The sequence below is a fragment of the Sorex araneus genome, chromosome 5 (genome assembly GCF_027595985.1).
Source record: "Sorex araneus isolate mSorAra2 chromosome 5, mSorAra2.pri, whole genome shotgun sequence".
NCBI classification, from domain to species: Eukaryota; Metazoa; Chordata; class Mammalia; order Eulipotyphla; family Soricidae; genus Sorex; species Sorex araneus.
In genome coordinates this window covers 38,886,725-38,947,672 of record NC_073306.1, presented here as the reverse complement: position 1 = coordinate 38,947,672, position 60,948 = coordinate 38,886,725, and the positions used below count along the sequence as shown (strand labels likewise).

Sequence of the window (60,948 nt, the reverse complement as noted above, 5' to 3'; positions counted from 1 at the left end):
CAAGGGGCTGGTGCAGTTCGGGGTTCGATTCCCGGCATCGCAAAATCCTCCTGACAATCTCCGGGAGTGACCCAGAGCCCAGCTGAGCAGGAGGTCGGACAAGCTAAGGAAAGGGAGCATGTTTCTGCAGCTCCCGCAGACACGCGCGCCGCTAGCCCCGCCCCACGCGAAGCCCCGCCCAGGCCAGGGGGCTGGAAGTCTGGGTTTCCATGGTGACGGCAAACAAGGCCCACGCTGCAGGACCAGCTGCTAGGTTACTACAGCTGCCGCCGCTATGATCCCCCCTGCAGACTCTCTGCTCAAGTATGACACTCCGGTGTTGGTGAGCCGGAACACCGAGAAACGGAGTCCCAAAGTAAGAATGGGTCCAGCGGGGAGAAGGGGATGTGGAGCCCGGAAGCCCGGGTGGGGAAAGACAGATCCCGGCGTTGAGGGTCGGGAATGCCAAAGGATAGAAGTTGCAGCCACCGGGAATAGTAAAGGGGGTTGGGACGGAAAAGGAGAGTGAGACGATAGTACCAGAAGCCCAGATGTTGTGTGGCCGCAGATGGCAGCTTTAGGATGGAAAAGTCACAGGCAGATGGCTGGCCTCACTCTTTCTTCTTGGAGCTGAATTCAAGAGTAGATCTGGTAGTGACTGCCCCGTGTGTAGAGGTCTGAGACAGGCCTGAGTTCCTGGGACAGACATGTTGATTAAAGAGATACAAGCTTTTGAGTTGGGATGGGAGCCGAGACTCTTCACAGCATCCTTCATCCCTGAGAGGACAAATGGGGAAGAGTGTGCCGGAGACCCAGAACAGCCCAGAAGATTCTCGGAGCTGAGTCAGTCAGCCCTGACCTAAACTGTCCCTCTTCTCAGGCTCGGCCACTGAAAGTCAGTCTCCAACAGCCTGGAACTTCTGGTCCAGTCCCACAGCCACCAAAGACCAAGCTCCCCTCCTCTTCCTGTATCCCAGATCCTACAAAGCAGGCGGAAGAAATCTTGAATGCCATCCTGCCCCCAAGGTAAAAAAAGAAAGACAAAAACTGGCAATGGGGCAGGAGGTAGCAAAGCATTCTCCTATGGCAAGAAAGCCTAGGTATTTTCTTGCCCAGCTTGGGACAGAGCTCCAAAAACTAGCATATGGTTAGATCCTGTGAAGGATTCTCTTTCCTTTCCCTCTTTTTCTTGTTTTTGGGCCACCCCCAACTGTGCTCAGGGATCACTTCTGCTGGTGTTTGGGAGACCATATAGGATGTGGAGCTTGAACCAGGGTCAGCTGCATGCAAGGCAAGCACCTCACCTGCTGTACTATTTCACCAACCCTTTTCTTTCATTTTTGATTTTGTTTTTGTTTTGGTACCACAGCTGGTGGTGCGGGGGGCGGGGGGGCGCTACTCCTGTCATTGTTCCCAGCTGTACTGGAGGGACCATCCGGTGCCAGTGGTCAAACCTGGGCCTCCCCCTCCTACCCACTGAGTCACCTCCCTGGGCCCAGGATCTACTCTTCTGTCTTTTCCTGCGAGCTCTCACCCAGGCTCACAGGGTACCACTGATGGCTCACACTTGAATCTGGTTTAATTATCATTGCAGCACTGGAGTCCATGTGTTTTAAAGACCATTTACATTGTAATAGTCTCAAATTTTTTTGCCAATCCTGTTTCTCCCTAAACTCCAGCCCCCCTGTTCTGCTACTTCTTTATTATCTTCATGATGTGACTAATACATCAAACTCAATAAGTTAAGATTCAGTTTCATCCTTCCGTCCCTGAAGCCTGCTCACGTCCAACCTTCTCCTTTCTACTGTGGGCCCAGGCCATCTTTCATTCTTTTTAGTTTCTCAGATGTTTTTCATTTGTGGGTTTTTTGTTTGTTTTGGAGCCACACCCAGTAGTGCTCAGGGCTTATTCCTGCCTCTGAGCTCAGGGATCACTTCTGGTAGGCTCACTCGGGGTGCCAGGGATTGAACCTGGCTTCATATAAGGCAAGCATCCACTGCTGTACTGTTGCTCTAGTCCCCATACATTGTTTGTGGCTTTGGGGCCACATGTGGCTCTGTGCTCAATTCTTATTCCTGTTCCTGTGCTCAGAGGTCACTACTCTGGGGACTACATGGGTGCTGGGGATAGAACCCAGGTGGCTGTTATTAAGGCAAGTGCCTTACTCATAGTGTTATAGTTTTGGCTCCAAAAGCATAGCTTCCAAGGCTATGCTGTTGAAAAGTGAAAAATGAAAAAGTGACACCAGCAGCCAGAATCTGGAAACAACCTGAGTGCCTGATAACAGACAACTCAATAAAGAAATTATGGTACATCTACACAACAGAATACTATGTAGTCACCAAAAATGAAATCATAACATTTCATAACATTGTGTAGATGTACCAAATCAGAAATTATGGTACATCTACACAACAGAATACTATGTAGTCACCAAAAATGAAATCATGCTTATAAATGGATTGAACATCGAAAGTATCATGCTGAGTGAAATGAGTCAGAGGGAGAGGGACAGACATAGACTGATGGCACTTATTTGTGGGTTATAAGAAAACATAGCATGAGACTAATACAATGAAATGAAGGCCAGGAAGACTGGTCTGTGGTTGGAAGCTTTCCACAAGGGGGGCATGGGGGTGGGGAGGGACTTAGCACAGAGAAGGGACCACTATGACAATGATTATTGTAAATGATCACTTGGGACAAGAACTGAGTGCTGAAAGGAGGTAAAGGGATTTATATGACCTTTCAGTAACTGTATTTCCATAAGGAGAGAGAGAGAGGAGAGAAAGGGGGAAAGGGGAGGAGGGTGAGAGAGAAAGGGATAGAGGGAGAGGGAGAAAGAGAGAGAGACAGAGAGAGAGAATGAATTGTCTGCTGTAGAGGCAGGCTGGGGGGACACAGGAGGGAAACTAGTGAAGGTACTATTGGAACATTGTATGACTGAAACCCAATCCTGAACAACTTTGTAACAGTGTATCTTATGGTGAGTCAATTGAAAAAAGGAAGAAAAAAGAAAAAGTGACAGTAAAAGGAGACTGAAATCTGCTCTTGAGCATGAAGGCCAAAGGATTCTCCCCACGGAGGTGCGAAGCCCTCTTCACCTAAGGCCTCGTGCTCATGCTGCTTCTCCATGGCTCCTGACCATGCTCCTGACAGTCAGTATGGGGCCCGGGGGGTGCATCTTGGCACACACCTTCAAAGATAACTCCCCCAGCCCGCCGTGCACACATAATGTCTCTTCTAGCTGGCACGAAGTTAATGGTGCCCCTTCTGTTGACTCTGAGCAACAATAACAGAGCTAGGAAGAGAGCTTAAAGGACTAGGGGCCGGCCAAACTTTGCCTGGGAAACACTGGTTTCTGTCCTAGCAGCCACTGGGAGTGACCCCTGAGCACTTCATCAGGAGTACCCCCTATGCACTGCTGCATGCTGCTCCCAAATGACCTCCCCCCTGGGGGGTAAAAAAGCTCTAAACTGCCCTCAACATGTCAGGAAGGTCAGGTCTGGGTATGGTTGATGGTCTCACGGAGTGGGAGAGTGGAGATGGGTGTGACTCTGATTCATCCTGGAGGATCCGTGGCAGAGCTGCCCCTCCTGCCCATAGGGCCATCCCTGCCCACGTCTTGTGGACTCACTCCGGTCAGCTGGCTGCACTCAGCCGGACTCTGTTTGTGCTGCAGGGAGTGGGTGGAAGACACGCAGCTATGGATCCAGCAGGTGTCCAGCGCGCCCAGCACCAGGATGGATGTGGTGCACCTCCAGGAGCAGCTGGACCAGAAGCTGCAGCAGCGACAGGCCCGGGAGACGGGCATCTGCCCTGTCCGCAGGGAGCTCTACTCACAGTGCTTTGGTGAGCGGCAGTGGGTAGAGATGGGAGGCGCCCACCACACCCCCTACTTCTTCCTTTACTTTTCCCGCCCAGAACCATGCTCTGAGAGTCACTAGCTAAAGTGCACCCTTCATGAGTCACCCGGTCTCTCTGACCTGAGCAGCCCCTTCCTCCAGCCCCTGCTGCATGCACCCTTCTTCCCCAGGAGCTCCCCACTTGCTAGTCACGATATTTCCAACAAACTGGTTCCTCGGCCCTTAAAAGATGTTTGGAGTCAGAGGGGAGCTTCTGCTCTAAGCCCTGGGTGCTTTTGGAGAGACCTGTAAGCAGTGTTAGTCTCCATCTGAAAGAGGAATGTTCTGTTTGTAGCCTTCCAGTATATGGACCAGAACATGGTGGCAGGGGATTTGGTTGTTAGCAGGCAGGTTAGCTCAGGGGACTGAGGCTTTGTTTCCAGGGCACTCCACCACTCACTGACCAGTCTGCACTGCCACACTGAACACCTGCATGCCAGCATGCCAGGGCTGTGGGGTCCCGGGTTCTTTCAGCCTCAGTATGACTGTGCTTTGCCCACATACTGGGTGGGTGGGGGTCCTCTAGTGTGGGCTTTCTTTTCTTTTTTTTTCTTTTTGGGTCACACCTGGCGATGCACAGGGGTCACTCCTGGCTCATGCACTCAGGAATTACTCTTGGCGGTGCTCAGGGGACCATATGGGATGCTGGGATCCGAACCCGGGTTGGCTGCATGCAAGGTAAACGCCCTACCCGCTGTGTGATAGTCCCTAGTGTGGGCTTTCTTAAACATTCCCATCCACCACCCCATTATACCTAAGAAATTTTGGGAGGAAAGATTTTCGCATACACCTGGCAGTGCTCAGGACTTACTCCTGGCTTTGTGCGCAGGGATCACTCCTGGCAGGCTTGGGGACCATACGGAGTGCTGGGGCTCCAACTTGGGTTGGCCACCTGCAAGGCAAACACCCTACTCACTGTACTATCACTCCAGCCATAATACAGGAGAAATTTTTGTGTGACCAGGTATATGGATATACCAAGCACATACTGATAAGTAATCAATAAAGAAATGTTGTAGGGTTTTGTTTCGTTTTGGCTACACTGGTTGTGCTCAGGGAGATCATTCCTGGCAGGCTCAGGGGACTATAAAGAGTATCACTGTATCACTGTCATCACTATCATCCTGTTGTTCATCGATTTGCTCGAGCGGGCACCAGTAACGTCCCCATTGTGAGACTTGTTACTGTTTTTGCATATCTAATACGCCACGGGTAGCTTGCCAGGTTCTGCTGTGTGGGCGATGTACTCTCAGTAGCTTACCAGGCTCTCCGAGAGTGACAGAGGAATCGAACCCAGGTCAGCCGCATGCAAGGCAAACTACCTACCTGCCAGGGATCAAACTGGGGTTGGATGCATGCAAGGGAAGCATCTTAGCTGCTTCTGGCCTCAAGAAATATATTTTAAAAGAAAATTTTCATGGCCTCTCCCCTCAACATTGTTACATGATTCCATATAGGTCAGAATCTAGTTTAAGTAGCTAGTCTCTTGAGGCCGGAGGGAGCCTTGCAAGCAGCTGACCCAGGTTAGAACCCCCACGCCATATATGGTCCCCAGTACTGCCAGGAGTGATCTCTGAGTTCAGAGCCAGGAGTGATTTTGAGCACAGTCAAGAGTCAGCCCTGAGAACTACTGAGTGTGGCCCCAAAACAAAATAACAGAAACTAGTTTCTCAACCAGCGGTTCCCAAAGTGGGCAATACTTCCCCCTAGAAGGCTGAAGTGATGGGGAGCTGAGCAACATAGTGGCCTCAGGCTCAACTGAGGGGCACTAAGGGGTGCTTTCCATTTATTCACTATAGAAGGTAGATTTCCAGGAGGCGCACGGAGTGTTTTGTTTTGTTGGAGCACCATCTGTGGTTCTGGGGATCGAACCTGGGTTGGCTGCGTGCAAAGCAAGCCCATTTAACCACTGCCACTATCTCTCCGGCCCCTGGTTTTCTGGTTTCTGAAAAGGGGGTGGAAGATGAAGTAAGTATGGGAACCTTTGGTCTAGATATTGCTGTTTTCTGCCACAAACCAATTCAGCCAAAGGCCCACCACCCCCTCTCCCCCCGCCACACACTGCTTTCAAATAGCGTCTTTTCCAAATGGAAAAGCCCTAGTTCTTTTTTTTTATGTTTTTTTTTTGGGGGGGTCACACCTGGCGTTGCACAGGGGTCACTCCTGGCTCATGCACTCAGGAATCACTCCTGGCAGTGCTCGGGGGACCATATGGGATGCTGGGAATTGAACCCAGATCGGCCACATGCAAGGCAAATGCCCTACCCGCTGTGCTATTGCTCCAGCCCCAAGTCCTATTTCTTTGAGTAGTATCCAGTGTTCAGTTTCCACCTGAGGATGGAGAGGATGGAGAGGGCGCACAATTCAGACAAAGCTGGGCTCTGGCTTCCTCTGCCCTGGTGGAGCAAACGTACTTGCCTATCCTCCCAAGTGCAAGGCCAAGGCCGTGGCTGCATGGCCAGGCTCCTGGGCCGCCCAAAGGAGTCCTGGGGAGGAGAGGATACCCTGACCCCTGTTCCCGGGAGGGAGGGGCTCTGCCCTAACCAGGGGCGCCTCGCCCTGCCTGTGGCTCTGACCTTCCTGTGTGTGCACCGGAAGACGAGCTGATCCGGGAGGTCACCATCAACTGTGCAGAGCGGGGGCTGCTGCTGCTGCGAGTCCGGGACGAGATCCGCATGACCATCGCGGCCTACCAGACCCTGTATGAGAGCAGCGTGGCGTTCGGCATGAGGAAAGCGCTGCAGGCCGAGCAGGGGAAGTCAGACATGGAGAGGAAAGTGAGTGGGGCCAGCTCGCGAGCCTTGTCAGCGTCAGGGCCACCTGGCTGTCATTCCCAGGGCTGAATGCAGCCGCCCCCCATGCCCCAGGGAGGACCCCTGGGTCCAGAGTGTAAGGACCAGCCTGGTCTTGGCAGAGAGGTCTCCTCTGTGGACATGCTGTGCCAGCCACTGACCTCCCACTGGGTGGCAGTACAGTCCCCGACAAAGTCTGGAGCGGGGCAGCTGGTGTGCCCTGGACCCAGACACTCATACCACCGTGTCGGCCTGGCAACGTCTCAGGATAACCTGGGGTTCTGTCCTCAGATCGCAGAACTGGAAGCAGAAAAGAGAGACTTGGAGAGGCAAGTGAACGAGCAGAAGGCCAAGTGTGACGCCACGGAGAAGCGAGAGACTGAGAGGAGGCAGGTGGAGGAGAAGAAGCACAATGAGGAGATTCAGTTCCTGAAGCGGACAAATCAGCAGCTGAAGGTGATTCAAAAACTCTCCACCCCACCCCCCCACCCCCCACACACACACCCCTCCCTGTGCCTGTGCCTTTTTGTGTGTGCCTGCGCTATTGGTCTTAACAGCAGCGCTGGGAGTGGCTAGGACTGTGCCTGGCAGTGCTGGGGACTGAACCCAGTCCCGTGCCTGCCACAGCACTCCTGCCCTTTGTGCTCTCTCCCTGGCCCCACAACAATTCCTTGAAGATAGTTTGACACTGATAGACGTGCAGTGCTAAACAGGGAAAGAGCGTGGTCTTGGGAGGGGGCGGGTGACAAAGGCTGCAGGTTTCTGACCTCAATTCCCTGTGCATCTGGCCCTGGAGGGGTCTTTACTCTCCACAAGCGTTCCAGGGCACCTGCCTCCATCTGGTGCTCCGCTGGAGGCTTTTCTGCGGGCGCTGGGGCACACCAGTCTGAGCTCAGGGGTAACTTCCGGCTTTGTGCTCAGAGATCATGCTTGGGTGTTCAGGGACCTTACGGGGATGCCGGGGATCATACCTAGGTTAGCGACGTGCAAGACAAGTGCCCTGCATGCTGTACTGTCTCTGGTCCCTCTACTGAAGTAATTTTTAAAATAGGGGTCACAGCTGTCAGTGCTGGGAGGGGCATTATTTTTTCCAAAAAGTTCTCTGTCCTCAGAAAGTGGTGGGCATATGGAAATAGAAAGCTGTCCTCTTGGTTTGGGCGTCACACCCACCCCGTGGTGCATTTGGGCTACTCCTGTCGCAGTGGTCAGGACGCAGTACTGGACTAAGCATGAGGCTCCTCATAGAAAGATGGCTGCAGCCCTACGCTCCAACCCCCTGGGCCAGAAGGGAAGCCTTTTGGTCACTCCTGGCACCTCCTGGAGTGGACTGGCTCCTGAGGTTGTGCCTTCCCAGCGGCAGACTCTGGGAGACATCCCTGCTGGGAGGCATGGCTGTCACGGACAGGGTTTCTCCTCAACGCCCTTCTGGGGCAGCCTACTTCTCTCCAGGAGCATGGTGTGCGGACGGGACAGGCAGGGGGCCAAGCTCAAGGCCTCTGATAATAGATTCTGTCTGGTCCAAAGGTTCTCAGATTAGTCCCCATACCAGCATCACCCTCCTTCCTTGCCAGCTTTTAGAAATCGTCAGGGCTGGGGCGATAGTACAGTGGGAAAAACACTTGCCTTGCACGCAGCTGACTCAGGCTTGGTCTCCTGAGCACTGCCAAGAGTGATCCCTGAGCACAGACTCAGGAGCAAACCTTGAGCATAATTTGGTATGGCCCAAAATTAAAAGAAAAAAATTTTCCCCCAAAGATATATGTATTTTTTTTTTTGGTAAAAGATTGGGCCCAGCCCAGATCTACTGGACCAGAAACTTGGGCTGGGATCCTATGATGTTCCCACGTCTCCAGGTGATTCTGGCACTTTCTAAAACTCGAGACCCACTGTTGTAGGTAATGTGGCCTATAGACCCTGGGTAGAAGGTTACTTCCCTCTGCCCCAGCCCCTGGTCTTACAGGAAGCTCATTCTGGTAAATAGCATGCTTACTGGCACTATAAATCAAGGCCATGCTTTTGAGATAAGGGTCTTGTTTTAACTACTAGTGGATGGGATAGTAACAGATCCTCTTGCTGCTGAAAGGCTGAATGAAAACAAGAAACACCAGCTATTTTCACTCCAGCTAGGGATGTTTACTTAGAGGCCTCTGAAGGTGCCTCCCTTATCTCTGTTGAAAACCATGATTTCAACAACTCTTACTCGATTTCCTCTTCAATGCTTTATATTAAACACTGCACCGTTAGTGTAGAGAAACCAGGACTGCTCCGGTTTCCCCGAATGGAGCAAGACTTTAGGCCGGCCAAAGCCAGAAACCAATTATCTCCCTTACCTCCTTATCTCCCTTATCTTTCTACCACAAGCCCTAGCCCCTCAGTTCCTTCCATAGTATCAGCAGCAAAACAGAATACCTTGGCGTCTTTTTTGACAAGCATCCTTGTAGCCGCCAGGGTGAAGGTTTCTTTAGGAGTTATTTTTACTGGCGCCAAGCTACTCTGTAAGAACAGCAGTGCGTGCAGTCCCCAGGAGACCTACTTAGTTCAAGACCTGTCCACAGGATAGTAAATCACTGCTGGTGGCTGGAGCCACATGTGAGTCACTCCCTAGCGCCTTCAGCTTTACATACTAGGTGGACAGCTCCCCACTCTCTGGTAGCAATTTTCCCTAATTGGGTGTCAAGCTGTCTCAGTGGTTGAAAATTTGCTGTTTCCCAAATCTCTCGTCCCAGCATCAGCGTTCCCAGGATCCCAGTCTGAAGAGCCAAATGCTTAACTTAGCAGACAGTCAAGCCTGAAATCCAAGCCATGAAAAACCATGATTTCAACAACTTTTATTCGATTTCCTCTTCAATGCTTTATATTAAACACTGCACCGTTAGTGTATAGAAACCAGGACTGCTCCAGTGGAGCAAGATTTTAGGCCGGCCAAAGCCAGAAACCAATTAATCGAGAAAACATGGATCTGGGGAGGAAGGGAAAAACACTTGGAGTGACAGCGCTTGGGATTCTTCTTCCTAGAGCTCTGACCACCTCTCAGCTATGTGTTAGGCTGCAAGTTTCAAATATTAATGGAGTTTGTTTTTGTTTTTCAGGCCCAACTGGAAGGCATTATTGCACCAAAGAAGTGATACTTTCCACATGGGTCTCGGCAAACACTACTCCCCCACCCTAAGTCCTTTGTAATAAAAAGCTAGTTTCCTGCGTGAACAGGCCATATCGCCCCCCTCCATCACCACCTACCCAGGCTGCCCGCCGGGCACTTGAAGATGATGCAGCTGTCTCAGTCCAAGGCTAACAGCCAGCCTTGGGTCTTGCCACCACCACCACCACTAAGGCTCGTCACTTTGCACATCCCCCCCGTTTCCAACAGAAGCAGCTTCTCTGGTACCCACACTGCATCTCTCTCACACCTTAATGTGAACTTCTCTGGCCCGTCTTTCCCTTTCTTGATGTCTTTTTAGCATCCCTTCTCCAATGCAGTCCTCAGAATCCCTCATTTTGGAGCTTTAGCTTTAGTATCATCTTATCCCCACCTGCCGAATCACCTGGCTGCTTAGGTGAGGCTCAAAGTCTGAGTCACGGCTTTGGAGCCAGTCAGTGTGTCGGAAAGAAAAACGACTCCAACATCCACTCTGCGCTGCTCACACCCCAGATCCTGCTCGGCCGCTGATCTGATTCGTTCACCTTCTTCTGCAGAAAACCAAACCCTGACCCTCCAGCCCTCTCCCTAGCTGTGTTTAATTACCAACTGGAGAGGTGCCCAGGGCCCACATACAGTTCTAATTATTAGGGACCAGGCCACGGCCTGCAGACAGCTGCTCTTGACTGTTCCTCTCAAGCAAAGTTCGGTTTGGAGGCGCTGGGCTTCTCTTGTTCGGTTGACCCAGAAGACCCCATCGGTGACATTCAATCCTTGACTCGGCAGAGCAGGCACAATGGGGGCAGCAAGCCGGGCAACTTCTGCCGCTGGCTCTGATTTCAGGAGCACCAGACCCAAGACGTGTCCGCTCGCCTGGAATGCTGCAGGGGCATGCTCTTCACCCGAGGCCGGGGGAAGAGGGCCTAGCTCTGTCGGGGAGTTTGCGCCGACACCCTTGTGTTGTTGCTGGGGCCGCCAGGCTCCATGGAAGCGGGGCAGGTCCACGAGAAGAGCAGGGCTCCGCAGGCGTGCGCCCCCCAGCAGAGTGCAGACCGGACGCACAGCCTTTCGTCCCTGCTGCCGTTCCAAGGAACTGTTCCCGGACAGTGACGGCTGTGCTGTCACCTCCACAGACAAGAACTGCTGGGTGAGGCACTCGGACTCCCACGTCCTGACTGAGCCCACTTAAGAGACTCAAAGATGAACGTTGCTGCAGTTTTTTCTGATGTCAAAGCCCAGGTCACCTATGCTCCCATTACATCCTTGAATTTTTCTTCTTAGAATTCTTCCTAATTGTGAGTACAAGATAAAGGCCACACTTTCCATTTTAGAGACCTCATTCCTGTCTCAGATATTTAGCTGACAGTTCCAATGTGAAGCATAGGAGAGTCAACTTAAGTGTCAGATGTCTCCCCCACAACCTCCATCAGCCCCTCGGGCTGGGGCGATTCCACCTTTATTTTCACTAGCATTGGTGAAAGGGTTCAACTGTCAAACCTCAGAATAAATGCACTATGGCCTTAGAAATGCCCGTTTGACATGAAGAAAATGGACACTATTGCGTATTTTTGTATAATTTAATAAATGTCTTAAATGCTACTGCTTATGTTTGAATTTTTTGTGTTTATGTTTCTGTCCCTCTGAGTCATTGGTCTTCTTTTTGTTCCTGTTCCTATTTTTCACGTTGTGGGTTTCATAGTAACGTACACCAACTTTTTTGGACTGCTGCTGGCGGGCTGCTCGCCTTCGCTATAAAAAATGGTTTAAAGAAAGGCAAAACAATCAAACACCGAAAATCACAAAATGCGCCCCTCAGGTCATTCGCCTCTACTCCATCTCCCACGCTGCTTCTGCACTGCCTGGAGTCATCAGTGTGAAAACCAAGGGAAAATCCTCACCATGGACCTGCCACAGGGACTTGTGACAAGTCTGAGTTAGACTGTCCCTCGGTCCTCCCAACCATGGAAAATCCTGTGCGTAGCACCCCCGACAGCGTCCAGTTCCATGGCTGAACAATTCTAGGAACAAGTCCGCTGCAGTCCAATGGGCCCAGCTACAAAGTACAGTGGCCTGTCTGCCTACAGATGTCATTCCCCTGGGACAACCCCTCACCTGGCACCGCACAGGTGACATTGAGGACAATGGTCAGAAATACTAAACTTAGGACCTCTCCCCAGTGGGCCTTTTTAACGGTCACGTAGGCGAGCTGGGAACCAGGTTCCTCACACTCAGCGCTAGTTGCTGGTGTGGCTCCTAAGAATCAGCCTCTGAGATTTCTACCTGTGCGTGCTAAGAAAGACCCAAGTACGTACTTCCTTAGACGTGAGCATCCTGCCACCTTGATTCGAGGGGTCCTCTTCCCTCTGGGCCTTCCTCTTCTTTCCCTTCCTGGTAGGCGCTGGAAACGGTACATAAAAGAGAAACAGGCATTTCCTATCTGAAGTTTGTCTCCAAATCTTATGCTGGGGTGGGGCTCGCCATGTTAGAGGAAGGCCAGCTGCTGTGGACACAGCACAGTGGGCAGTGAATATAAAGCAAGAAACACGGATTTAGAATCTGTTTGTCCATCTGACAGAATAGACACCCCCACCTTCACCCCCAGCCAGGACAGGGCTCCGACATGCGTGTCCCCAAGGAAGGAGTGCCCCAGGCTCGAGTCCAGCACTGCTAGGTGAGGAGCGGCCCCTAAGCATCACCTGAACACCAGGTGTGGGCCAAAAACAAAGGCACACCAAACAAGAAACACACGAAGCACCACACTCCACAAGACAAATTTGCCCCAGAAGGAAAAAGTGTGAGCAAAGAGAGAGCAAGAGCGAGAGAGAGGAGAGAAAGAAAGAAGAAAAGTTTCTGCCATAGAGGCTGGGGGTGGCAGGGAAACTGGGGACACTGGTGGCAGGAAATGTACACTGGTGAAGGGATGGATGTTGGAACATTGTATAACTGAAACCCAACCATGAACAACATTGTAACTGTGTATCTCGGTGATTCAGTTGGGAAAAAAAAATAGCAATTGGTTTGCAGATCCATCCTTGTATTATATATAATTAGATATAACGTCCCCTTTTTTTTTTTTTTTTGCTTTTTGGGTCACACCAAGCAATGCTCAGGGGTTAGTCCTGGCTCTTTACTCAGGAATTACCCCTGGTGGTGCTTGGGGGACCATATGGGATGCTGGGAATCGAATCCAGGTCGGCCGCATGCAAGGCAAATGCTCTATCCACTGTACTATCACTCCAGCCTGTTTTTGTTTTTAAATGTCCCCTTTTCAAAAGGAAGTTTCCTGAACTGTCAATTTAATCCCAATAGACATACAGAAAATGGAAAATCAAGTATTAACTCTACCTGTATCTTCTACTTCTTCGACAGCTGCTTTTCTTGGTTCTTTAAGTTTTGCAAAAACCTTTTCACTCAGCCCTTTGGCGATTCTGAAACAGAAAGGCAAGATGAAACAGCTGACTCCTCAGCACCTGGAGAGCGGGACAGATGCCCGCTCCCCACGCCACCATCTCTCTGATGGAAGTCCGAGCCCGAGGTTTCTATGCTGGCTTGTGCATTTCTGAAAAACTGGAGGTTACTTCTCATACTTCGGGAAGTAGATACAGAAAAATGTACAGGGTTAAAGAAGTAGTACAACGGGCCGGGCGCTTGCCTTGCATGCAGCCAACCCCGGGTCAGTCCGTGGCACCCCACGTGGAAACCTGAGCCCTACAGGACTGATCCTCCAGCGCAGAGCCAGGAGAAAGACCTAAGCACTGGTGTGTCCTCTCTCCCCACCAAAAGATCCCCACACAAACCACAAACAAAAACCTGTACAGATCACTTTTAGAAACAGCAGTAACTCCCCCCCAAAAAACTCTATTCACTTGGCGGCAGCAAACTTCCAGAACCCAATGGAAAATCCGGGTATATGAGCCTGCAAACTCCAGGCCTCGAGGGATCAGGATCTCTCCCACCTGTCTCTCGCCCATGTGAGGGTCCTGGCTGTCACGCCCACAAACTGCCTCCGGGTGCCATTCAAGCACATTAACAGCCATGATCCAAAGAATCACAAATGAATCTTGGAAGCGAGCAGCTTGCTGCAGAGATTTCTCAGTGTCTGCTGCCGTGACACCCATAACAAGCAATACATAATAGATTATCTAGCATCTGCCTGTTGGGCAGGCTTGAGTGGTGGTGGGAAAATTCGAAATAATGGTGGCGAGAAGGTGTAATGTAGAATTGGTGCTGAAATACTGAATGTAACCAATTATTGTGAACAACCTTATGGGAAAAAAAAAACCCCAACAAAAACCCCCCAAAACTCTATTTAGGTGCTCAAGGCAAGTGTCTGGAATAAGAAAGAGCCAAGAGCAGTTCATGGGAAGATGAGGAAAACTACCTGACTGCTGAGAACTTTTTTGCCTTCGCTTTGTTTAAAAACTTATTGTATTTTGCAATCTTCTCATCCAGGGCCCTAAGGACCTCCTTGGTACCCCTGCCAGCGGGCTCCTCCTCCAACTCTGAGGAAGACTCGTCATTGTCTTCGTCATCCTCCTCCTCTTTAAGGGTCTCCTGCTCCTCCTCTTCCTCTCCAGAAAAAACCTCAGGCTCTTCTTCTTCGTCATCATCTTCAATATCAGGCATCTCTAGAGGAACCAGGTCATCCCCAGAAAACTGGGGCATCACATTGATTCTGCCAAAATTCTGCCGAACCCGCGCGAGGATCTGCTGCATCTCAGTGCTGGGGTCCTGCGGGCTGGGCTCCTGCGGGCTGGGCTCCTTTGCCCCCTGCTCCATGACAGGCTCTGCCTCTTCGCCCACAGCGCCGGCAACCACGTCCTCTTCCACCTGCTCTTCGGGCCTTTCTGGGGCAACTTCCGAAGATGAAGAGGATGGAAGCTATTCAGGACAAAACAGAGTGGGGTGCGGAGAGGGGAAGAATAAGAATATAGAAACTGACTTTCTAAACTTACACCTGGCCATCAAATGAAGTGGTCCTCTTCTAGGAACCAAAGAGGAAATAGTGAAAACACCCAAGTTTGAGGTGCATCGTGAATTTGGTATACAAGAACCAAAGGAGGGGCCAGAGAGACAGCGGAGCAGGTAGGGCACTTGCCTGCATGCAGCTGACCTAGATTTGATCTCCCATATCCCACAGGGTTCCCTGAGCCTACCAGGAGTTTGTCCCTGAAATCAGAGCCAGGAGTAAGGCAGGTGTGGCCACAAAACCAATCCATCTCTTGCTCTCCCCACCCCCACGACATCCCAAAGTACCGAAGGAACATAGAGTTGCTGCTTGAAGGAGACCCCAAAGTCAAAGCCCCTGAATCACTCACAGCTGACTCTCCCTATGCCCGGATTCACAACTCCGGATCCAATCAAAAGGCATGTGTCTACCTGAATCCATAAAGTGGATATATCCTTGAACTCTGCGGATTCAAATCTGTGTTTTTCAAGGATGCTGGTACATCCTCTGTGTCTTCATAGGAGGCGCCAGCTGGGCGTACTTGACCCGTAAGGCCCATTCCTGTTTCCCCCAGGAAGGGATCCCTGCACTGTCCAAGAGGGATGGAGGGAGGACTCAAAGGGCAGGGGAACATGCACCACAAGTGGGAGCCCTGGTACATGGTCCCCCGAGTAACACCCGAGCAACCCCCCGGGAGTAGGTGCTGAGCACTGCAGAGTGTGGAGCCCATCAACGTCCCCCACTCCTCAAAGAGAATGGAGGCCTAGCTGAACACACAGACTATGCACTAGGTCCTAAGGAGCAGCCCAGGGAGTCTGCCCCTAGATGGACCCACTGGGGAGACACCAAGTCCAGCCTGCTGTAATCAAGGCGCAGAGCCAGACCTATGTGCTGGCGTTACACTGGGGCTTCCCGTGTGTCACAACACTTTATCCCTGCGGCAGACTCGGGAACCTGAGGCAAGAGGAGTCACAGCTAAATAAACCAGGATTCTGTACAACTGAGGAAACTACAAGATCTGAGCATGCTTTTTTTGGTGGGACAAGTTCGTTCCCTTCCCCCCCTGCCCCCCGCCCCCCGCTGCACACACATCTGCGGTACTCAGGAATTACTCCTGGCTCTGCACTCAAGAATGACTACTGTTGGTGCTTGGGGGACCATATGGGACGCTGGGGATCTAACCTGGGTTGGGCCACATGCAAGCCTAACCTGCTGTACTATCTATCGCTCTGGCCCCTGGCAGACAGTCGGCCTGTAAGGAAGCAGAAACACTGCACCTCCCCCAGAAGGAGGGCGGGGGAAAGATTTCATAGAGAGGTGAACAGAAGACTACTCCCGCCCCTTTGGTCACCAGGCTTCTGACAGGTGCGTCCACTATGCCCTTACCTGGGGGGCAGCAGCTGGCTCTGCGTTGGGTGGCTTGACAAAGAAAGGGATCCGGCCTCGCTGCCAGTCATTGAGAACCATCTTACCCACAGTTTGCAGGTCGGGCTCACCACCCTGACGCGGGAGAGAAAACTCCCAATTAAACACAGAAAGGAACACCCACCCGCCTCCCACTGTGAAGACCTTTCATCCGGCCCAGTTTGGGGATTCTGTCTTGGGCAGTTCGGTGCTAGGGGTGGCTCTGGTGGTTACTGGAGAACCAGAGATAGAACCTGGGCATGCTCTCTGGTGCTTTGAGCCACTGGCCCGGGCGCCAGCAGGCCCAGCTTCATGACCTCACACCATACACAGGAGAGACCCCTTGGAGTCCCCACACCCACCGGCTCACCTTCAGTAACTTCCCAGTTCGGAAAGCCAGCTTCTCAAGGAAGTCCTCGGCGTTCTCCCAAGTCTCGATCTTGTAGGTCTTGCTGATATACTCTGGCTTTGCTCGCTCGAGTACGGCACCGATGTGATCCGAGGGAGCTTTGAGTTTTTCAACCTGCACCTACATGTCAAAAGCAAGGGGTGTGCTGACCTTCCTTCTCTATTGCCAGTGCCAGGCCCACACACACGTAAGCCAAAAATGCTACTGCTCCCCCTGGCCCGCCCCCCAAACCTGCTTACAGACCCTAGGATGACAGCAGCGAAGTTCCTAGTGCTCTCTGGAACAACACCGGGAAGTAAGCTTCAGTGCCACGGGGCAAGCGCAGCCCGGCAGGAGGGAGTCACGGAGCCCTGACCACAGCCTGAGCCCTGGGCTCAGCTCTAATCCCCGCTCACCGCAAGCGCCCTCTGTGGCTTCTGCCAGCAGCTTAAGGCCTGGAATGCTTCTCACTACTGTACTCCAGAAAGGGTGAAGAGCCTGCCAGTCCCGGGCCACTGAGGAAAGGGACTCGTTCGCGACGGGCAGCAAGGAGCGTGTGGCCAGCAGCACTGGCGACGGTTACGGTAAGGAGTTCGGTCATCCTCAGAAACAAGTGAGGAGGCGACTGGGTTCCAAATGACTCAACTCCTAAACCCATGAAGCTGGATCACCACTAACCACAAACAGGCCCTGCGTCTCCTCAGGTCCCGCGTGTGAACTCGGGGCTCTTTTTACGGGCTGACACTGACCAGATACGCTCCTGGTTCTACTCACCCGTCCAACTGGCTGGAGCGGAATGGAGAGAGCGCCCTGCTCAACATCACACTCCAGGGCTGACCCCAAAGTGCCTTCCGGAGGCGTCCAAAGCACAGGGCTCAGGGGCGCTCGCAGAACAACTTTCCGCACCCCTCCAGGGAACAAAGAGCCGACCACAACCAACGGACTCACCACGCCTTTGAGCACGATGTCAGTCTCGGAATCCTCGGATGGGTACACCACCCCTGGACAGTCGATGAGGAATATCCGGCGCATCAAGGTGATGTACTGCCAGACCTGCCGAGAGACAAGCCTGAGATTCCCAGCGGGCACCTGGAGCACCCGCAGTCCCCAGGCTAGTGGCATGAGACGTGGGGTGGGAAGAGTCTCAGAGAAGCCAACCGGTGAGTGGCTCCTCCACGTGTGCCACGTGTGCCTCCCCACCAAGGACGAACCAGTTTCCGTCAGCTAAGAGCGTGAAGGCCGGGAGAGGCAGGGCCCCCAGCCAGCGCGGTGCTAGCACACCTGTAGTAGCTGTGTGCTGGCGCCACACCCTGTGTCCCAAAGCAGGAGCCCAAGTGCCAGTGTCAATCCCAGCAATGGAATTTTTGGTTTTATTTTCTCCAACTTAGGCATCAACTGGTCTTGGAATAGTTTGGTTTATTGAAGTAAATGGTTGGACTGAGGATTTAAAATAGACTAAAGCTGGGGCTGGAGCAATAGCACAGAGGGTAGGGCGTTTGCCTTAAACACGGCCAACCCGGGTTCGATTCCCAGCATCCCATATGGTCCCCTGAGCACCGCCAGGAGTAATTCCTGAGTGCAGAGCCAGGAGTAACCCCTGTGCATCACCGGGTGTGACCCAAAAAGCAAAATAAATAAATAAATAAAACAGACTAAAGCTTTGCAGTGTTCTTAGTCTTATCAAAATGGGTGGAAACGACTGGTAAACTTCAGATCTCCCCCCCCTTTGGATCACACCCAGTTGTGCTCTTAGAAGGGGTTCTGAGAACCATACAGGGGTACTACTGACCAAACCTGGGTCGGTTGTGTGCAAGGCAAGAACTCTACTGGCTCTCCTATCACACAGGCCCCAGCCCAGCCTTTTTTATGGAAACTGAGCTCCCAATGGGGAGGTGGAAGTGGAGGGTGTCCTCATTCAAGAGAAGTACATAGAAACCCCCATGTTCAGGGCTGGAGAGATAGCACAGCGGGTAGGGGGTTTGCCTTGCACATGGCCAACCTGGGTTCAATTCCCAGCATCCCATATGGTCCCCTGAGCACCACCAGGAGTAAATCCTGAGTGCAGAGCCAGGAGTAACCCCTGTGCATCGCCAGGTGTGATCCAACAAGAAAAAAAAAAAGAAAAAGAAAGAAACCCCCATGTTCTAAACAACTGCCCTCTGTGGAAATCAAATTAGAAAGGTATGTTAAGTACCCTGGGCCAGACTTACCTTGGTTTCACCTGCAATGGGTGCCACACTGCAGACTTTCTTGGAGCGCAGCGTGTTTATTATCGAGCTCTTGCCAACATTGGGATAGCCGATGAACCCAACACTGATCTGCTTCTTGTCTGTATGCAACTATCAAAAAAAAAAAAAAAAGAAAAAAACATGACTCATACATATAGTCTATCTACCCATATTGTAATATTACAGATACCCAACAGTCTTCTGGATAAACAGGTTGTGTTGCTTTAATAGAAAAAGCCCCGCTGGTGATTTTGTTGGCGATGTGATTCGACCGCAGATCACATGCTCTGCATGTATAGACCAATATCTGATCCCTGGCAAGGTTGGAAAAAAAAATGAAACAACACAGTACAGAGTCAGAGTGACAGAGGGATCAGGGGCTTGCCCTGCACTGATTAAACCCTGGTTCAATCCCGGACACTGCACATGGTCCTCCCGCACTGCACAAGACCTCTGACTCCAGACCCAAGGGTAAGCCCTGAGCACTACCAGGTGTGCCCCTGCTCCACCAAAAAAAAAAAAAAACAAAACAAAAAACAAAAAAAAAAACAAACCAAAAAAACAGAAAAGAAAGAAAAAAGTACCCTCGAGCACCATTCTTCAAACACTTTTGGTAAACTATATCTCATAGAAAGGAGAGAAAAATCAAGAAAAATAAGGGATCCAATGATCAAGGAACACAGGAAAACACACAATATTCTCTGACTGGTGGAAAAGGAAATCCCCCACACTCCGAAGCCAGCCCTGCAGAACTGGCGGTCACCCCAACCTTCTCAAAGTTCCACTGCACCCAAGAATTTGGTGATAACTTCCAGTACAGAAAAATGCAGCTAATCAGCACGAGAGCCAAACTAAAGGATCTATTATGAATTTTAATTATAGCATGAAGCTTAGTAGCTGGGACTATTTTGAGGTGAGAATAATGTAAACCCTGAGTGACAATAATTCAGCTGCACACTTGTCTGATGACACACAGGAAGGAAAGAGGGAGACCAGTGTGTGGAGAGAGATGGCTCTAAGAAACGGAATCCGGGGGGCCAGAGTCCTAGTACAGCAGGTAGGGGCGCTTGCCTGGCAGGCAGTCACTCTGGATTTGATCCCCAGCACCTTTTACAGTCCCTGCCAGGCAAGATTCCTGGGCACAGAGCCCACCCCCAAACAAAACAACAACAACAAAATAAACAAAGTTTCTTAGAAAGAAACTAAATCCTATTTCCATTACCCATAGCAGGAATTTTTAAAAAATCCCCTAAAGCCGAGGGAGGAGTCATTAGCATGCAATTAAAACAGGGACAAGGGCCAGAGAGACGCTCAAAGGGCTGCGCATGTGTTCTCAAGCAGGAGGTGGGGTCTGATCCCCGGCACAGCATGGTCCCTGAGCGCCACAAGTTACCCCACGAGCACCTCCAAGTGTGTGCCCCCTACCTCACAATGAAAGGTGAGGCTGGGGTGGGAACACCAGAAGGAACGGCCAGTGTTTGTTTCTGGGAAATAGGGCAGAGGCTGGGTGTGTTCTGCTAGGAGGTGGCAGACTTCGTTCAAGGCGCCCCACCAAGCAGGAGGGCCAAGACAGGCGGTGGAGAATGATGCCACGAGCTGGCCTCAGGGCTTCCCCGAGAGGCACTGACCTGACAGGGACCCACTGCTTTAGTCGGGCAAGGTGGCACGCCAGCAAAGGGGACAGAAACCACACAAAGACCTGAGGGCAGAGGAAATGTCTCCCCGAAGCCCAGAGCAGCGAGCGTGCAGGGAGGGCCCACTGCAAGCAGGGGCTGTGCCTTAGGTGCCAGGAAGCCTCGGACAGGGAGCAACAGGCGTGGGGGTGGAGGGAGAGGTGGGGCTAGAAAACATCCCTGAGCCCCTCCTAGTCCTGGGGCTCTGTGAGCTTTGACATCTCCAGGAGACACATTTTACAATTAACCAACAGGATGTGGGAAGTAAGATGGCGACTTGTCCAGCACACAGTGGCATGAGAACCCCTCGTGGAAACCCGGGAGGTTGTGGCTCCACAGCCAGGAGGAGCAGAGCAGACGCCCCTACCTTTCCAAACTGCCGGAGAAGCTGGATAAAGGCTCCTTTGCCAAAGGGGTTGGTGAGACTGGCATGGAAGGCGAGAGTCGGGTATTCCTGGGAGAGGACAGCAACCCACCGTTTCTGAAGGGAGAGAAAATGCCGGGAACTTGTTTATGTTCAGGGCGGAGAAGACTCAGAGCTTGGATCACAGGACTGTGCTTCAGACAGACGGTTGTGTAAGGAAGATGTTCGCTGTAATTACTCTAAATGGCTTTTTCAAGTGTGACAGCTAATACTGTCTTTTGTCTTCTAAATACAAAACACTATTCCAAAGATGCCTTCATTGCTTCTAAATAGAACTAATGTGCCATAATGTGAAACAGGCCTGGGCGCGGCAGCCGCCTTCTGCCAGGCCCATGTCCCATGTCACTCCTCCGTGGGCACTGCTAGACCTTCCCAACGAGCACAGGATGAAAGATCACCCTGCCCATCCTGAAAGAAAGCAAGCACACCGGAGTTTTGCTTTCAAAGAGAAAACCAGGTGACTACAATCTTAAGAGTGCAATGCTTTATTTTATTTTATTAATCTCTGAACTTTTTATTTTTATGTATCAGGGTGAGATAGACCCTTATAAAGCTGTTCATGATTAGGTTTCAGTCATATAGCATTCCAACACCCATCCCTCCACCAGTGTGCATTTCCCAGCACCAGTGTCCCCAGTTTCCCTCCCAACACACCCAGCTGGCCTCTATGGCAGGCAGAGTGCAATGCACTAACTGATGCCCTGGACCCCAGAAAGCAGGAAGCTGGTCTGTCTGTGGCACACTCAAAGCCAACTCCCACTGACGCGACCCTGGGGCCTGTCCTTGGGTCAGCAGCAGTACTTACCGTTGCCCAGGTTGGAACAAGATCACATTTGTTAAGAACGAACAGGAGGTGTTTCCAAGGCTTTTCCTTTTTCAAGTATGTCTCGATGTGAGGGGAACGAGTACCCATCGGGTCCCTAGCATCAAGAACTTGAACAACAACATCTGACGAGTCTATTACCTGTAAATTCAAAGAGGCAGACAGGATTTGCCACAGTGCAAGCGCAAAGGAAAAGTGGGAACACGAGGAAAATAAAAACGATACAATTTCAGTAAGTCTTACGAGAAGACTAGATTGTAGATACACTCAATTACGAGAATTCAAGTTTTTATTCTGTGGGTATTTAAAAAACTTGTTAGATAATATCCATCTTATTTCATGACTACTATAAATTACTATGCAGAATTATTTCTTAGACTTCTAGAAGTTTCTACCATTTATAGGCTTTGTGTATTTTATTTTTATTTATTTGTTTGTTTTTTTGCTTTTTGGGTCACACCCGGTGATGCACAGGGGTTGCTCCTGGCTCTGCACTCAGGAATTACTCCTGGCGGTGCTCAGGGGACCATAAGGGATGCTGGGAATTGAATCCAGGTCGGCTGCATGCAAGGCAAACGCCCTACTTGCTGTGCTATTGCTCCAGCCCCAGGCTTTGTGTATTTTAATATTTCACTTGATTTTAGGATACTGGCTCTCAATTCTGTCACTATTCTATTCTGTGGCTGTGCTAGGAAGGTTTTCATTAGTGAGATCGTTAACCTGTATGGGAGGCAAGAATTCCACCAATGAGCCACCAATGCTCTTTTCTGAGATGATTGATCTGTGGCCATAAAACTCTACCAGTAAAGGAAAATGGGGCTCAGGCCCCACAGAGTCTCACTCTGCTGTAGGGGAGGCCAGGTAAGTACCCAACCTTCCAGACATGCATTTCCGTCTACAAAAGGAAAGGGTGAGGAAAAGGAACTTAAACAAAATCTCTAGTGGGGCCAGAGAGAGAGAGTACAGTGGCTTAAGGCTCTTGCCTTGCACGCAGCTGACCCAGGTTCAATCCTCAGTGCCATATTTGGTCCCCCTGGCACCACGAGGAGAGATCCCTGAGTGCAGAGGTAGGAGTAAGCCCTGGGCACAGCTGGGTGTGGCCCTAAAACAAACCAAAAATGTCTTGGGTGGAGAGACAGCACAGCAGTTTAAGTGCTCACCTTGCATGGCTTAAACCCCGACTCGGCCCCCTGCACCACACACAGCCCCCCAAGCACGAGGCTGGAGATCAGCCCCAGGCATCACCTGATGTGGACCCCTCCTCCCCCCAATTATTCTTCTGCCTGGCTGGGGGTTGTAGTAAGCCCTGCACACATGAAGCCTTGGGTTGAGCCCCTACATGGGGATGGGGGAGAATATCATGCAGCTCAACCACGTGTAACGAATCTAGTCAGGAATAATACTTTAGCAGGTAATGCAAAGAAATATTGATATATTATACACACGCGTGTGTATGTGTGTGTGTTATGTATATATATATAACTGCTAACATAATTTTAAAAATGTAGCCATTAGGAAAGTGTTTGTGTGGTGATATCATTGATGGTTTCCTTGTGGGGGAAGAGGCTGGAATGGGTCTGTCTGTTCCTTTCCTCACAGAGCACCCACCAAAATCTCACGATCAGCTTTCTCACAGAAAGTCATGAGATCCGAAGAACAGCACTCAGTGATAGGGAATTCAGAAGCTTACCTTGTAGAGCTCACCCCATATTCTTTTGGATTGTCCTTTTTTATAGATCTCTTCTTGGGCTTCATTTCTAAATGAGAAAACACCTAAAATGAGCAATGGAAACACTCTAAAAGTGACAAGAATATTTTGGGGCAAGAGCAGCCAAATACTGAAGGAAAATGATGTCAAAACAAGTTGGAGAGGGAGCAAAGCAAAAACAAAAAGAAAACAGTGACTACATCCAAATATGCACCAGCAGACAAGTGAACAAAAAACTGTGGTAGTGAGCAGGGAACTCAGTTCAGCAACAGAGTTCACGCCCTGCATGTGTGAGGCCTGGGTCTGATTCCCCAGCATCAGGGATCAAGGAGCCTATGCAAAATAGAATATTACTCAACAATAAAAAAGGACTGTGGTCCTGATACCTGCTACAAGGAATAAAACCAGCGGGCAGAAAAGGACAAGTGCTGTCTAACTGCACTTATATAAGGCTCTACTTGTGAGCACAGCCAAACCCTTAAGGGACTAACAGTTGAATGGTGGGTGCCAGGGGCCAGGGGAGGGGAGAACAGGCAGTTTTATTGTGGAATACCATGAGTAAGTTCAGCAGGCAGTTGGTGGTGATAGATACAAAATTATGTTAATGCATCTAATTCACAACTATGTACACTTCTAAATGGTTATAATGGGATCAGAACAAACACAGTGGATAGGGCACTTGCCTAGTGTATAGCCGACCTGGGTTTAATCCCCAGTACCATATACGGTCCCTTGATCCCCACTATGAGTGATTCCTTCCTTCCTTTCTTTTTTTTGAGGGGGCTTTCTGGGTCACCTCCAGCGATGCTTAAGGGTTACTCCTGGCTCTGCACTCAGTAATACTCCTGGCAGTGCTCAGGGGACCACATGGAGTGCTGGGGATCAAACCCAGCTTGGCTGTATGTGAGACAAACACTCTACCCCACAGAACAATCACTAAGGGCCAGATCATTTTTTAAACATTTATTTTTTACTGCAACTAGGCGGTATCTCATGAAGAAAGAAATTGGCAGAACCACTGTTCATAATGTACTTTGAACAGCTCCCCTGTTAAGGTGAATTTTTTGTGAGGCATGTTGAGAGTCTGTTGATTGACTAGTGTGAAGTCTTTGAAATAAAAATAGTTCTGCTCCCCTTGCCCTTCATTACCTACTAGGCACACCTTTCAGAGGAAGAAAAAGTTCAAATAATCAGAAGACCAAATCTAAGAATAAAGAATAAAGGAAATATAAGCCTAAGAATAAAGGAAATTGCTGCTCTGTTTTGTCTAGCCTCCAATGGACTCGCATTATGTCTAGAAGGCCCGCAGCTTGACAGGGGCTGACACAGGCAGGGTGGTGGCACTCTAGTCAACTGGAAGGGACCGTGCTAAGAGCATTGAAGAGATGCAGGGGCAAGGGAGAGCTCTCTGGGGCTGCTGTGAGACATGACACCGACGAACTCTAAGGGGAAGCCTCGAAGTTCCTTATCAAAAAGCAGGTGGACAAACAAATCCCTTCAAACTGTAACTTCCCCAGCAAGAATCTGCTCTGGAGAGTAGCTCAGGATGAAAAAGTCTCAGTCACACGGGGGCTTCGACCCAGCTCTGCGAACCACAGGGAAACACTATATACAGGATAAGGAGTGACAACGGAAATGCGACAACAAAGTCCTGTGAGATTAGACGTTATTAAGTTCTGACGGGAGATAGATTCTCAATAGTTTAGGAAAATATAGAAAAAGACAAGTCAAAATAGACTGTAAAGGTATTATCTTCGTAAATAAAAACTGCTTATAAAACCACAGTGCTAGAAGGCCGAGTGACAGGACAGCAGGGAGGGCCCTCGCCCGTCCATATGGTCCCATACAAAACAGAACACTAACAGAGAGAGAGAGAGAGAGAGAGAGAGAGAGAGAGAGAGAGAGAGAGAGAGAGAGAGAGAGAGAGAGAGAGAGAGAGATATCGAGTTGAGAGATGGGGGCAAGGCACGACATGCCCACTGTACCTCACACCGCTGTCCTCAGTCACCAGGTCACGGTCCTTGCCCTGGTCATAGTTCTCTGTGGACATTTCTGCGTTTTCTACAAGAGCCTGCATGTCACTGGCAAGTAAGTTTGGTCGCTTCCTCTGTGATTTAGGGCCAAACGTTGTTTCAAAGCTTTCGGTGTCAAGAATGTGCACCACTGAGTTCTATGGGAAAGGAGAGTTACAGGTGAAACTGAGAAAAGCAAAATAGGGGAAAATAATCTACCCAGGAAAGTCTAATTTTACTTTTCCAAGGTTCAACCCAGACCAAAATCAACCCTCTCTGGAGGGAGTGTGTTTCCAGTACGAAGCAGCCATCTGAATAGGGGAAGCCTTCCCTTCCCATCACCCAGCCCTGTACGCTGCCTTGGAAATACAAAATACACCAAGTCAAGGCAAAAATGAAGGGCCGTGCAGGACTTGCCAAAAACCCTGCTTTATTGCATTATCATAAACTTGAGTCAGATGTAATCAAGGCTATAGTGATGAAAATTAACTTATCTTTTCTGACCATTTTTTTGTGAGCTTTCAAACAAGGGCATAAAATTCGCCAAATTCACAAGATTTTGTCAAGGACGATCAGACTCAAATTTGTGTTTTTTTTTTAAACCAACTGTAAATGCCAACTTTTTCTTGGAAGTTAATTTCTTTCATGGCTAAAAGGAATTGCTTGTTTTGTAAGATGCATTTTAGTTTCAGATAACATTTTCCCTAATTTAGGTAACGTTTTTATTAAATGCACATGGAAAGTCTTCAGATGAAAAACATCTAGCAAAGGTCCAAAATAATAGTTTAGATGTGATAAAGGAACCTGATACCAGCTAGAACTTGCTGTGCCTGTAAAGGAGTTATGGGCATAGGAATTTTTGAGCCAAGATAAAAGCCCAAGTTTGAGTTAGAATTGATCACGTAACACTATGTTGACAGCCGGCAGTGTATCTCCTCAGGGGGAAAAAAAGCCCTCTGCCCTCCGCATACGGCTGTGCTGAAAGCACTAGCTACTAACCCCAAGATGATGGGCCTCCCCCTCGCTCCCGGGGAGCTAGAGTCCTCACACCAGCCAACTCCTCAACACCCTGCAGCAACGAACGTTTTCTCAGGATCGGGGCTGGAGGGATAGTGTAGCGGGGAGGGCATTTGCCTTGTACACCGCTGACCTATGTTCGATCCCCAGCATCCCATGTGGTTCCCCAAGCACCGCCAGGTAATTTCTGAGAAAAGAGCCAGGAATAAGTCCTGAGCATCACCGGGTATGACATAAAAAGCTAAAAATAAATAAATAAAATAAATGGTCCCCCCCACCCACTCCCGGGATCTCCAATCCATCTCTTACTTTAGTGTTACCTGCTACCCTCTGACAAGGGAACACCCCAAAGTAGAGGGATATATTTTACATGGGAACTTGGTTCTCAGTCACTGAGTACGTTAGGACCAAAAATAAATGTTGAAAAGCTCTTAAAAAACCCATGAAATGCAGTGTGCACTGGTTTGTATTTGGAAACCTCCACACTAGCTAAGCGCAATGCAGCACTGTGCAGGATATAATAAAGCAAACACACAAAGTAAGTTCCTGGATTTTCACTCTCCAGCCGTAAAAGTTAAGGGAGTATGATGCAGACAGGATGATGCACTTTATAGCCTGTCTGATTTGACCCCACAACGCAGGCATCTCAAAACTGAGTTTTGTAACAGAAAGTAGATACCACACTAAATGAGAGAGCAGTTTGCAGAAGCAGGAAAACCATTAATCCCTCCACATGCTCTCGTACTGAGACGCAAGCCACTGTCTATCACTGCACATCCGACAGTTACGCTCTGCATTTTAGGACTACTGAACAACTGGAACGGGCAACAAAGCAATAAATCTATAATAAAGCCTCTCTGTTCTTCTCATAAACAGGATTCAATAGTTTGTTAAAAGATGGCTTTAGGGAGAACAGACAAAGAGAACAAGGGAAATGAGCAACTTGTCTGTGGTTCATGAATTACACTCATGTGTTTCCCTGAAAGAAAACAGTCATTCCACTAATAGGTGCCATTCTTCTAGCCATCATAAAACAAAGCATAATTGACAAAACCTGAGGCAATAACCAGGCCTTGGTTTTTATTTTGTTCTGCAAGTAAACACTTTTCTTTGAACTGTTTAATCCATGTATGCATGTCAATGCTTTCTTCCCCTCCTTATACTGGAAGTGAAGCTTATGTACTGGCTACACTTCTGGGAATTATTATTTAATGCAAGTAAGAACATGCAAACATGAGCCCAGTTCTTTGGCTCCACGTGAAATTCATTCCACTCTGTTCAATTCTGTCCCTACTTTGCTTCCAGTGCCAGCGACTGACAGAGTGATCTGAGAAGCACCTCCAGGGATCTCCAGAGAAGCCACGGGGAGACACATCACCAAAGGTGTCCCATCTACCAATCCAAACCCAAATTTCAAACTTGCCCACACTGAGATGGAAGTACCACCTGAATAGATTACCCAGCCTCAGAAGTTGTTACAGTTAAATACAGTTAAATATACAGATGCTGGTCAATTTAGCTCTCATTAGATGATGTGCCAAAGGCACTGGGTGGAGCGACAGCACAGCAAGTAGGGCATTTGCCTTGCATGGGACCGACCTGGGTTCGATTCTTTCATCCCTCTCGGAGAGCCCGGCAAGCTACTGAGAGTATGCTGCCCGCACAGCAGAGCCTGGCAAGCTACCTGTGGCGTATTCGATATGCCAAAAACAGTAACAAGTCTCACAATGGAGACGTTACTGGTGCCTGCTCGAGCAAATCGATACAATGGGAGGACAGTGCTACAGTGCCAAGGGCAAGATGGGTACCCCTTCACGAAGTGGAATGAGTTCCTTAACAGTCGGGGAAGTGAAAACTCATGGAGAAACCTGAATTCACAGGAAGGGGCAGCATAAAGATTAAAACACAGGGGGCCAGAGAGATAGTACAAGGGTTTAGGTGTTTGCCTTGCATGGTTGACCCTGGTTTGATCCCCAGCACCATGTGGTTTGCTGAGCAAGGCCAGGGGTGATCCCTGAGCACAGAGCTGGGAGGAAGCCCTGAGCACAGCCAAGTATGGCCCCCAAACAAACAAAAATGATTAAAACTCGGTCCCGGGGCTAGAGAAACAGTAAGCAAGGCTCTTGCCTTGCATGCAACTGACCCATGTTCAATCCCTGGTGCTCCAAGTAGTCCTCTGAGCCCACCAAGATTGGTCCCTGAGCACAGAAACCATGAGTATGCCCTGAAAACCACCAGGTTTGGGGAAAAAAAAGAAAGAAAACAAACAAAAAACAAGTCACTGTCACCATCATACCGTTGCTTATCGATTTGCTCGAGTGGGCACCAGTAATGTCTCCATTTTGAGACATGTTACTGTTTTTGGCATATTGAATACATCACAGGTAGCTTGCCGGACTCTCTGAGAGGGGCGGAGGACTCGAACCCAACAGTGGTAAACAAAAAACAAAACAAAATAAAATACAGCCTCATTCAAAACCTGTATTAGAACCACTGTATTACTGTATCTCCCTAGCAGAACATCACTCAGCTGAGGTCCCTAACAGGAAATAAGTCTCAAATTCCATGGGCACTGCACTAAAAACACTACTTTCTAGAGAGAAACAAAAGACACGGGACGGTGCCAAAGGAAATCACAGAGAACCCTATCTTACATGCGGCTGGATTCGACTGTCGAGAAGAGACATGGGTAACTTGCTTTGCTTCATGACAACTTTGTATGGATCCTTCATAACTGCATTCATTTCCTCTTGAAATTTTTGTAGTGATGACTGCTTAATTACACGTGTGTTTCCTGTTTTACAAAAGAACATGGCCATTTAATACATAACTCCTTTCTGCTTCTCCTAACTCTGTCCATCTTCCCAAGAACAGAGTGTAAGGCGGGATCTTAAATTCCATTTCCTTCACCCAGACACCCGCTCTATCAATCCCATGAAGCCTGTTTCAGACTTGAGAGGAAGGGGCTGGAGGGCAGACGTTAGTGGATTGAGAGCATGTCTCGCATGCAGCAGGCCCAGGCTTGGATCCCCAGCATCACCCCAGAGCACTACCGGGTGTGGCCTCCCTCCAAAAAAAAAAAAAAAAAAAAAAAAAGCCAGTAAAAATGAGAGAAAAAAACAAAAACAAACCCTGCCTCTCCTACCCCCCAGGTACTATGAATTATTCCCACATAACCATCATCTAGAGGTGTCCATCAGTTTTTAAGCCAACTTCCTGACTGGCTGAAATGGAAGGAGAAACATACCTGAATGGAACTGAGATCTGACAAATTTCCTACTTCCTGCTACATGTGGCAATGAAAATTCTAACTCTGGTCCGTGGTGTAAAAAGAACCAAGTGCAAAACTTTCCAGAAAGGTAATTAGGATTATGAGGATCTGAAGGGAGTATTAACTCGGCCAATAAATTCATTCAGAGGCTAGAGTGATAGCACAGCGTGTAGGGCATTTGCCTTGCACGTGGCCAACCCGGGTTTGATTCCCAGCATCCCATATGGTCCCCTGAGCACCGCCAGGGGTAATTCCTGACTGTATGGAGCCAGGAGTGACCCCTGTACATCGCTGGGTGTGACTCAAAAAAGCAAAAATAAATAAATAAATAAATAAATTCAAGGGAACAAAATCAAAACTATCTCACACTACCTGGAGACCCTGCATTCGACCAATCAGCATGCTGCACACAAAGGCAACACTCAAGCCAACAGCCAGGGCTGTGGTAGCAGGAAACAGGTAACAGGTGCCGTTCTAAACACTTTATATGTACGTACTTGCTTAATTCCCACAACTGTCCTAGGAGATAGAGTAATTTTACTCTTATTTTAGAGATGAGAAAATTGAAGGACAGTGGGCTAACTTGTTCGTGGTCGTGGAAATAGCTGAACCAAAGGTCACATCCCAGCACTGGATGGAGAGTCCCAGGAAGCAGCCTGGGAAATGTGAAATGACATGCGAAATGACCCTTTTTTTGCTGTACTGCAGCTCCTTAGCAGGTATGTGAGAGATAATCAAAGATAGTTGCCACCTGACCCCAAATACAGAGGTGAAACCAAACAGAGGCCTGACCCTCCGAGACACCTGCGCACCTATGCAGGACCTGGCAAAGGCCAGAGCCTTTCTCCACGGGGAAGGGAAGGCGGAGTTCCCAGGGGAAGGAGCCCTGCTCCCCTGTGCCTCTGCAGACACGCCACTCATTCTGGGCAAGGACCGACAGCGATCTTCATCGGCACTCGGGTCAAAGACAAGTCCACTAAGAAAAAGTTTCATGGAACTCCAGGCCATCGCACTGAAACTGTCCCAGCTAAAGGCACAAACACACCCACAGGGCACCTCTCAAAGCCTCATCTCTCCAGCAACAGAAGCCAAGAGGCAGGAGTTTTTCAGCCACACTGTACAGTGGTTAGGCGGGGGCCCCCAGTTCCATCCTGGCATCACATAAGGTTCCCTGAGCACCACCAGGTGTGCTCCAGGAAGGGTGTGGGAGGGGGGAGAGGGGGAGAAGAAACGAGTTCCAGTCTGTGAATGCTCATCTCTACGGAGGTTTTCACTAAGAGGATTCACAGACAGCCAACATGGAGAGGCTCTCTTCAAAAAGAAGTTGGTTATGAGATCTACCACTGCTCCTTTTTCTAGCACTCTTCCACTGAAGGTACTCCTCGTCTCCTTCCCACATTCCGACCCTTGGCAGCTCCAGTCCCGCAGAACACCTGCCTCCCAGGCACCTCGACACCCCCCTCTTTTCCACAGAGAACACATTTTGTAGCACAAAAGCAGCTGAGGACGATACTCACCAAACCATTTAATATTCGGCTCCACTCTCGCCACTGTGCCAGAGGCCACTGTTGATTGATACTGCAGAGGCTTAATCACTTTACCACGATTGTTCCTAAATTGAGGAAATAACAGATTTTGGTTGATGACAGACAAAAGGCAACAGCCAAGGTTGGCTTACAGAATACCCTTTCCATCAAAAGGATCTTTCTTTTTTTGGGGTTTTAAATGATCATGAAATACAGATTTCAGTAAACAAAAAGTACTTCTACATTTGAAACAGATTGCCCAAAAGCCATTTAACCTCTTGCAACAGAGCACATAATGATTTCTGCTAGATGAATAACAAATAATGCTGATGTTTAAAAATCTGTTTACTGTTTGCTTAAAAAAAAAAATCACATACTTGAGTTTTTGGGTAATTATTGGAAGGCTGGTTTAAATGAACTTTAAGTAAAGGTTGATTCATGCTCAAACTCAAAATTCTAAAACAAACTGCGAAGTAGGTGACTAAGGCAGATTAAGTTCACTGACGTTCGTGTTTCAGACACATCTATTAGAACGGATGAAGACTCTAATTACCAAACAAATTAAGACCAGCTAGCAAAATGCCACACTCAGCAAGGCCCTGGGGTAGAGGATGCTCAGTGGAAATAAGAGTGGTGCTACATTTCCAAGTGTCACAATGCTGTGATCCAAAGCTTGTTTTTTAAAAAAACAAGTTTAATGGGCCAGGGAGATCGTACAGTGGGTAGGGCACTAGCCTTATATGCAGCTGACTAGGCCCATCCCCTGGGACCCCATAAGGTTCCCAAGCACCACCAGGAATAATCCCCAAATGCAATCACGAGTAAACCCTGAGCACCACTTAGTGTGGCCCAAAACCAAAAGAGTCAAAGAAAAAGTGCCTGCCATCGAGGCAGGCCAGGGGCCAGGAAGGAAACTAGCAACACTGGTGGAGAGAAGTGGTTACTGAAGAGATGGCTGTTGGAACACGAAAGTCTGAAACTCAATCATGAATAGCTTTGTAATTTTGTAATTCACAATGATCCAATACAAAAATTTAAAAAGCAAATAAGTAAGCCATTTGTGACAGCCAAGACAACTATGGGAAACGAGGTGCCAAGCTGTCTTCACCAGGGCATCTTGGAGGGTGGCAGGTTGAGTTTTCCTCCCCGCCCCAGGCAAAACCCTGGCAGCCGAAAACTTCCCAAACCCAGCCACAGCCATACTCAAGGCGGCTTGCTCTCCACACGCTCGGACGAGCCTCACCCACGAGTGAGGTGAGGAACCCAGGTATGCTGAGATCTCCAAGCCTGCTCAGATCGGGACTGGGCCTCCTCCACCCAGCTCCCTAGTTTTTCAGTAGCTTGGCAGTCACACCCACAAACTGACCCCAGTACCATGTAATCTCACCAACGGCCAAGATCCAGAGACTATAAAATAAAACTCCTAGAAGAGAGCGATGCAGTATTTCCTGGAGCACGTGGCCTCTTATACTCTACCCCACTGATGTATCTACGTAGCACTACATTTGTTTGGTTTCAACATACTTGCTTGCATCCCTCTTATTGTGGTGGGAAGATGCTCGCTGGTGAAGTGGGTGTCTGAATATTTTCTGTAATGAACTACTATGAACTACTTTATGAAAATAAAATGTATAAAAATCACACACACACACACACACACAAGAAGACTATGAGAAACGAGATCCACAATTGCCGACAGTCGTCACTCTCTCCCACCCACGACCTGGATCTTTAACTGAGTCCACACTTTATCGGATGATATGTGGAAACACTACTCTCAGGGGAAGAGGAGGCGGGAACACTAAGGGCGTCATGAGGTTCGGCTGACGTCAAGGGCATGTCAGGGGAGAGCTTTTGGCGCCCACTGCTCACCTGCGCTCCTTCTGCCTGTACATATTCAGGCGCCGGATTGTGGCCCGGTCCCTCATATTTTGGCCGCCAGCTCCCTGCACACGATCTAGGAGAGACAGAGGGAGACAGCACACGATTGGGTAACAAGAAGTCTTGGTATGGTCCTTGCTTCAAACACAGCAAGCAGTGGCTCACTCCAAGTGGGCAAGCTGCCACTCACTGCCAAATCTCTCCACTTCTGAACTACCTGTTGCTCCAATAAAACTTACTGGAAGTCACAAAATATGACAAAATGGGTTTAAATCTTTGATCCTCAACAGGATTGTGTATGACAATTTGTGAGCACTGGTGATGGCTCTATGCCATCATACAATATAGTCGCATGCACCTCATACAATAATCCCAGAGACAGGTGCGTGAGTCCCATTCTGCAGATTAAGAAACTGAGGTAGAGTGATCAGACTCCTGCAGGTCACAGAGCCATTGCATGGCAGTGACAGTATTTCACAATGCCTTATTCTCTTCACTAAGACACCGAGGTCTGGGTTTGAGGTTAACAAGCATTATGTCTGCATGCCAGGCACCAGGCAGATGATGATTTTTATGTTCCCAACATACCAGTCCTTCATTTCCCAATGCTGGGTTTTGATCAAGTATTCTTTTTCTGGTTTGTTTCTGGGACACAAACATATCTGAACTATGTTTTGGGCAGACCATATGGATGGAATGGAATCCAGGTTCGCAGTGTGCAAGACAAGTGCCCTACCCCTATACTATCACTTTGGCCCTGTAAGACTTAATTCTTGTCTTCCTCTAAAACTAAGATGGTCTAGCTCAGAGGTTTCCAAACTTATTGGCCCAACACTGCCACCAGTGTTTTTCAGGGGTGGAGGGAAATCACTCAGTGTCCCCTTAGAAATCTTTTTTTAAAGCAAAAAAATACCCAGAAAATATCCCCACCCTCTGGATTATTCTAGCATTCTGCCTCCATCATCATAGCCCACTTTGGGAAACTAAGATCTAGCCTCTTGGGGCTGGAGCAACAGCACAGAGGGTAGGGCGGTTGCCTTGCACACTGCTGACCTGGGTTCTATTCCCAGCATTTCATATGGTTCCCCCAAGCACCACCAGGAATAATTTCTGAGTGTATGAGCCAGGGGTAACCCCTGTGTATCACCAGGTGTGACCTAAAAATAGAATTAAAAAAAAAAATCTAGCCTCTAAATTTGGGATCCATTGAAATCACGTCTCCTTTTTGAAAGAGGCAACAGAAAACAGGCTGAAATCACAGGGCAGATGGATCACAGTTACACTAACTGTGCCAAGTCACTTTCCCTCTACTTTGGGGGGAAAGTGCCTATGAGCTCTCTGGGCCTTTTCAGGACTAATATCCTAAGACTCCAGTCTACAAACAGTAATTTATCAGCAACCCAGGAAAAACACTGCACATGAATGATAGTCAAAACCCCTTTGAACCATATATAAAAGCAAAGTCTAATTAATAAAACCCGAATGGACGGGATCCTCCCAAAGACCTTCTTTCTCTTTTAATTTTATTTTTTCCTGTACTACTTGCCCGAGCTCCACAGCCCCCTTTACACTTTCTTATTCATCCTTTGGCTGGAAATAGCAAGGTCACTCATCCCCATCCCCAAAAACCAGCCTTCGGGAAACGATCCGATGTTGTTTATCTGTAGGGCTAAGTGGGCGTTTTACCGACACTCTGACTCAAATCTACAACAAATCCAATCTACGACCCCGTTCTCGTGTAAGGAGTTGGCAAGTGGGGACGGGCGGCTGGCTGGGTCGGCCTACACTCGCTTTACACGCTGCTTCGTCTGCTTCTGGCTCCTCGCCGGGCGAGGGGACGGACACCGCGCACGCGGGCACCCGGACGGGCCGGCGCGGCGCGGCCCCGCGTGGCCCCGGACCCCGAGCTGGGACCGGGGACCGGCGCGCGCCCGAGCCAAGAAGCCACGCTCTTCTCTTCGCCCCCAGGAGCCACTGAGCTCAGGGGGCTGCAGGCGATGCCACCCGGGCGTCCCTCCTCCCGCTCGGCCTCCAGCGTCCAGCGAGCTCCACCCCTCGCGAGTCCCGCCGCCGGTACCGGGGTTGGTGCTGGCCCTGGAGGGGTTGATGGAGCTCCGTCCTTTATACTTGGGCTTCACCATCTTGCCGACGGGTCGGGGACCGAAAGGTCCGGTCGGGCCTAAATCGGGGACACGAGCACGACGCTTCCCGGACCCAGCCGCGGCGACCCAAGGTAACCGCGCCGGACCGCGTGTGGGTCCCGGCGACGTCACTTCCGCTCGCGCCCGGGGCGGCCCCGGGCCACTTCCGGCGAGCGCGCGCCGCGGCGCTCTGGGCTGCCGGCCGCCGCTCCCCGCCCCGCCCCTCCCTAGCAACCGCCAAGCCCCTCTCTAGCAACCGCCCGGTTACTCAGCACTCCCGAGGTTACACAGGTCCTGTGGACAGGAGCTCTTAATTGGATCCTTAGGTTCTCTGCCAAACACAGAAAGCCCTTTTTCTTCTTTGTTTTTTGGTTAATATTTATTTTTTGGTTTTGGCTACTTTTTATTTTTTGGTTTTGATTTTTGGAGTACACTGAGTGGTACTTGGTGTTCGACGCCGGAGTCTCTGGGGTGGGGGGTGGGGGCGGGGGACCGGGAGAGGATGCGGAGATGATCAAGGGACCAAACGTGGTGTTTCTGCCTGCACATCAAACATTAACTCAGAGCTTTTTTTTTGCTTTTTGCTTTTTTGGGGTCACAGTCCGCGATGCTCAGTTGCTCAGGGGTTACTCCTGGCTCTGCACTCAGGGATCACTCCTGGTGGTGCTCAGAGGACCATATGGGATGCCAGCGATCTAACCGCGGTGGGCCGCATGCAAGGCAAACACTCTCTCCACTGAACTATTGCTGGCACCCCACATCAACTCAGAGTTATCTCGCCTGTCTGAAACCTCTTCTTAAGTTTATAGTCCTCCCCTCATTTGAGTCAGTTCCACACAATTCTGCATGATTTGACCCCCTGCCTTTTGGTGTGATCTATTTTGTATATACCTCCCCTGTTTATTCCCTGATATTTACATTGGATGGTCCCTAGGCTTGAATCACTCTATCCATCTTCTTATAGCTAATTCCTTGTATCCAGTTTTTAGCTCAAATGGCACCTCTTGGTAGGGTTGCAAGATTTAGCAAATGAAGAATAAGGGAACCCTGAATGAACGGTTTGAGGCTCTTCATGTTCCTGGAGTGAGCAGACGCCATTGGGCTACACTAGCACACAACAGGATGAATGGAGACGTTACTGGTGCCCGCCCAAACAAATCGACAAACAACGGGATGACAAGTGATGACAAGTGAATTATTTATTTTATTGGGACCTGTATCTTGTTTAGGGCTTACTATTGGTCTGTGCTCAGGGATCACTCCTGGTGGTGCTCAGGGGACCATATGTAGTACCAGGGGTCAAAGTGAAAGGCCTATTCCTTAATCCCTGTACTATGTCTCTGACCCACTGTGTGAGAAATTTTTTAAAGTGGTCTCACAACAGTCGAGCAGTTGATAGGCTTTGCATGTATGACTTGCAAGCAAGAAAAGCTTTCTTCCAAGCCTGATTGTTTAACTCTGCAAACTCATTATAAATACAAATAAAAGGTAGTCATGTTTTGCATCTGATCCACATTAAAAAAAAAAGAATAAGGGACACCTAGTAACATTTCAGTTTCAGAGAAGCAATTTTTAGTGTATTCCCACTCAATATTTAGAGTGTACTTATACTTCCCTTGTATCGCTTGTCATCCCGTTGATCCTCGATTTGCTCGAGCAGGCACCAGTAACATCTCCATTTGTCCCTGTCACATGCTAGTGTAGTCCAATGATATCTGATCGCTCCAGGAGCAGGAAGAGCCTTAAATCGTTCATTCAGGGTTTTGACGAAGAAGTCTGACCATCTCATTGGTGGGCGGCCACGTGGTCTTCTGACATCCTGTGGAATCCAATCAGTAACAGCTCTAGTCCAGTGGTAGTCTCCGAATCGCATTATGTGTCCGGCTCATCTGATTTTGGACACTTTGGCAAATGAAATAGGGTCCCTGATTCTTTACGGTCGATGGATGTCAGAACTCCGGATTCCTTCTCTCATTTGAGTGAAACGTGATACTCCTAGCATAGCTCTTTCAATTCCTTTTTGGGATACCCAAATAGCGTTCTCATCCTGTTTGCGTAGGGCCCAGGTCTCTGAGGTGTATGTTAGTGCAGGAAGAACAATGGAGTCAAGAAGATGTGCCCAGAGCCAGAGGTTTTTTTTTTTTTTTTCTTTTTGGGTCACACCCAGCAATGCTCAGGGGTTACTCCTGGCTTTGCACTCAGGAATTACTCCTGGCGGTGCTTGGGGGACCATATGGTATGCCGGGGATCGAACCCGGGTCAGCCGCGTGCAAGGCAAACGCCCTACCCGCTGTGCTATCGCTCCGGCCCCTAGAGCCGGAGGTTCTTTGTCCTCTTAACAGCTTCTTCGATGCTCTTGAAGCGTTCCACATTGCTCTCTTCCTCCTTCGCAGTTCTGGTGCCAAGTTGTTCCTCATGTTGGGTTCTCGACCCAGGTACACATAACTGCTGCATTTGGAGATGTTCATTCCATTGAGAGCAAATGGAACATCAGGGACTAGTTCATTTTTCATAAACATTGTTTTGCTGAGATTCAGCTGCAGTCCGACCTTTCCACACTCACAGTCAAAGTCGGCCAGCATTTGTGCCGCTTGGCTAACGTTTGGTGTTATAACGATGTCATCAGTGAAGTGGAGGTGGTGTAGTTGCCGACCATCTATCTTCACTCCCATTCCTTCCCATTCCAGCTGTTGCATAATGTTCTTGAGGGTGGCACTGAAGAGTTTTGGTGAAATGGTATCACCCTGTTGCACCCCTCTCTTCACGTCAGTGATCACTTCCTTGTAGAATGGTGAGATCCAGATGGTGAATCCACAATATAGCTCGAGAAGGATCTTGATGTACTGAGTTTGAATGCCCTGTTTGGCTAGGGCTTCGATGACTGCTTCAATCTCAACAGAATCGAAGGCCTTCTTTAAATCGATGAACGTTAGACAGAGTGGCATCTTGAACTCCGAGAAACTTCAATGAGTTTGGTCACCGTGTGGATATGGTCAATCGTGCTGAATCCTTTTCAGAACCCGGCTTGCTCACATGGTTGTCCTTCATCTAGTGTTCTGCCTATTCTATTCAGGATGACTCGAGTGAACAACTTGTAGACGACAGGTAACAGGCAGATTGGGCAATAGTTGTGGATGTCTCCCTTCTTGTATAACAGAATAGTCCTGCTGGTTTTCCATTGGGATGGAAACTTGCATTCGGACAAGTAGCGTGTGAAGACCCGAGCCAGTGTATTGATGGGTACTGGTGGCAAATTCTTCAGGTGTTCGGGTCTGACCTTGTCTGGACCGGGTGCTGTATGCGTCTTTACCGATGAAATGGCGTGTCGGATTTCAGAAGGGAGGACGTTGGGAATGACATATCCATCCTGCGGAATTTGGCATGTGGGCAGGTGGACATGGCTGTCGAAGAGATCTGAGTAGAAGTCGTGAATAATCCTCTCCATTGCCTTTCTGGAATATGTGATAGATCCATCAGGACGTCGAAGGGCAGTCATGTTGGTCTTGTAGTTGGTGAAGGACAATTTTCCTTTTTGTTGCGAATACTTTTCCCAGCTTCTGCCACATCGGCCAACACTGCTGCTCTTCTCTCTTTGAGGTCTTCCTCTATTGATTGTCTGCACAGCTTTGCGAGCTTGGACTTTAGCTTGTGGTACCTTCACTACCTCAGATGTTAGCTTGTGGTACCTCCACTACCTCCACTACCCAGCCACCACCACGCTCCAGGACGCTATCCAAACAGTGCGGCCTAGAACACTTAATACCCATTTTCCAGGGGCTGGAGTGATAGCATAGCGGGTAGGGCATTTGCCTTGCATGCAGCCAACCCAGGTTCAATTCCCAGCATCCCATATGGTCCCCCAGCACCGCCAGGAGTAATTTCTGAGTGCACGAGCCAGGAGTAACCCCTGTGCAACGCCGGGTCTGACCCAAAAAGCAAAAAAACAAAAACAAAAACAAAAACAAACAAAAAAAACCTAATTTCCATAATTTTCACACCATATTTGATGGGCTCCAAAGATGGTCTGAACCATGGGAACACCAGTAAGGGTGATTGGAGGCCTCCCTAAAAGCCTCCATCCCTCTTGGAGAGCCTGGCAACCTACCAAGAGTACCCAACCCTCACGGCAGAGCCTGGCAAGCTACCCGTGGTGTATTCGATATGCCAAAAACAGTGACAACAATGGGTCTCATTTGCCTGACATTGAAAGTGCCCCCAATATGCAAGCATTAAAAAGGATGAGCAAGGAGAGGCTGATAATATCTCAGGGATGATCTAGACTGCCAAAACGAAGAAAGACTGAAATGACTGTCTGTACTTTCAATGCATGTACGCTGGCATCAGAAGCATCCATCAAGGACCTGATGGTGCAAGCACAGAAGACCAAGTATGACATCATTGGTCTGACCAAAACGAGAAGGCATCAATCACATCACGCCATTTTCAACACTGGAGAAGAACTGTTCCTCGGAACATGCAACAACAGAGGCTTCGGTGGTGTCAGTGTCCTTGTCAACACGAACTTGACCATGAGCAATGATTCATTCAAATACCTAACATCCCAAATCGAACAACTATGCTTGAATAGATGTAGCTCACTGCCGGCAGTTTCTATCTTCGTTCTCTACACACCAACATCCCCAACATTCAACTACGATGAAGAAGAAATTGAGAAATTCTACATGGAGCTGGAGAAGTTCTATAAACAAGAGCACACCTTCTACAAGATCATTGTTGGTGATTTTAATGCCAAGATAGGACCGAGAAGGTCGCCCGAAGAACTCCACTTTGGGTCCCATGGTCTAGAATGGAACGAACAGGGTGAGAGACTGTCTGAGTTCATCATGTCAACCAAGACCATCCATGGTAACTCACAGTTCCAGAAGGCCAAATCTAAACGTTGAACATGGGAGTCTCCCAGTGGACAGTTCCATAACGAAAATGACCACATCATATTCAATTGAAGGTTTTGCCTAACCGATGTCGCTATTGCCCCAAAATTCCAAATGGGATTGGACAACCATCTCCTTCGTGCAAAATTCTACTTCACAAAGCAGGGAGACAGGTCTGCGAAGTTCAAGTTTAAGAAGAGAACTCCCAGAATGATCACCAACTTGGAGCTCTTTGGCACTATTTCGGCAACGTGGGAAGATACCGTCCTTGACAACATTGACGAGGAATACAGTTGACTGGTTCAGCACCTCCATGATTGCACGAAAAATGCTGAGAGTGAGAAAACCACAAACAGACGCCTGTCTTCGGAAACTCTCGAGCTCATTCGCCAACGTGGCTTGGCACGAGTCTCAGGCAACCACACACTTATACTAAAAATTAATTTTCCATTGTTTATCTGAAATTCAAGTTTTATTGGACATCAAGTTTTGCTGTCTGGGGGAAGGTGTAGCTCACACCCAGTAGTTTGATGTTGCTCTCAGCAGTGCTTGGGGACTGTATATGCTGCTATGTCTAGGACCAGGGTTGGCTGAAGCCAAGGTCAAGTGCCTTAATCTCTTTACTCTGTCTCTAGTCTAGGATATACAATATTATTTTTTTCTCTTTTAATTTTTATCTTTATTGAGGTATTGGGGCTGGAGCGATAGCACAGCAGGTAGGGCATTTGCCTTGCACATGGCCAACCTGGGTTCAATTCCTCCGTCTCTCTCGGAAAGCCCAGCAAGCTACTGAGAGTATCACACTCGTATGGCAGAGCCTAGCAAGCTACCTGTGGCGTACTCGATATGCCAAAAACAGTAACAACAAGTCTCACAATGGAGACATTACTGGTGCCTGCTTGAGCAAATCGATGAACAATGTGATGACAGTGACACAGTGATTGAGGTGTTGGGATTAAATCCAGAGCCTCATGCATGCAAAGGTAGTGCTTTACCTTAGAGCTGCAACCCCAGGCCCTAAAGATCTCTCCTTTGTGTGTGTGTATGTGTGGGGGGTGGCTCTGGGACTCTCCCCCTAAAAAGGGTGACTTTCATCCCAGCAGTGGCAGGTGTCAAATCCAGAGTTCTCACATGCATTAGGTGCCCTCCAGCTCTCTAGGTTACCTCTGGCCTATTAATTTTTCCCCCCTGACAGCACTTCCCTCTACTGCTGCTGCAGTACTAATAACTGGGGCTCTGAGATCAGAGATAACTTCTGTCAGGGCTTAGGGGATCACATGGGGTGCCAGGAATCGAACCTGAGCCAGCTGCATACACAGCAAGCACCTTAAGTCCTGTATCATCTCTCCAGCCCCGGGGTTTGCAGTCTTGAGTGCCACACTTGAGCTTACTAGGGTGGTCATAGTCCTGGCCTCAGCCTCCCGTAGCTTTCCAGTTGTGGGCTCTCTGGAAGCTGTATCTGGTAGTTGCAATGCTGGCACGTACCCAGCTTCTGTGTTACTGAGGTTGCTTTCAGCACCAAGTATGACAAGACAGCAGAACTGGTAGGATCATGCTTTGCACATCCAGCAGGCATGAAACTCGTGGCCTCACAATGGCAAAGCAGCTATTCCATGCATGCGGCCATAGTCCAGTCTCAGGCATCTGGTATTTTATCTGACAACCCTTACGAGAAGTCCTTTCTGTCTGATCTATCCAGTTTAGTGGTCTCTCCCACCCATACCCCCTTCTGCAACTGTGTATGTGTTTCATTTTGTGATTTTATTCACTTTGTAGCATTTATGACTGAAAAGATCTTATTCGCATGTTTATGACCTGCTTTCCCAAGGCTGGAAGGTAAGCTTCTTGAGAACAGGGACTTTGTAAATTGTTTATTGTTGTATCCAAGACTTAGAACAGCTTTTGAAACATGATGAAGATTCAATGAATATTCATTAAATTAAGCCATGAATAGTTGATGTCTTAGCTCAGTCAGCTGCAACATAATGCTCTAGACTGAGGGACTCAATAACTAACTTATTTCTCACAGTTCCTGAAGGCTGGAAAGAAAGTCTAAGGTCAGGTTGCCCACCATAGATTGTGTTTCCAGGGGAAACTCTCTTCTTGGCTTACAGCCAGCTGACTTCTCAGGGGCCTGAGAGATAGCACAGTTGACCCCAGTTCAATCTCCAGCACCACGCATGGTCTTCTAGGGACAGAGCCACGCCCTGAGTACCATCAGGTGTGGCCACAAAATACACAACTGATTTCTCACTGTCCATCATGTTGGAGAGGGGACATTCTGATCTCTTACTCTTTTTTGTAAGGGCACTCATCGCATCCTGGAAGACCTCCCCCAACCCCCAGGGCCTCACCAAAACCTAATTATATCCCGAATATACCAATTTTAAATTCTGATTAGATTGCCGATTAGAACTTCAGTTGACAAATTATAGGTTGATACAAATGTTTAGTCCATCAGGATGGATGTACCTCTTGCCCTGATGGGAATGATAGTAAGACCCAGCAGTTTCTGTTTCTATCTGCTCAGAAAACGTCTCGAGATGTCTGTCTTTCTCTTTTTTTTTTGGTTTTTGGGTCACACTTGGCAATGCACAGGGATTACTCCTGGCTCATGCACTCAGGAATTACTCCTGGAAGTGCTCGGGGGACCATATGGGATGCTGGGACTCGAACCCGGGTCGGCCGCGTGCAAGGCAAACGCCCTACCCGCTGGGCCATTGCTCCAGCCCCCAATGATGTCTGTCTTTCTGCAGAAAAGCCCACCCAGTGCGTTTAGAACAGTTCTGAGAAGGGGCAGTTAGGCAGGAGGGAAACGGCCTGTGGGCCCGTTCAATCTGTAAAAGAGACTTGTATAAAGTGAGGTACTCCAGTTGTGGGAGGGATATTCGAATCACTATTTCTTGAGTGTGAAGCAAACAAACCCCAAAACAATCTTTCTAGAGTAAAAGCAGGCCTGTCCTAGACATGAGAAACGCCTTCTCTCTCTGGAGACTCGCTAGCATTGCCCCAGGGCGAGTCTCCTAAGATTAAACACAACTTTCTGAGAAAGACCCTTGACCCCACACATGGCAGCTGGGAGAATCTTCGGGAGCTGACCAGGACACCTTTATGTCCAGTGAGGACCAGAAGGTGTCCCCTTCTGCCTTATGCAGCAACGGCATTGGTCACCAAACGAAGGTGCAAGAGCCCACTCCCTGCGAGAAGATTCGGATAATGTGTTTCTGATGCCTCAATTTGGTTCAAACTAGAATAAACACAAATGGCAAAAATCAGCTCATGAGCTCATTCAGGCTTTGATCAGAGACATAATTTCATTATGAAATTTTGAATCAGGCTGTTGTGAAGTCTTGCCAAGGAGTTTCATTTTCCCAGATGATATGGTGGGTTGTTTCTCTCCTGTTCTCATACTCAGCTTGCGTTTATCATATGAACTTTTCCATTAGTTTTATAATTTGAACCATCAATTCTTTCATAACGTTATTTGCTGATCCCAGCAATGAATGTCAGTTCTCTGGGTCATGAATAAGCCTGATCAAGGTTGTCAAGCTGATGTTAATGGTTTGTTTTTGCTTGTCCAGCTTATCAAAATTGTAATACCATGGCTCTTGACTCATTCTCCTTCCTGGGGTGCTGGTCACTCAAGGAGATAAGACACACCTTCAGGCCTACAATTCTTCAGTCGAAAAACAGACTTATCAATGTCCCTGTAAGACAGCACTGTGTGTGTTTGAGTTGTGATGTGGGAGAACAGAGCAGACGTGGCTTTCCCTTTCCTCCGGATCAGGATTAGCGCCTTATAACTGGGAATCTTCCCCTCCTCGCCTCCTGGTTCATGTGAATGGGAAGACCCTGGCTGAAAATGACCAGAAATGCCACCTCTTTGCTACAGCCTGGTGGGAAAGAATGGACCAATATTTTCACAGCAAGCAGAGTGAAACTTTAACCTCCATTTATCCTGGAGAAACATTTGCTCTGGGACCTCATGGGCGAGTAGCAGCAGCTCCTAACGGAGCCGTTTTCAGAGCATGGCCTGAGGATGCACAGGCTTCGAATCGCTTTGAGGCGAAGGACTAGTTAAAAATTCAGAATCCTGCGCTTCACCCCAGAGCTACAGAAACCAGAACCTTTCTGGACTTGGGGCCCAGAGAATCGGCATTGTTTTTAACCAGGTCTACAAGTGATTCTTGCAGACACAAAAGTTTGAGGCCTGAAAAGCACCAGATCTAAATGGCCATCTGAGACCCTCTGACCAGCTGACCCTGCTCTCTTCCCACCTGTTTGGAATCCCTGGCCTTTCTCAGCAGAGCCAGGGTGAGGAAGGCTGCAACAATGTCTAATACACTCTGAAAATATATGTCTTGGCCCTGCCCCAAATGCCTCCATATTTATGCTGCAGCCGAGGGTTGTTATCCTTTGGCAAAGCTCCATCGTAAGGCCATTAGCCCTTAATTAGTGCCAGCTTGTGGGTTGATCCTTCCCAGTTAAACAGAAAGCAGAGGTTCCTCTATTCTTCTCTCTGATTCTCCAGGCAAGACCACGATGCATTGGCTCTTGCCTGCTGGGGCCCAGAGGGGACCCCTGGAGGGTTTCCTCGCCCCTTCAGCCTCCTTTTTAGTAGAGACCCTAAGGACCCTGAAGAACAGAGAAGCACTTGGATTAAGGTTTTAGGTTGTTTCACTTGTAGAAGAAAAAGTTATTGGCTATAGACCTTAGTAGTTGTCAAGCAAATAGAAGGAGGCGGGGAAAACTATGTTCAGTTACAATCCCAAAGATTCAATTGTCCTCAGCTTTCTGTCTACAGTGCCTGAGAAATTTTTTGGACAAGGACATAGGGAATAGGATGGGGGGGTGGGCTCAGGGCTAAGATGAGTGACTGTGAGACTCACCTCTGGGGACCCCAAGCAACTTCTCTTCATGGGTGATGTATCTGGTCACCACTTCTAAGTGGGAAAAACATCGTCTTTATTGGTCTTGGCCTTCATCGCATTGCTGGGTAAGGAGTGCTTCAAAAAGATCTGAGATTAGACTTTGGAAAAATAACTAGCAGCGCTGTGTTCCTTCCTATCACCGAATCCCTCTGGTCCCCTGCATATTCTGCTAAAGAAAATCTGAGAAGCAATTCTATGAGATGCTATTAATGGCCTCTCATTTTCAGCCTGGTTTAGATAACTCAAAATTGCTGGCTGCACCCTGAGAAATGAATCCAGAACACACACCGATGTGGGAATTTAAAGTCTAATTCCAAATTGTGGATAATTGTTTAAGCCCCAAGGAGGCTGGAAGCCCATATTAAGTCATCTCCCCACGATCAGTGTGTTTCCTATTATACTGGGTATCTATCTGTCCAGTGATCCTTTTGATTTTTAAGTTGTTAGACTAAATCTTTGTGTAATTCTTTCTTCCCTCATCTCCTGCCCACTTCCCCCCTTTTCCCTGCCTAGGAAAGCAATTTTTAAAAAAAATGTTAACCCAGTCCCTTGGATTGCTTCCAGAAGAATAATGTCACATTAAAGAATTGGAAAAGTCAGCTCCTGAAACCGATGTGTATTTGTGTGGGTGAGGGGAGGGGAGTAAGCGGGGGTGTGTGTGGAGGGTGGTGGGAGGGCTCTGTCTGGAGGAAGGTCAGTCTTGCCCTGGAGGCTGCTTTTGCCCAGCAAGGCACTGAGGTTTACCTTGGCTGCCTCAATCACTTCTCCCTCCTCTGCTCTAGTCTATCCTGGGAGCAAATTTTATTTCCAAAGTATAGACTTGGAATGAGGAGTGGAAGAAAGGTAGGAGGGAGAACTACCTTCTCTAGGAGAAGAGAAGACCAGAACCTTGGTTTACTTTTTCTTCCTTTCTTTCTTTCTTTCTTTCTTTCTTTCTTTCTTTCTTTCTTTCTTTCTTTCTTTCTTTCTTTCTTTCTTTCTTTCTTTCTTTCTTTCTTTCTTTCTTTCTTTCTTTCTTTCGCCTTTTTTGGGTCACACCCAGTGATGCTCAGGGGTTGCTCCTGGCTCTGCACTCAGGAATTACTCCTGGCCATGCTCCAGGGACCATATGAGATGCCCGGGATTGAGTCAGGGTTGGCCGCGTGCAAGGCAAAAGCCCTCCCCGCTGTACTACCGCTCCGGCCCAGAACCTTGGTTTATGTCACTTTCTAGAGCCCTGATTTGAAAAGACGATTCTACTACTGCTTCATCTCATGAAATAGCCATCCTTCCTGATCAGAGTATAACCAGGTTGAAGGAAACTTCTAGAAGCTTTAACATCTATTGGAGAGAATTTTGCATTGGCCAGTTTTGCATCCATCTAGCCCCCAGGATGTCTGCTCCTCTGCGTCCAGGAACTAGGGTTGCTGGTTCGGACTGTGTCACCCCCACTTCACTACTGCACTATGTTTCGAGCATAAAACAAGTAGCTTATCTTTCAAGGCTGTGAGCCCCACAGCCTGCCTGCCAAATCCCACCAGCCTATGTTTATATGGTACAGGAGCAAAGAAGGGTCTTCTTAATGCTTAAATGGCTGAAAAAAAATCAAAATGGTTATAATATTTTGTGATGCATGAAGATGCTATGATACACAATGCCAGTGTTCATAAATAAAGTTTTATTGGAACACAGCCGTGCTGTTTGTTTTTGTATTCCAGCTTTCGCTCAATGGTGGTAGAGAGAAATAGGTGCACTGGTACATGACAACCTGCATGCTACACACACACACACACACACACACACACACACACACACATACACACACGAGGCTCTATTCATCGAATAAGCATGTAAGTTTAGCTGACTGTTAGCTGACTTCCTGCCATTGTTCTCTGAGTGTGGCTGTTGCCTGTCCCTCAAAGGAACTGCGTTCACCCCACCCCTTCTCCTAGACCATGTGAGTGTAGCTAATCCTTTGGAGGGCCAGCAGGGGGCGCTCTGCAGAGCTTTAGGTAACATGGGGAGGGGGCCGTGGGAGTCTGACCCCGGGAAAGTGGTGTGGGAGGACAAGCCCTGATTCTTCAACCCCAGACTTATAGCCTGGATTTTTTCTGAGGACAAAGGAGTAGAGGGCTTCAGGCAGAAATGCAAGGAGGCTTTTTGTCCAGAGGACTGTGACAGCAGTGTTGGTGAGCTAAGCAGCACACAGGTAGAGAACAAGATGTTCCCCTTAGGCCAGCCTGGTTCTGGGAGTTGAGGTCCTCCGGGTTACGGCCTCCATGGCCCATTGCTGGCCACCCCCTGGGCATCATCATGAGGAGAGCCGCAGAGAGGCAGGGCCTGTTGGGGGCCCTCAAAGGCCCTGGGGCTCTATCACACATGGGGTCCATCCCCTGGACCTCTATCCTCTTCCTAACACATCAGAGAGACGGGAACAGGCTGGATGTCCTGTGCACAGCGGTGGGGGGGGGGGCAAGGGGCTGCCCAAGTGGAGTTGGTCACACGGAGGCCATAGCACAGCCACGCTGCCCAAATTCACACCATAGCTCCAGCATTCATCCTCTGTGTGCTGTGGGTCGTGTCTCTTCCCTTCATTCTGTCTCTCAGCTCCCTCGTCAGTCACATGACAAGGAGGGCGGCAGCTCTGCCTCCATCAGCTTACAGTGTCCATCCTGGGTTGAGGTCAGTGCTAAATGTGTGCTGTTGTCACTGTGTCTTCATCTTCGGCACCGGAGCCTGACCCACTCAGCTATCAGGAGCTGACACTGCAACGTGGCATGACACAGATGTGGGAAAGGTGGAGTAAAAGCTCACAGAACATTGGCGGGGGAGCAACCCCTGAGAGGAACTCCCTTCCGCGAGCCTTCCATCTGGACACCGGATACAAGGAGATCCACAGATGCGAGCCAGGAGGAGGCATGCTTCGGGGGTGGGAAGAGTCTGGGCAAGGCCACTGAGCTTTGCAAGATAGTTTGTATTGGCCACCACTGAGTGGTTTGCATACACAAGTAGGTGAGATGGGAGTAGGAGTGGGAGGAGATGACACTGGAGAGCCAGCTTGTCACAACCAGTTATGGCCAAATGACAAAAAGATCACAGTCACGTTGCTTTTGGTGCAATGTTCCACTAAACTTTGGAGTCGGCCAAAGGAGCAGTCACTATTAATAACTGCTCTCCAGGAATCCTGTGAGAATGAGCCCGTTCAAGCAGATCTTTTCATTCATTCACTTTCTGCATTCACTCACCGAACTGCCAGCATGCACAAACAAAAGACAAATGCAATTAGTCAGATAAACAGGGGAAATATGGACGGAACTAGCCATGGCTGTGCAGAACCTGCAGCCTATCAGCAGGAATGAATGGAAGATGAAGGAGGCTTTGGAGGCCTCCGAGGCCTTGATTGGAGATCAAACTAGGGGAGAGAAGCAGTGCCAAGGTCGGCGATGGGAAGCAAAAGCAGAAGGAACCGGGCAAAATGGTGGGGGCGAGGGGGAGCACAGAGAAATAGTACTGTGGGTAGGGTTTTTGCTTTGCTTGTGACTGACAGAGGTTTGATCCCTGAGCCCACCAGGAGTGATCCCTGAGCACAGAGTCAGGAGCATGCCTTGAGCACCATCTGGTGTGCCCCTGCCCCCAAAAGAGAGAGATAAGTAGGAGCATGGAGATAGTACAGTGGTTAGGGCATGTTAGCATGCAATGGATGGGGTTCAAGTCCCAGAACTCTGTGATCCTCCGAGCATGGCCAGGCGCAGCTCCAGAGACCCCCAGCACTGCTGGGATGACCTGGCTATCCCCAGTCCTGCAGAGCCCCAGCAGAACCACATCCTCAGGTTCTGACCTGAACTGCTGGTCCAGTTGGCTGAGAATTGCCTGTGGGGACCCCAGACCTCCTGAGCACTGCCTCAGGAAGCCACCCCAATAATTAACAGAGAAATAGTGTCAGGAGGATGACTCGGAGGACTGGAGAGCATGCGTTGCATGAGGGAGGCCCGAGTTTGATCCTTAAGCGCTGCCAAGAGAAATCCCTCCCTGAGTACTGTGCCCAGAGTAGCCCCTGAGTAGCATTGAGAATGACCCAAAACAAATGAGAGAGAGAGAGAGAGAGAGAGAGAGAGAGAGAGAGAGAGAGAGAGAGAGAGAGAGAGAGAGAGAGAGGTGTGGTGGGGGTGAAGAGCAACCCTGGGGAATGTGGTGCATAGATATTTGTGAAGAATTGAGGAGCGATGTCTATAGTCATTTTGCTGGTCTGGTGATGGGAACAGAATCATCAATATGGATGGCCAGCAGCACACTGTGCAGTAAATTCCTCATGAGCCTGGATGTGAGGAGCAACCCGGCTCATCTCTCTGCACTGGACCTTCCCTGGACAGCAAGGCCAGGGCATGGTCCCAGCCGTTGTTGCCCGTCGTGCAGGATGCTGGAATGGTTGCTCCCAGTGGGGACGGCAGCCAGGCCCACAGCAGACTCCTTGCTCCGAGCAAGGGTGCTACCGCTTCCCTCCCTCCACTCCGAGTCCAACCCTTGAGGTGACCAGGCCGATAGGGGTTCCACTCAATGCCCACAAAGAGGCCATTCCAGGTCCAGGTGGGCTGCATGTGGGGCTTCCTGGCTCCGTTTTCCAAATGCAGAGTCCGGGGGGATGTCTAGTGAGCAGATCAGGGCACCGGGTTGTGCAACTTGGCACCTGTGCTCCATGCCATACCTAAGCCTTCGACCCTCCCAGCAGGAGATGGTGGTGGTCCTCTTTCCACACCAGTATCTGCTCATTGTCCCCGAGAGGACGCTCCCCATTGCCCATGGGATGCTGACGCCCTTGATGTAGCCACTTTCCCTCAGGGATCTTTCCTGTGCCTTGAGCTGCCAGCCCATTTGACGGGCTTGGGTTTGGTCTGGCAGTTCCAGCCTCACTGCACCCCTTCCACTGTCCTCAAAGCCCTGCTCCCCCTCCGCTGTCCCCCTGCCCTGAAGGCTGCTGGCTTATTCCTCTTGGAGATGAACTCATTGTTGACTTTAACTCACTTCGATGTTTCCCAGGGAAGCATGCTGGCGGGAAGCCCACCCCAGCTCCTTGAAGAAGACAGCTGGGTCAGTGCCAAGACTGGGTGCCAGGGGCCTTGGAACTGCCAAAATGCCTCCCATTTTATGGGCAGGCCTGGCTCGAGCTGAAGACATTCCAAGTATTTAATCAGCAGCCCATGGTACATGTTGGGTTGCAGAGGGAGTCCTCGGAAGCCAGCCCTCTCAGAGACAAAGCCAAGGGAAGGAGCTGGCCTTCTCCGTGGGCCAGGCTGATGCTCAACAGATGGAAAAGCACATCCCAATAACAGTAATCAATAACCAAAGGCTGGCAGCTGCTGCGGCCTGGCCGAGCGGCCCTGGAGGCTTGGCTCCGGCCTTTTCCCGCACCAGACCGAGTCCGGCCAGGAATCCATCTCACCCACCTCCCAGCACCAAGCTCCGGGGGAGCGAGCAGGCGAGGGAGGAATCATAGTTCACATACTTTCTCTTTCAAAATGTAGCCCAGTTTCGCAATTTCCTACTTAAGTTCTGGAAGGCACATGGGCAGGACCCAAGCCACCTTCTCTAGCCACTGTCCTGGGCCCCTTCTTCTCCCCACTGATGCGCTAGGCTGGAGAGCTCAGGAAAGACGAGGGTCCACCATCAGATGTTCTCCCACCAGCCCCATCTGTGGCTGCGCCTGCAAGGGCCTCTTTGATGCCCACGGTGCCTCCTTCGAGCCTCTGGCTTAAACCTGTTTATTCTTCACCCAGTGCTGGCGCTTCCCCGTGGGAGAAGCAGGAGGTGTGTCATCCCAAAGCAGGTGCACCCAACTCTGGTATGCTCCACCCCAGCTCCTCTCCCACCAGGCACCTTAGTCTCCAGATCTTCCCTCCTCCCCTAGAACGAGGCTTTTGTTCCGGCTCCCTTAACTGTCCATGTGCACTCCAGCCTCCTTTGCTGTGGATCCTGCAGAATGAAAGTTGTTTCCACTGCTGTGTTTTTCCCCTTTCTCAGCACAGCCAGAGGAATCGGACACCTGGGTACTGGCCTTGAATCAGGGACTTGAATCCAGTCCCAGGAAACTGAGTCCTTCAGCACCAAACCAAACAAACCAGCGAGGGGTTCAGGGCTGGGGGGCTGGAGGGTGGGTGGGACACTTAGAAAAACAAACCCAGAAAACACAAGTTCATCACCCAAACTATTGAAATGGAAAACAAATCCATTCTCAGGAGTCTTGGTCTGAAACATACCACGGCTGGTACTGGGGAAGTGGCCAGAAATGTGTTAGTCTGGGCAAGTCAGCGAAAAGCTAACATTTCCCCCAACAACAACAACAGTGTGGACGGAGAGTGAGTGCACGTGCGCCATGTGCTCCTGTGGCCTGGCCTGGGGACTCCTTCCTCTCTGAAAACCGCCAGGTGAGACTTTCTGATTGGGTGGCGGAGGGACACACCCTGTGTGGTTACGGAAGCACCCCATGCAGTACTGGGGATGGAACCAGGGGCTCCCAGCCCTCTGCGGATGCTCCCCAGCCTCTGAGCAACACCCCCAGGCCTAGGCATGACTTCTGGTCGATCCCAATGTCTCTGGCTGGAGGTGGGCTGCCTCTAGGGCTGGGAGCAGATAATGCCCACATCTGGAAAAGAACATCATCATTGGTCTTCACAGGAGAGAGAGAGAGAGAGAGAGAGAGAGAGAGAGAGAGAGAGAGAGAGAGAGAGAGAGAGAGAGGGGTGGGGGGAGAGAGAGAGGGAGAGGGAGAGAGGGAGGGGTTAAGGGAGGAAGAGAGGGAGGGATGGAGGGAGGGAGAGAGAGGGAGAGGGAGAGAGAGAAGGAGGAGACAGGTGAGAGGTCCAGGGGTCCAGGAGACACTTTTCAGGAGCACCCTGGGATGGCCCAGTAAGCCCCTGGGACCATTCTGTCAGAGCCGTCTCCCACAGGGGTTCTGCAGGAAAAGCACTTAGCACCCCCTGATTCCTTGATTATGTTCCCTGCCTGGTGGTCTCTGAGCAGCTCTAGGCACCTCGGGGAGCCCCGCAGAGAGGCTGGCTGCCTCCCACCTGACCAGGGAGGGGCAGGAGTTGCAGAAGACCAGTGTCATCTTGTCCGTGGCTGATTCTGGGGTTTTGTCGTGTTGCTGTTTGACAGGGAGGCAGTGCTTCTCAAACGTTTAACATGCGCAGGAATGAGCTGGCCAAGGGAGTACAAGGATGCATCTGATTCTTAAAGTCTGGGATACTGGTGAGGCTACCTATAGGGGTGGCAGTCTCTCAAGGAGTGCACAGGGGCCCCTGGGCGGGACCCAGTGATACTCAGGCAACTGGGCCAGATGCTTCAAAGCTGTGGCCCCACAGGGTGGAGTTGCTTGGGCCCAGCAGTGCTGGGGCCCCCAAGAGCCATGCTCAGCAATCCAGGGCTGCACCCAGCAATGCTCTGGGGGTCATGTGGTACTGGGGGATGAACCGGGGCTTCTTGCATGCAATGTGTGTGCTGGGCCCGCTGGGTGTGTCTCTGGCTCAGAGTCTCTGTTTTGATTAACCGCCCAGAGGAGGCTGAGGCGGCCAACAGTGGCCACACTGAGGGGGAAGGCCCTCCAGCATCTGGGAGGAGGCAAATCCGTGCCAGTTACAGTCGAGACATGCAGGGCTGAGCTCTGACAGCTGGCAACGAGAGACAAACAGAGAAAAAGAGTCGGAACTGAGAAAGAAGTAGTGATGAAAAGAGGGACAGAGAGGAGGGCAGAGACCCAAAGGCAGAGCAGAGGGGGCCGGAGAGGCTGGCCAGGCTAGAGCCGGGTGCAGGGAGAGGAGAGGTGAGGACCTGGGCAGAGGCCGGGGACACAGGCTCCGGCTTGGGCTCCAAATCCTGATCAGGGGTAAAGCGATTCATGGGAAGAGGAGTCCACAGAGTGTTAGTGCACCTGTCCAGACCTGCCGGTCCCCCCACACCTGGCCCACCTCATCCCTGCCCCAGTCTCCACTACAAGGTCCCGTCTCACTCCTGCATATTTGCCTCATTACCCGGCGGTGCTCAAGGGCTCACCCCAGGCTGCTGGGGAGCCAGCCCTCCAGGATGTCTCCCACCGTCACTCTCATCTCTTCTTCCTTCCTGAACTTCTGGGGGAAAATATGGCCTTGGCCTGTGCCCTGTACCCAGCCGCACCTGCCATCTGCCCTGCTGAGAGTCACCACAGGGAGCCCTTCACATCGCCCCTCCCGCTCTCTTTCTTTTTCTCTGTTTTTGTTGTGGGGCTATACCCGGTGATGCTCAGGGCTTACTCCTGGCTCTGCACTCAGGGATCACTTCTAGTGGGGTCTGAGGGACCATATAGGATGGCAGGGATGGAACTGGGTGGGCGTCATGCTAGTCAAGATCCTTACCCACTCTGCTCTCTCTGTGGCCCCTCCCCTCCATGTTCTGTCTTCTGGGACCCAAGGCTGCTGTGGCTTTCCTGCTGCCAGCCCCATCCCCGATGCTGTGAGACCGACCGCCTTCATCTGATCTTCATACTTGATCTCTACAGGGAGCCCTGTGCCCACTCTCCACCCAGAATTCTTTCAAGCCATCTTCTTGCAAAGCTTCCCACATCTGCTGGACATCAGTGGACACCGCCGCTCAGCTCTCCTGTACACACTCCACCGGATATGTGTCTGCACGTTGCCTGCCCCCCTCCATCTCAGGATGTCCCCAAGGCCCTCCAAACTCAACACAAGTCAAAACCAAAGGTACCTCTCTTTCTTTCTTTTTCTTTTTTTGCAGCGTGGGAGATACTCAGGGCCCCACACAGACAAGGCAAGTGGCTCCACTGCTGAACTTCTCTTGGAATAAAATCAAAATTACTTTCTTCTTCCAAACTTTACATGTTGCCCACATCAGAACACAGCAGCATCATTTTCCTGGGTGTCTTAGGTAGAAGCGGGGACCCTCCTGGACATCTCCCTCTCCTGTTCTCACTCCTCTGACATTTTTGCAACAAGTTTTAATCTCCAAATGGTTTCTTTTTCTCTCTTTTTTTTGGGGGGGGTGGTTAGGGGGGCAGACCCAGGCCCTGAACCAGAACCTCACACTCACAGGCATGAGCTGGATTGCTGAGCCACCTTCCAGGCCCCTCCGGAGAGCTGTGACTGTCCACTGCTCTCTGTCTACCTGCCACCACCATCATTCAAAACCTGCACCTCCCCGCTGGGTAACAGCCCCTGACCTGCCTTCTCCACTCCAGCCAACAAGATCTTTGCAAAAGGCGTCTGGGTTTTGTTGTCCTTCCGCCCCTCAGCAGCCTCCCTTGACTTGGGGAATAAAGACCCAATTCCAGGAGACTTGCCTGGGACCCAGTCACCCCACTTGCCCTCTAGATCTCTCAACAATACCAGCCCCTTTCCTTGAACCCAGAGCAACCTTCTGTTATGGCCATTTGCATGATCTGTGACATCTGTACAGAGCTATGCTGGCCAGTATAGCAGCCACTGGCCACATGTGGTAGGGAACACTTGAAATATGGCGGGCACAATTGAACTGAATTGTCCTTCCTTCCTTCCTTCCTTCCTTCCTTCCTTCCTTCCTTCCTTCCTTCCTTCCTTCCTTCCTTCCTTCTTTCCTTCCTCTCTCTCTCCCTTCCCTCCCTGTCTCCCTCCCTCTCTTCCCTTCCTTCCTCCCTCCCTTCCTCCCTCCCTCCCTCCCTCCCTTCCTTCCTTCCTTCCTTCCTTCCTTCCTTCCTTCCTTCCTTCCTTCCTTCTTTCCTTCCTCTCTCTCTCCCTTCCCTCCCTGTCTCCCTCCCTCTCTTCCCTTCCTTCCTTCCTTCCTTCCTTCCTTCCTTCCTTCCTTCCTTCCTTCCTTCCTTCCTTCCTTCCTTCCTTCCTTCCTTCCTTTCCTTCTTTCTTTTTTTTTGGCTTTTTGGTTCACACCTGGCGATGCACAGGGGTTACTCCTGGCTCTACACTCAGGAATTACTCCTGGCGGTGCTCAGGGGACCATATGGGATGCTGGGATTTGAACCCGGGTCGGCCGCGTGCAAGGCAAATGCCCTACCCGCTGTGCTATCACTCCAGCCCCTTCTTTCCTTCTTTTTTTCCTTCCTTCTTCCTCACCCAGGCCCTCACATAGCTAGGCAGTTGTTTTACCACTGAGCCACATCCTTAGTCCTTTGGTATTTAATTTTAATTAATTCAATTTAAAAAACTTAATTAACTTGGAGCAGGAACGATAGTAAAGTGGGCAGGGTGTTTGCTTTGCCTGCAGCTGAGTCACTTTGATCCCCAGCATCCCAAGAATGGTACCCCCAAGAACAGCTGAAAGTAATTCCTGAGCTCAGAGCCAGGAGTAACCCTTGAATACTGCCGAGTGTGGCCCCCAAAACAAACAAAACAAAACAAAACTTAACTCAATAATCAGAACTCTCTTGTCTACTCTTTTTTTTTTTTTTTTTTTTTGCTTTTTAGATCACACCCGGCTATGCTCAGGTGTTACTCCTGGCTTTGCACTCAGGAATCACTCCTGGTGGTGCTCAGGGGACCATATGGGATGCTGGGAATCAAACCCGGGTCGGCTGCGTGCAAGGCAAACGCCCTACCCACTGTGCTATTGCTCCAGCCCCACTTGTCTACTCTTTTTTGGTTTCTGCTTTTGGACCACACCAGACGGTGCTCAGGGCTTACCCCTGGCTCTGCACTGAGGGATCACTCCTGGTGAGGCTTGGGGGACCCCAGGAGATGTCGGGGATCAAACTCGGCTTGGCTGCATGTCAGACAAGTGCTCTGCCTGCTGTACTATCTCTCTGGCCCCATCTTGTCTATTCTTGAACTTTGTTAGGTAAATGAATGTACTTTTCAACTCGAATTTTTACAGAGTCTAGGTGCAGATGAATTGGTTTTTTTGGGGATTGGTGAATCCTAAGCAAGGGCTCAAGGGGGGTGTGGAGCCACTCAGCCGGGGGGAGGGGACAGTTTGATATTAGGGTCGGGAGACGTGAGCTACTCAGGTCTGATAGCGCCAGGGGTCCCCAGAGCTCACTCACACAGGTCTGTGCTTTATCTCTGAATACTTGCAGTGCTGGGATCAAGCCCGGGGTCTGGGCCATGTCAGGCATGTGCCCTTGACCTTGGTGCTATATTTCCAGCCCCTGACTACAGGTCAATGTTGTGGTGCAAGTTTTGCGTTCAAATGGAGGTTCCAGGGTCAAACTATGTATCAAATGTTGAAGCCATTGTTTGAAAAACAAAAAGAGAAATGTGAAAGTTTTCATTTGTCATTTGTTATATTGATTACATGTGAAAAAGAAAATTTTTTGTTCATATTTGGTCGAGAAAAAGACATAATATAAACTTGCTTCTTTTTTTTTCTTTTTAAAATATGACGACGAGGACAAGTAAATTGGATCCACAGCTTATAGTCTATTCTGCTGGCGCTGGGGCCTCCCGCCATTCCTGCTCTGGCCCTCAACTCAGCCCCACTAGCCCCTCCTTGGAAAGCTTTCCCTGAGCTACAGGCCCTTCCTTTATATTCAGGTCTGTTCACTGTCCAGTGACGAGTATGTGCCAACCGCTGACCTTGACTCCACCCTCTTGTAATTACGCTTTCATGAATCATTTCTGGCATCTCACCTGTCATCCCACCTACCTGTAAGCCCCGCAGGAACCAGGCTCCCATTGTTCCCTCCTCCCCACTAAAAACCAGACTCTTTCTGGTCTGGCCCAAGGCTACCAGAGACACTTTTTTTGGGGAGGTAGGATGGTAGACTCCACGCCAGGCTGTTTTCACTTGGGGTGCCCCAGAAGGGGGTGGGTGAGAACCCTCCCCGCCCCAAAGGACCCAGCCCCGGCAGTTGACCTCCACTACCCAACCGCTGCCATGCTCCAGGCCACTTTCCGGACACATCCTACCCATTTTCCATAATTACCATACCATATTTGATGGAGTTCAGACAGTAGGCAACAAATCATGGAGAGTATATCCCCACACAAGGGCAGAGCCTGGCAAGCCACCCGTGGCATATTCAATATGCCAAAAAGAGTAACAGTAGGTCTCATTCCCCTGATCCTGAAAGAGCCTCCAATCATTGGGAAAGATGAGTAAGGAGAGGCTGCGAAAATCTCAGGGCTGGGAGGAATAGAGACCTTGCTGGTGCCCACTCGAGTAAATCTACAAACAACGGGATGACAGTGACAGATGGGGACTACACCCAGCAATGCTTAGGGGTCACTCCTGGCTCTGCACTTAGGAATTACTCCTGGTGGGCTCAGAGGACCATAGGGAATACTGATGATCGAATTCAGGTCAGCTGCGTGTAAGGCAAACGCCCTCCCCTCTGTACTACCACTCTAGCCCCACCAAAGACATTTCTGAAGGCCACAGATCATGGCTCTGCCCGTCCAGAACCACTTCCAAGGGCCTGGTCCCTGCCATGACTTCCCTTCCACACAGCTTCCCTCTGTGAAGCCATTCTGTTGCCCACTGTTCGGGCCCACTCCATCCTGAGAGGGCCCAATCATGCCCCCCCAACATCATTGTGCCTGGGTCCCAGAATCCAGCTCTGGGATGGGACCCCAGACTCCCCAACCCCCCTGCCCTGGAGTAGCCTTGCTATAGACCACACCCAGGTGAAGAGGCTGGAGAGACGGTGAGAACCACCCCTAGTGGCCCCCACATTTCTCTCCTGCTCTGGACCCTCTCTCCAGGCTATTAGTGATCTCGTGAAATTCAGCCCTGTCCCTTCCTGCTCCCGAGAACCAGACCGTACGCGCTGAGAAGGAACAGGGACTGTGGCTAGCCTGTCGTTGGTCTTAGTTTTTAATCCGCCAGAACCCTTGAAGTCATATTTCAGAGTCGGGGAGCCCCGCCTAGAGGGACTATATCCCCAGAGGTAAAGTCACATGGCAGGAAAAGCAGAGTCCTCAGGCTTGGCTCCTGTGCCACCAGGGACTTGCCACGCAGCCACTCCAGGAAGCTCTGCTCCGCCAAGCTGGGGCTGGGATGCTCTCTCTCTCTCTCTCTCTCTCTCTCTCTCTCTCTCTCTCTCTCTCTCACTCCCTCTCTCTTTCTCTCTCCCCCATCTCCCCAGGGGGCCACCGTGCTGCTGGTCTTCTGCCAGAGATGACCCTTCTGTCTCCCTGTCCTGCTCACACCATGACATTGGAGGTGAAAGTGGCCGCTGGTGGCCTGGACAGCGTGCACGGGTCCTGGGTGCGTGTCTGGTGGTAGCATGTTGGCACAAGGTCTGGGCGGCAGGTGCGTGTCTGTCCGTGGTCGCTGCCCTCGGGCTTGGCAAGGCTCCAGAACGCTGGACTCTCTGTACGAGCCTGGAGGCGAAGCCCTGCCCTAGGTGGGCCCCACTGTCCCCATTGTCCCTCGGTCCGGCTGCTGCTGCGGGCCCTGGCGTCTCCGGGAGCCGATGCCCACCTCCTTGCTCTCCTTCCGGCTTGACTTCCTCTTGGCGTTGTCCCGCTGGCCCTGGCCCCCCTTTCTCCTCTTCTGCCCTGTAATCCCAACAGCAGGAAGAGTCAGAGAGGATGCCCTGGGCATGGCCAAGGGCTTTACTGGGGGGAGGGGTGAGGAACGGGTGGTTGGAGGAGCCCAGAGACGCTGCTATAGGCAGCCGGGCTCTCCCAAGAGACCAGGAACCACGTCAGACGACCCTGAAACTTAGGTCTGAGAGGGGGCACCCTGGGGGCCTTTCCCTCACACAACCTCGATGCCCTAGAACCCTCTTCTTCCTCATGCCTTGTTCAGACCTTGAGTCCCAATGGACACTTCTCAGACACGGTGGGCCTCGAGACAGGCAGGAGAGACCCCCAATACACCCCTAAAGCTTCTGGGGCCAGGTTGTGACCTTGGTCCTCTCTCTAGACCGCTCAGGATTTTAGCATCTCCTCTGCCAGGACGCCCTGGGTCCTCCGAGGGGAGAAAAGAAATGCGGAAGCTGGAGGGATGGGAATGGGGGCTTCTGCCACACAGAGCTCCGAGCCGCCCGTCGGCACACGGCTGTGGCCTGCGTGGCATGGGGTCTGCGCTGGGCCTTCCCGGTCAGCGGGGGCGGTGAGGCCTGGCGGGGTGGAGGGGCAGTGACTCACCTTCAGGACACGGCGTCCTCCGCACTGTGCACCTCCGAGTCTCCTTGGTGCCCGAGCAGAAGGTGTGGTCCCCCCCGGGGGCGTGCAGCACCCGCCGCGTCCGCTCCTCTGAGCCCCTCCGGAAGCCACAGAGCTTCTTCCTCTTGGAGCACAGCCCCCACGGCGACCACTCGCTCAGTTCACATTGTCCTGGTGGGAGAGGGGGGTCACATTGCTTTCCCTGACTCCACGCACCCCGGGGAGCCTCTCTAACTGGCTCTCACATGCCCCTCCAGCAGTGCTCAGCAACTGCTCCTGGCTCTGTGCTCCTGGTGGTGCCAGAAATATTATTATTATTATATATTTTTTTCTTTTTTGGGTCACACCCGGTGATGCACAGGGTTTACTCCTGGCTCTGCACTCAGGAATTACTCCTGGTGGTGCTCGGGAGACCATATGGAATGCTCGGACTCGTGCAAGGCAAACGCCCTACTTGCTGTGCTATCACTCCAGCCCCTGGTGCTGGAAATAGAGCCATATCCGGTGCTAGAATTCGAACCCCCAAGGGCCACGTGCAAGGCCGACGCCACTGTACTGCCTCTCTGGGGCCTGGGTGTCACAGCCATCTAGGACGGGTGCTGAACGAAGCCCAGGGGTGGTGGGGCCCCACTCCCTCCCCACACCTGTCTCACCGGGGTGGCCGCACTCCATGGTGCCGTTGGCCGGGGTGGAGCCCTCGGGGCAGGCCCGGTAGCAGCGGCCCTTGTGCAGGAACAGGCTCTCTCTGCACTTGGTGCAGAAGTTGTGGCTGAAGCATGCCTCGCAGTGCTCGATCCTGCACTCTGCGGAGAAAACCAGAACAGGGGGTAGGGGGGTGGGGGGTGGGGCTCAGGCTTAGTCTGGGCCCACCCAGCACCCAACAGCCACCGCGTGACTGGGATCGCCACGGTCAGACCCCAGAATCTGCTCTGAGTAGCATTTGGGGAGGTGGGGGGGACGGGCCTCTAGGCTTGGCCGGGGACAAGATGTGGGTGTCCGCATCTCCGCAGCGGCGGGAGGGACTGAAGGAGAGCAGGACCCCCAGAGCGGCTCTATGGCCTCCCGTTTCCCCTTTGCTGGGCGTCTGCAGCCCCCTGAGCCCTGGCTCTGCACAGTGGAGGAGCAGGGAGCACTCCCAGGGCAAATTCCTCTCCCTGTGCAAGGTCGGGTTCCAAGAAGCACTTTGATCAGACTCCGGGTCCTCCCTGCCCCACTCCTGGCAGCTCCCTCGCGTGCTTGCACAATCCCCCTTCTCAGCGTGGGCAACTTCCTCCCCGCCTCTGGCACCTGGCAGCTGGACGGCCAGGAAGTCTCGACCCTAGGCAGCCAGAGGACCAAGAGGGCAGAGCCAGGGTCGTCCCACCACACTCCCCAGCTCCCCGTCCACTCTGCGCCTCTGGCCTCCCAGCCGACCTCTGCCACAGCCTGCTCCCCCTCCCCCCACCCTGTTCTGGCTCTGGGTTGGCTGTGAATGTGTATGTTTGCAAGTGTGAGGGTGTGGGTGTGCCAGAGTATGTTGAGAGAGCACGTGGGTGTGTCTGTGAGGTGTGTGACTGTGTGTTTCAAGTGAGTGTGTTTCATGAGCGTGCTTGCAAGTGTGTATGTTGTGCGTGAATGTGTCTTTGTGAATATGTCTTTGCAAGTGTATGTGTGCACGACTCATGCGAGTGTGTGAGCGTGTGTCGTGAGTGTGTATTTGTGAGCAGAGGAGTGTGTTCACACATATGCCCCAGTGTGATTGCAGCTAAGGCAGGACGCGTGCCCTGGGACCAGAGCTGGTGAAGAGCTGACTAGGGGGACTGGGGCTGA

The 60,948-nt window shown here is 50.5% G+C and overlaps 3 protein-coding genes across 3 annotated transcripts in view; 1 reads left to right on the top strand and 2 right to left on the bottom strand.

The window, feature by feature from the left end:
- The first annotated feature begins 216 nt into the window (after positions 1-216).
- Positions 217-9,898, top strand: DNALI1 (dynein axonemal light intermediate chain 1). Its single transcript, XM_004614241.3, has 6 exons — positions 217-355; positions 860-1,005; positions 3,662-3,831; positions 6,483-6,661; positions 6,968-7,132; positions 9,766-9,898. The coding sequence occupies exons 1-6, from the start codon at positions 275-277 to the stop codon at positions 9,799-9,801; spliced, it is 777 nt and encodes a 258-aa protein (XP_004614298.2). The 5' UTR covers positions 217-274; the 3' UTR covers positions 9,802-9,898.
- On the bottom strand, positions 9,443-35,375 carry GNL2 (G protein nucleolar 2). The gene is made up of 16 exons (XM_004614240.2): positions 35,193-35,375; positions 33,107-33,191; positions 31,226-31,320; positions 29,092-29,231; positions 25,394-25,578; positions 23,391-23,457; positions 21,683-21,841; positions 20,821-20,934; positions 18,763-18,891; positions 17,501-17,605; positions 16,535-16,693; positions 16,147-16,260; positions 14,194-14,693; positions 13,158-13,240; positions 12,125-12,210; positions 9,443-11,561 (listed from the first exon to the last, which is right to left on the bottom strand). The coding sequence occupies exons 1-16, from the start codon at positions 35,254-35,256 to the stop codon at positions 11,409-11,411; spliced, it is 2,238 nt and encodes a 745-aa protein (XP_004614297.2). The 5' UTR covers positions 35,257-35,375; the 3' UTR covers positions 9,443-11,408.
- Positions 35,376-58,369: 22,994 nt separating this feature from the next.
- RSPO1 (R-spondin 1) overlaps positions 58,370-60,948 on the bottom strand; it is a 14,718-nt gene continuing 12,139 nt past the window's right edge. Inside the window, exons 3-5 of the mRNA XM_004614239.2 lie at positions 59,793-59,942; positions 59,122-59,310; positions 58,370-58,527 (exon numbers count right to left, since the gene is read on the bottom strand). Coding sequence (XP_004614296.2) covers positions 58,370-58,527; positions 59,122-59,310; positions 59,793-59,942 — 497 coding nt within the window. The remainder of the gene's footprint in view (positions 58,528-59,121; positions 59,311-59,792; positions 59,943-60,948) is intronic.

What these genes read in the sequence shown, in the direction of transcription:
- DNALI1 (XM_004614241.3), top strand. Translation starts at nt 275, where the DNA reads ATGATCCCCCCTGCAGACTCTCTGCTCAAGTATGACACTCCGGTGTTG. An exon ending in CCGAGAAACGGAGTCCCAAA is followed by an intron (nt 356 to 859) that starts GTAAGAATGGGT and finishes CCCTCTTCTCAG; the next exon opens with GCTCGGCCACTGAAAGTCAG. An exon ending in GGACAAATCAGCAGCTGAAG is followed by an intron (nt 7,133 to 9,765) that starts GTGATTCAAAAA and finishes TTTGTTTTTCAG; the next exon opens with GCCCAACTGGAAGGCATTAT.
- GNL2 (XM_004614240.2), bottom strand. Translation starts at nt 35,256, where the DNA reads ATGGTGAAGCCCAAGTATAAAGGACGGAGCTCCATCAACCCCTCCAGG. An exon ending in TTCTCCGGCAGTTTGGAAAG is followed by an intron (nt 18,892 to 20,820) that starts GTAGGGGCGTCT and finishes TTTTTTTGATAG; the next exon opens with TTGCATACAGACAAGAAGCA. An exon ending in GAACTGGGAAGTTACTGAAG is followed by an intron (nt 16,261 to 16,534) that starts GTGAGCCGGTGG and finishes CTCCCGCGTCAG; the next exon opens with GGTGGTGAGCCCGACCTGCA.